Genomic DNA, 72,089 nt, shown 5'->3' on the forward strand with positions numbered 1-72,089 from the left:
GTATGCACGAGGAAAGGGTTCAATTCCAGAACACTGGCGGAACGATCAGGTCCAGGCTCTCAGAGCGCCTTTCATAAAACTGATGATACACCAACACCTCCGTCCTGGTTCTGCAGGGTCCTTGTCCTGCAGCACTTCAAACGCTTTATTATGAACAGTTTTTATTTTACTTTGTTTTTATTTATTTGGCTCATGTATGATGTCACCTAGTATACTTCATGTATGATGTCACCTAGTACACTTCATGTATGATGTGACATACTACAGCGTTTTAGTCTAGACTAGTTTTCTATGCCTGTCCCAAGTTGGGCTTTTACACTAGACAGAGATGACACACGGTACATGACATTACACAGTACAAAAACACAAAGTATTTACATATGTGCATTTATACATACATACAAACACACACATATACATAAACCAAAATATAAAACAAAGTGAAACACTACTAATAACAACTAATAATAATAAAACACTACCTAAACTCCCATCAAAAGGTTATCAACAGTAGATCCATCGTCAGTGCAGACAAACAGACCCACACAGAAAATTACAGTTCTAAAAGTGAGTCCAATCGCTGCTCCTTTTTTCTTTTGTTGCTTATATTTATAAGAAAATAAGACTTCTGCAGAGTTCTGCGTGTCATAATCTATCAGTCATGTTAAGAAAATAATATTTAAATCCACAAATAATCATTTTATAGCAGCAAAAGTAGATAAAATTCACCAGCAGATGAAGCAGTTTGTTATTATGAAACTCAAGATTTATGATGGTTCTAGCTGATTATGTCAGATGAACAGTAATAGCAACATAATTTGCCGTTATGGAACGCCTCTGATAAACAGATAAACAGAAAAATCACAGATGTTTGTGAATTTGTCTATTTTAATCCTTTCGAGCTTCCAGCTTTGTTGTGAAGAGTTGGAGAGTCAGAAAAAGCAGCTCATCTCAAAGAAAGACACCAAGGAGGCGGAGATGCGAAGAAAGTCTGAGGATCTCAGGTCCTCTGTGGCTGCGCTAGAGGAGACGATGGACGAGCAACTGGAGCTGCTGGAAGCTCAGCAGACGGATAAACGGGACGTAGAGGCGGACCAGCTGCAGCTTAGTCAGAAGAAGCAGGAGCTGCAGCACCACAACCGTCAACTTCAGGACCACAACTCCATGCAGGGTAAGAACCCAGAAACAGCTTCTGCTTGTCGGATCAAACAGAGAAAGTTATTTTGCTAAACTGGTTGGTTGGATTGTCAGATCAGATCAGCAACAAGCCGTTTCTTCCTGATGCTCAGTGTGAACATCAGCAAGTCTCCATGTTGCCGTCCGATTGGCTGGTTGGATATCTGAACGGGTGGAGCTGTCAGACGTAGCAGGTCATGTTCCTGCCATGACATCACGTTCCTGCCATGACATCACGTTTTTCTGCCATGACATCACGTTCATGCCGTGATGTCACGTTTGTGCCGTGATGTCACGTTTCTCTGCCGTGACATCACGTTTTTCTGCTGTGACATCACGTTTCTGCCGTGACATCACGTTTCTGCCGTGACATAATGTTCCTGCCATGACATCACTTTTTTCTGCTGTGACATCGCGTTTCTGCCGTGACATAATGTTCCTGCCGTGACGTCACGTTTTTCTGCCGTGACGTCACGTTTCTCTGCCGTGACATCACGTTTTTCTGCTGTGACATCACGTGTCTGCCATGACATCACTTTTTTCTGCTGTGACATCGCGTTTCTGCCGTGACATAATGTTTTTCTGCTGTGACATCACGTTTCTGCCGTGTTTCTGCCGTGACATAATGTTCCTGCCATGACATCATGTTTTTCTGCCGTGACGTCACGTTTTTCTGCCGTGACATCACGTTTCTGCCGTGACGTCACGTTTCTCTGCCGTGACATAATGTTCCTGCCATGACATCACTTTTTTACTGCTGTGACATCACGTTTCTGCAGTGACACAATGTTCCTGCCATGACATCACGTTTTTCTGCCGTGACGTCACGTTTCTGTGTGGTGTTTGTTTTCTTGCAGTGATGAAATTTTCTTGGATGGATGGTAGTATCCATAACGTTGTTCCTGTTCTGGAGGCATCCTGACCAGATGCCCGAGCCACCTCAACTGGTTCCTCTCGATGAGGAGGAGCAGCGGCTCTACTCTGATCTCCTCCCGGATGACCGAGCTCCTCACCCTATCTCTAAGGGAGAGCCCGGCCACCCTGCGGAGGAAACCCATTTCAGCCGCCTGTATACGAGATCTCCTTCTTTTGGTCACGACCCACAGCTCATGACCATAGGTGAGGGTAGGAACGTAGATCGACTGGTAAATGGAGAGCTTCGCCTTCTGGCTCAGCTCCTTCTTCACCACGACAGACCGGCGCAGAGCCCGCATTACTGCAGACGCCGCACCGATCCGTCTGTCCATCTCACGCTCCATCCTTCCCTCACTCGTGAACAAGACCCCGAGATATTTAAACTCCTCCACTTGAGGCAGGACCTGACTCCCGACCCGGAGAGGACAATCCACCTTATTCCGGCTGAGGACCATGGTCTCAGATTTGGAGATGCTGATTCTCTTCCCAGCCGCTTCACACTCGGCCGCGAATCGCTCAAGCGAGAGCTGGAGATCACGACCAGATGACGCCAACGTCATTCCACGTGAGAATTTAAAGACCAGTTAACCCAACACGAGAAGACGGACATAACCCATGTGTACACAAGGAGATCATGCAGACTCCTTTCTGTATTTTTGCTTTGTCTCACTAATGACGCTGCGTTGTTTTTCCAGGAGTAGTGGTACTCTGTGAGAATACTGGCATATCTTTTGTTTCTCTGATCCTTCTTTGTTTAGTTGTGACTCTGGAGGAGCAGGAGGAGCAACGGATGGCGGTGATGAGGCAGCTGTTGCTGCTGGAATCCAGCAAGATGGTGTTCTCTCAGAGGGAAGAACTGGAAGCTGAAGTCCACAACCTGGAGGCAAAAATTATCTCAAGAAGGGAAAAGTAAAGTTTGGAAGCAGATTTAAACTCCATCACCAAAAGGTAAATATTAACCCTGACCCTCTTCCAACAGGATCTTTGGGGATATGCAGAGAGACCTGGAAGCCTCAGTCAAGAATAAACCCTTCATAGTTCTCTCAATAGAGAGGACTCAGCAATTTGAATGGCTGATGTGTATCCAGGAGCTGGAGAAGGAATTTGTGATCCTGCAGGAGGAGAAGTTTCTTCTCGAAGCTAAAATGAATGACACGCAGCAGCGTTATGATGAGCTGGTGGAAGATCTGACCAGAAGGATGGAGCAGCGAAGCAGACTGAACAAGGTAAGAAGTCTCATCAGGCCTCAGCTCAGGTCAACCTTCATGTAATCCACTCACTTCTACATTATATAATCTATTATTATATAATCTGTCAGCTGTTGATAGACATAAAACATTAAAGATCAGCTACAGAAGCTCATTTAGCACATAGCCTTTTCAATTAAAAAGAGAAGCAGTAAATTTCACCATCTCCTTGTTTTTAGAAGCTGAGGCAACTGTGGAGGACGTTTCGACAACAAATAGAGGAGAGAAAAGATATCCAAGGTCAGCAGAACTCTCCGATGGAGGATCCCAGGTAAAGGTTTTATCTGGTCATGGTCCAGAATTCCCATGGTCGTTCAGTTTAACTTCCTGCTGCTGGCCGACTCCGCAACAGGTGGAGAGAAGAGACCTCCATGACAACCAGATACCTGCCTCCACCAGGTCCGGGTAGAGAGAGAGCTGCTTCTCGTTCCTGAAACCAGACTTGGAACTCCTGACAGTTGTCTAACCATCATATTTTGGCCCTCGTTAAACTCAAATTGCTGTATTTTCCAGTTGCTACCATTCCCGCTACCAGGCGCCATGATGAATACATATGGGTTGACCGGCTGGTCATCATCATGGTTATTCCAATATTTACCAAATGCTTGTTGAGAGGAGGTGAATTATGGATTTTCATAATGTAAATATGGTTATTGTTGTGTTCTCAGCCAGAGTCGGATCCTGGTATCTGAGGATGTCCGCCATGAAGAAGAGTCCAGCTGGTCTCAACTGGAGGCTGAGCTCCAGAAGGAAGGGAAGAGGAGGAGTGAGCTGGAGCATGAGAAGCAGGAAGCAGCCATCATTCTCAGATGCATCCACTCGGTAAAACCTCAGCCCTGCCCTGAAGAATCAGTGCAGCTGTGGAGTTCCCCAAGGCTCCATGTTTGGCTCCTTATTGTGCAACATCTACATGCTCCCACTGTCTGAGATCATGGAAACACATCAAATACGTGATCGTGAATATAATTTTTTTATGCAGACGTGAGGTTTCCATGCAGATGTGACGTTTCCATGCAGACGTGATGTTTCCATGCAGACGTGATGTTTCCATGCAGACGTGATGTTTCCATGCAGACGTTATGTTTCCATGCAGACGTTATGTTTCCATGCAGACGTGATGTTTCCATGCAGACGTTATGTTTCCATGCAAACGTGACGTTTCCATGCAGACGTGACGTTTCCATGTAGACGTTATGTTTCCATGCAGACGTGATGTTTCCATGTAGACGTGATGTTTCCATGCAAACGTTATGTTTCCATGCAGACGTGATGTTTCCATGCAGATGTGACATTTCCATGCAGACGTGAGGTTTCCATGCAGACGTGATGTTTCCATGCAGACGTTATGTTTCCATGCAAACGTGACGTTTCCATGCAGACGTGATGTTTCCATGCAAACGTTATGTTTCCATGCAGACGTTATGTTTCCATGCAGACGTGAGGTTTCCATGCAGACGTGATGTTTCCATGCAGACGTGATGTTTCCATGCAGACGTTATGTTTCCATGCAAACGTGACGTTTCCATGCAGTCGTGAGGTTTCCATGCAGACGTGATGTTTCCATGCAGACGTTATGTTTCCATGCAAACGTGACGTTTCCATGCAAACGTGACGTTTCCATGCAGACGTGATGTTTCCATGTAGACGTGATGTTTCCATGCAGATGTGATGTTTCCATGCAGATGTGACGTGTCCATGCAGACGTGACGTTTCCATGCAGACGTGACGTTTCCATGCAGACGTGACGTTTCCATGCAGACGTGACGTTTCCATGCAGACGTGATGTTTCCATGCAGACGTGATTTTTCCATGCAGACGTGATATTTCCATGGAAACGTGATGTTTCCATGCAGACGTTATGTTTCCATGCAAACGTGACGTTTCCATGCAGTCGTGAGGTTTCCATGCAGACGTGATGTTTCCATGCAGACGTGATGTTTCCATGCAAACGTGACGTTTCCATGCAAACGTGACGTTTCCATGCAGACGTGATGTTTCCATGTAGACGTGATGTTTCCATGCAGATGTGATGTTTCCATGCAGATGTGACGTGTCCATGCAGACGTGACGTTTCCATGCAGACGTGACGTTTCCATGCAGACGTGATGTTTCCATGCAGATGTGACGTTTCCATGCAGACGTGATGTTTCCATGCAGACGTGATGTTTCCATGCAGACGTGATTTTTCCATGCAGACGTGATATTTCCATGGAAACGTGATTTTTCCATGCAGACGTGATGTTTCCATGTAGACGTGTTTTCCATGGAGACGTGTTTCCATGCAGACGTGACGCTTCCATGCAGACGTGATGTTTCCATGTAGACGTGACGTTTCCATGGAGACATGTTTCCATGGAGGTGTGATGTTTTCATGCAGACGTGACGTTTCCATGCAGACGTGATGTAAGACCTGTTCTTAGAGATACATCATGAAGCTCACTCCAGGAGCTTTATCTTAAAGTTTATCACAAATAGATAAACACTGGTTAAAACATAATGTCCTTGGTGGAGGTGATAATGATGTGTTTTAGATGTTGGAAGAAGTCTAGCTAGTGTAAATCTTTCTGCTTTGTAGTTGCAGAGCAAACAAAGGGAGTCTGAGTCTGAATGGATGACTGAAAGGTTGCTGGAGATACTGGAAAGCTGTGCTCAGGCTGTCAGCAGTCAGGAGCTGGAACTCTACACTACAGACAGGTATTGGAATCCTTCTGCAGCAGTAAAAGCTGCTGCTTCAACCACTGTATAAAGCATAACATTCTGAAGGTGGGTTGGATGGATAAATAGATGGATGGAGGATGGATGGATGGTTGGATGGATAATGGATGGATGGTTGGATGGATAATGGATGGATGATGGATAATGGATGGATGGAAATATAGATGGATGATGGATGGATGGTTGGATGGATAATGGATGGATGGATGGTTGGATGGATAATGGATGGATGGATGGATGGATAATGGATAGATGGATGATGGATGGTTGGATGGATGATGCATAGTTGGATGGATAATGGATGGATGATGGATGGTTGAATGGATGGATGGACAGATAGATGGATAGATGGTTGGATGGATGATGGATGGAGGGATGGATGGTTGGATAGATAATTGATGGATGATGGATGGTTGGATAGATAATGGATGGATGATGGATGGTTGGATGGATGGTTGGATAGATAATTGATGGATGATGGATGGTTGGATGGATGGATGATGGTTGGTTGGATGATGGATGGATGGATGGATAAATGGATGGATGGATGCATAAATAGATGGATGGTTTGATGAAGGATGGATGGATGGTTGGCTGGATAATGGATGGATGATGAATGGATGATGGATAGTGGATGGATGAATGCATGGATGATGGATAATGGATGTATGATGGATGGATGGATGGATGGATGATGATATTGGATGGATGATGGATGGTTGGCTAGATAATTGATGGATGATGGATGGTTGGCTAGATAATTGATGGATGATGGGTGGTTGGATGGATGGTTGGATAGATAATTGATGGATGATGGATGGTTGGATGGATGGATGATGGTTTGATGGATGATGGATGGATGGATGGATGGGTGGATAAATGAATGGATGGATGGATAAATAGATGGATGGTTTGATGGAGGATGGATGGATGGTTGGATGGATAATGGATGGATGATGGATAGTGGATGGATGGATGGATGGATGATGGATAATGGATGGATGATGGATGGATGGATGATGGATATTGGATGGATGGATGGTTGGATGGTTGGATGGACGATGGATGGATGGTTGGATAGATAATGGATGGATGGATGATGGATAATGGATGGATGGAAATATGGATGGATGATGGATAATGGATGGATGGATGGTTGGATGGATAATGGATGGATAATGGATGGATGGAGGATGGATGGAAGGATGGATGGATGGATGGATGATGGATGGATGCATGGATGATGGTTGGATGGATGGATGGATGGATGGATAAATGGATGGATGGATGGATGGATAAATAGGTGGCTGGAGGATGGATGGATGGTTGGATGGATAATGGATGGATGATGGATGGATGGTTGGATGGATAATGGATGGATGATGGATAATGGATGGATGGATGGTTTGGTGGTTGGATGGATGATGGATGGATGGTTGGATAGATAATGGATGGATGGATGATGGATAATGGATGGATGGAAATATGGATGGATGATGGATGGATGGATAATGGATGGATGGATGGTTGGATGATAATGGATGGATGGATGGATGATGGATGGATGGATGGATGGTTGGATGGATGATGGATGGAGGGGTGGATGGTTGGATGGATAATGGATGGATGGATTGATGGTTGGATGGATAATGGATGGATGATGCATAGTTGGATAGATAATGGATGGATGATGGATGGTTGAATGGATGGATGGACAGATAGATGGATAGATGGATGGATGGTTGGATGGATGATGGATGGAGGGATGGATGGTTGGATGGATAATGGATGGATGGATATTGAATGGATGATGGATGGTTGGATAGATAATTGATGGATGATGGATGGTTGGATAGATAATTGATGGATGATGGATGGTTGGATGGATGGTTGGATAGATAATTGATGGATGATGGATGGTTGGATGGATGGGTGATGGTTGGATGGATGATGGATGGATGGATAAATGGATGGATGGATGGATACATAGATGGATGGTTTGATGGAGGATGGATGGATGGTTGGATGGATGATGAATGGATGATGGATAGTGGATGGATGGATGGATGATGGATGGATCGATGGATGCATAATGGATAGATGGATGATGGATGGATGGATGGATGGATGGTTGGATGGATGATGGCTGGAGGGATGGATGGATGGATGGATAAATGGATGGATGGATGGATGGATAAATAGGTGGATGGAGGATGGATGGATGGTTGGATGGATAATGGATGGATGATGGATGGATGGTTGGATGGATAATGGATGGATGATGGATAATGGATGGATGGATGGTTGGATGGTTGGATGGATGATGGATGGATGGTTGGATAGATAATGGATGGATGGATGATGGATAATGGATGGATGGAAATATGGATGGATGATGGATGGATGGATAATGGATGGATGGATGGTTGGATGGATAATGGATGGATGGTTGGATGGATGATGGATGGATGGATGGATAATGGATGGATGGATGGATGATGGATGGATGGATGGATGGTTGGATGGATGATGGATGGAGGGGTGGATGGTTGGATGGATAATGGATGGATGGATTGATGGTTGGATGGATAATGGATGGATGATGCATAGTTGGATAGATAATGGATGGATGATGGATGGTTGAATGGATGGATGGACAGATAGATGGATAGATGGATGGATGGTTGGATGGATGATGGATGGAGGGATGGATGGTTGGATGGATAATGGATGGATGGATATTGAATGGATGATGGATGGTTGGATAGATAATTGATGGATGATGGATGGTTGGATAGATAATTGATGGATGATGGATGGTTGGATGGATGGTTGGATAGATAATTGATGGATGATGGATGGTTGGATGGATGGGTGATGGTTGGATGGATGATGGATGGATGGATAAATGGATGGATGGATGGATACATAGATGGATGGTTTGATGGAGGATGGATGGATGGTTGGATGGATGATGAATGGATGATGGATAGTGGATGGATGGATGGATGATGGATGGATGATGGATGGATCGATGGATGCATAATGGATAGATGGATGATGGATGGATGGATGGATGGATGGTTGGATGGATGGATGATGGCTGGAGGGATGGATGGTTGGATGGATAATGGATGGATGGATGGATGGTTGGATGGATAATGGATGGATGATGCATAGTTGGATGGATAATGGATGGATGATGGATGGTTGAATGGATGGATGGACAGAAAGATGGATAGATGGTTGGATGGACGATGGATGGAGGGATGGATGGTTGGATAGATAATTGATGGATGATGGATGGTTGGATAGATAATGGATGGATGATGAATGGTTGGATGGATGGTTGGATAGATAATTGATGGATGATGGATGGATGGATAAATGGATGGATGGATGGATAAATAGATGGATGGTTTGATGGATGATGGATAATGGATGTATGATGGATGAATGGATGGATGGATGATGATATTGGATGGATGATGGATGGTTGGCTAGATAATTGATGGATGATGGATGGTTGGATATATAATTGATGGATGATGGGTGGTTGGATGGATGGTTGGATAGATAATTGATGGATGATGGATGGTTGGATGGATGGATGATGGATGGATGGATGGATGGATAAATGAATGGATGGATGGATAAATAGATGGATGGTTTGATGGAGGATGGATGGATGGTTGGATGGATAATGGATGGATGATGAATGGATGATGGATAGTGGATGGATGGATGGATGATGGATAATGGATGGATGATGGATGGATGGATATTGGATGGATGGATGGTTGGATGGTTGGATGGATGATGGATGGATGGTTGGATAGATAATGGATGGATGGATGATGGATAATGGATGGATGGAAATATGGATGGATGATGGATGGTTGGATGGATAATGGATGGATAATGGATGGATGGATGGATGGATGATGGATGATGGATGGATGGATGGATGATGGTTGGATGGATAATGGATGGATGATGGATGGATGGTTGGATGGATAATGGATGGATGATGGATAATGGATGGATGGATGGTTGGATGGTTGGATGGATGATGGATGGATGGTTGGATAGATAATGGATGGATGGATGATGGATAATGGATGGATGGAAATATGGATGGATGGATGGATGATGGATGGATGGATGATGGATGGATGGATGGTTGGATGGATGATGGATGGAGGGGTGGATGGTTGGATGGATAATGGATGGATGGATTGATGGTTGGATGGATAATGGATGGATGATGCATAGTTGGATAGATAATGGATGGATGATGGATGGTTGAATGGATGGATGGACAGATAGATGGATAGATGGATGGATGGTTGGATGGATGATGGATGGAGGGATGGATGGTTGGATGGATAATGGATGGATGGATATTGAATGGATGATGGATGGTTGGATAGATAATTGATGGATGATGGATGGTTGGATAGATAATTGATGGATGATGGATGGTTGGATGGATGGTTGGATAGATAATTGATGGATGATGGATGGTTGGATGGATGGGTGATGGTTGGATGGATGATGGATGGATGGATAAATGGATGGATGGATGGATACATAGATGGATGGTTTGATGGAGGATGGATGGATGGTTGGATGGATGATGAATGGATGATGGATAGTGGATGGATGGATGGATGATGGATGGATGATGGATGGATCGATGGATGCATAATGGATAGATGGATGATGGATGGATGGATGGTTGGATGGATGATGGCTGGAGGGATGGATGGTTGGATGGATAATGGATGGATGGATGGATGGTTGGATGGATAATGGATGGATGATGCATAGTTGGATGGATAATGGATGGATGATGGATGGTTGAATGGATGGATGGACAGAAAGATGGATAGATGGTTGGATGGACGATGGATGGAGGGATGGATGGTTGGATAGATAATTGATGGATGATGGATGGTTGGATAGATAATGGATGGATGATGAATGGTTGGATGGATGGTTGGATAGATAATTGATGGATGATGGATGGATGGATAAATGGATGGATGGATGGATAAATAGATGGATGGTTTGATGGATGATGGATAATGGATGTATGATGGATGAATGGATGGATGGATGATGATATTGGATGGATGATGGATGGTTGGCTAGATAATTGATGGATGATGGATGGTTGGATATATAATTGATGGATGATGGGTGGTTGGATGGATGGTTGGATAGATAATTGATGGATGATGGATGGTTGGATGGATGGATGATGGATGGATGGATGGATGGATAAATGAATGGATGGATGGATAAATAGATGGATGGTTTGATGGAGGATGGATGGATGGTTGGATGGATAATGGATGGATGATGAATGGATGATGGATAGTGGATGGATGGATGATGGATAATGGATGGATGATGGATGGATGGATATTGGATGGATGGATGGTTGGATGGTTGGATGGATGATGGATGGATGGTTGGATAGATAATGGATGGATGGATGATGGATAATGGATGGATGGAAATATGGATGGATGATGGATGGTTGGATGGATAATGGATGGATAATGGATGGATGGATGGAAGGATGGATGGATGATGGATGATGGATGGATGGATGGATGATGGTTGGATGGATAATGGATGGATGATGGATGGATGGTTGGATGGATAATGGATGGATGATGGATAATGGATGGATGGATGGTTGGATGGTTGGATGGATGATGGATGGATGGTTGGATAGATAATGGATGGATGGATGATGGATAATGGATGGATGGAAATATGGATGGATGATGGATGGATGGATGGTTGGATGGATAATGGATGGTTGGATGGATAATGGATGGATGGATGGTTGGATGGATAATGGATGGATGGTTGGATGGATGATGGATGGATGGATGGATAATGGATGGATGGATGATGGATGGATGATGGATGGAGGGGTGGATGGTTGGATGGATAATGGATGGATGGATTGATGGTTGGATGGATAATGGATGGATGATGCATAGTTGGATAGATAATGGATGGATGATGGATGGTTGAATGGATGGATGGACAGATAGATGGATAGATGGATGGATGGTTGGATGGATGACGGATGGAGGGATGGATGGTTGGATGGATAATGGATGGATGGATATTGAATGGATGATGGATGGTTGGATGGACGATGGATGGAGGGATGGATGGTTGGATAGATAATTGATGGATGATGGATGGTTGGATGGATGGTTGGATAGATAATTGATGGATGATGGATGGATGGTTGGATGGATAATGGATGGATGATGGATGGATGGTTGGATGGATAATGGATGGATGATGGATAATGGATGGATGGATGGTTGGATGGTTGGATGGATGATGGATGGATGGTTGGATAGATAATGGATGGATGGATGATGGATAATGGATGGATGGAAATATGGATGGATGATGGATGGATGGATAATGGATGGATGGATGGTTGGATGGATAATGGATGGATGGTTGGATGGATGATGGATGGATGGATGTATAATGGATGGATGGATGGATGATGGATGGATGGATGGATGGTTGGATGGATGATGGATGGAGGGGTGGATGGTTGGATGGATAATGGATGGATGGATTGATGGTTGGATGGATAATGGATGGATGATGCATAGTTGGATAGATAATGGATGGATGATGGATGGTTGAATGGATGGATGGACAGATAGATGGATAGATGGATGGATGGTTGGATGGATGATGGATGGAGGGATGGATGGTTGGATGGATAATGGATGGATGGATATTGAATGGATGATGGATGGTTGGATAGATAATTGATGGATGATGGATGGTTGGATAGATAATTGATGGATGATGGATGGTTGGATGGATGGTTGGATAGATAATTGATGGATGATGGATGGTTGGATGGATGGGTGATGGTTGGATGGATGATGGATGGATGGATAAATGGATGGATGGATGGATACATAGATGGATGGTTTGATGGAGGATGGATGGATGGTTGGATGGATGATGAATGGATGATGGATAGTGGATGGATGGATGGATGATGGATGGATGATGGATGGATCGATGGATGCATAATGGATAGATGGATGATGGATGGATGGATGGATGGATGGTTGGATGGATGATGGCTGGAGGGATGGATGGTTGGATGGATAATGGATGGATGGATGGATGGTTGGATGGATAATGGATGGATGATGCATAGTTGGATGGATAATGGATGGATGATGGATGGTTGAATGGATGGATGGACAGAAAGATGGATAGATGGTTGGATGGACGATGGATGGAGGGATGGATGGTTGGATAGATAATTGATGGATGATGGATGGTTGGATAGATAATGGATGGATGATGAATGGTTGGATGGATGGTTGGATAGATAATTGATGGATGATGGATGGATGGATAAATGGATGGATGGATGGATAAATAGATGGATGGTTTGATGGATGATGGATAATGGATGTATGATGGATGAATGGATGGATGGATGATGATATTGGATGGATGATGGATGGTTGGCTAGATAATTGATGGATGATGGATGGTTGGATATATAATTGATGGATGATGGGTGGTTGGATGGATGGTTGGATAGATAATTGATGGATGATGGATGGTTGGATGGATGGATGATGGATGGATGGATGGATGGATAAATGAATGGATGGATGGATAAATAGATGGATGGTTTGATGGAGGATGGATGGATGGTTGGATGGATAATGGATGGATGATGAATGGATGATGGATAGTGGATGGATGGATGGATGATGGATAATGGATGGATGATGGATGGATGGATATTGGATGGATGGATGGTTGGATGGATGATGGATGGATGGTTGGATAGATAATGGATGGATGGATGATGGATAATGGATGGATGGAAATATGGATGGATGATGGATGGTTGGATGGATAATGGATGGATAATGGATGGATGGATGATGGATGATGGATGGATGGATGGATGATGGTTGGATGATAATGGATGGATGATGGATGGATGGTTGGATGGATAATGGATGGATGATGGATAATGGATGGATGGATGGTTGGATGGTTGGATGGATGATGGATGGATGGTTGGATAGATAATGGATGGATGGATGATGGATAATGGATGGATGGAAATATGGATGGATGGATGGATGATGGATGGATGGATGATGGATGGATGGATGGTTGGATGGATGATGGATGGAGGGGTGGATGGTTGGATGGATAATGGATGGATGGATTGATGGTTGGATGGATAATGGATGGATGATGCATAGTTGGATAGATAATGGATGGATGATGGATGGTTGAATGGATGGATGGACAGATAGATGGATAGATGGATGGATGGTTGGATGGATGATGGATGGAGGGATGGATGGTTGGATGGATAATGGATGGATGGATATTGAATGGATGATGGATGGTTGGATAGATAATTGATGGATGATGGATGGTTGGATAGATAATTGATGGATGATGGATGGTTGGATGGATGGTTGGATAGATAATTGATGGATGATGGATGGTTGGATGGATGGGTGATGGTTGGATGGATGATGGATGGATGGATAAATGGATGGATGGATGGATACATAGATGGATGGTTTGATGGAGGATGGATGGATGGTTGGATGGATGATGAATGGATGATGGATAGTGGATGGATGGATGGATGGATGGATGGATACATAGATGGATGGTTTGATGGAGGATGGATGGATGGTTGGATGGATGATGAATGGATGATGGATAGTGGATGGATGGATGGATGATGGATGGATGATGGATGGATCGATGGATGCATAATGGATAGATGGATGATGGATGGATGGTTGGATGGATGATGGCTGGAGGGATGGATGGTTGGATGGATAATGGATGGATGGATGGATGGTTGGATGGATAATGGATGGATGATGCATAGTTGGATGGATAATGGATGGATGATGGATGGTTGAATGGATGGATGGACAGAAAGATGGATAGATGGTTGGATGGACGATGGATGGAGGGATGGATGGTTGGATAGATAATTGATGGATGATGGATGGTTGGATAGATAATGGATGGATGATGAATGGTTGGATGGATGGTTGGATAGATAATTGATGGATGATGGATGGATGGATAAATGGATGGATGGATGGATAAATAGATGGATGGTTTGATGGATGATGGATAATGGATGTATGATGGATGAATGGATGGATGGATGATGATATTGGATGGATGATGGATGGTTGGCTAGATAATTGATGGATGATGGATGGTTGGATATATAATTGATGGATGATGGGTGGTTGGATGGATGGTTGGATAGATAATTGATGGATGATGGATGGTTGGATGGATGGATGATGGATGGATGGATGGATGGATAAATGAATGGATGGATGGATAAATAGATGGATGGTTTGATGGAGGATGGATGGATGGTTGGATGGATAATGGATGGATGATGAATGGATGATGGATAGTGGATGGATGGATGGATGATGGATAATGGATGGATGATGGATGGATGGATATTGGATGGATGGATGGTTGGATGGTTGGATGGATGATGGATGGATGGTTGGATAGATAATGGATGGATGGATGATGGATAATGGATGGATGGAAATATGGATGGATGATGGATGGTTGGATGGATAATGGATGGATAATGGATGGATGGATGGAAGGATGGATGGATGATGGATGATGGATGGATGGATGGATGATGGTTGGATGGATAATGGATGGATGATGGATGGATGGTTGGATGGATAATGGATGGATGATGGATAATGGATGGATGGATGGTTGGATGGTTGGATGGATGATGGATGGATGGTTGGATAGATAATGGATGGATGGATGATGGATAATGGATGGATGGAAATATGGATGGATGATGGATGGATGGATGGTTGGATGGATAATGGATGGTTGGATGGATAATGGATGGATGGATGGTTGGATGGATAATGGATGGATGGTTGGATGGATGATGGATGGATGGATGGATAATGGATGGATGGATGATGGATGGATGATGGATGGAGGGGTGGATGGTTGGATGGATAATGGATGGATGGATTGATGGTTGGATGGATAATGGATGGATGATGCATAGTTGGATAGATAATGGATGGATGATGGATGGTTGAATGGATGGATGGACAGATAGATGGATAGATGGATGGATGGTTGGATGGATGACGGATGGAGGGATGGATGGTTGGATGGATAATGGATGGATGGATATTGAATGGATGATGGATGGTTGGATAGATAATTGATGGATGATGGATGGTTGGATAGATAATTGATGGATGATGGATGGTTGGATGGATGGTTGGATAGATAATTGATGGATGATGGATGGATGGATGGATGATGGTTGGATGGATGATGGATGGATGGATAAATGGATGGATGGATGGATAACTAGATGGATGGTTTGATGGAGGATGGATGGATAATGGATGGATGATGGATGGATGATGGATAGTGGATGGATGGATGGATGGATGATGGATGGATGATGAATATTGGATGGATGATGGATGGTTGGATAGATAATTGATGGATGATGGATGGTTGGATAGATAATTGATGGATGCTGGATGGTTGGATGGCTGGTTGGATAGATAATTGATGAATGATGGATGGATGGATTGATGGTTGGATGTATAATGCATGGTTGGTGGAAGGATGGTTGGATGGATGATGGATGGATGGATGGATGGATGGTTGGATGGATAATGAATGGATGGATATTGGATGGTTGGATTGATAATGGATGGTTGGATGGATGGATGATGGATTGATGGATAATGGATGGATGGATGGATCTATGATGGATGGACAGATGGATGGATGGATGCATGGATAGATGGATGGATAATGGATGGTTGGATGGATAATGGATGGAGGATGGATGGTTGGATGGATAATGGATGGATAGTTGGATGGTTGGATGGATAATGGATGGATGATGGATGGTTGGATGATAATGGATGGATGATGGATGTTGGATGGATAATGGATGGATAGTTGGATGGTTGGATGGATAATGGATGGATGATGGATGGTTGGATGATAATGGATGGATGATGGATAATGGATGGATGATGGATGGATAGTTGGATGGTTGGATGGATAATGGATGGATGATGGATGGTTGGATGATAATGGATGGATGATGGATGGTTGGATTGATAATGGATGGAGGATGGATGGATGTAAACTTTCTTTAGTATGAATAAAGTCTTTGTGATTCAGTTCAGTAATGATTCATACGACACGAATAATCGATACAGATGTTAATATAACAGTTTGTACAACTCCATTCCCAAATGTTGGTGTAGTTCAACATTACATCTCATCACAGGTTGGTAAAGTCCAGATGTTCTCACAGCGTAAATCAATCCAAAATGCATGGTGATGAAACCTCTGAGTCAATTCACTATTCAACACTTTTTCCAGTTTTATTGTCCTGAGTGTTGCAAGTCGTCTTACCTGCAGAGAAGTTGTTGTGTTTTCCCTCTTAGGCCAGCTAGGAGTGATGAAGGCAGTGAGGAGACGTCTGCGGCCTGATGATGGGAGCCTCCAGCTCTGTAGACCGCTCAGGAAACTGCTTTTTCTCCATCAGGTTTCACTTCAATCCGGCTTCTTTTTGCTTTTATCATTTCTGCTTCACACACATCAACACATTTACACAATTTTACCATTTTTAGAAATATTGTGTCAGTTCTAATCAAGTTTGCCAACCTCAATTCGTTTTCTTGTCTATCATCCGGGTTGGGTCGCTATGGCAACAGGGAAGTCCAAACTTCCCTTTGTTACTTCTTCAAGCTCATCTTGGGGATCCAGAGACATTCCCAGGCCAGCTTAGAAACCAGCGTGTCCTGGGTCTCCTCCTGGTGGGACATGTCTTGACCATGTCACCAGAGAGAAGTCCAGGAGGCATCCTGACCAGATGTCTGATCCATTTCATCTGGTTCCTCTGCATGTGGATCAGCAACAGTTCTACTCTGATCTCCTCCTGGATGACGGAGATTCTGTCTGTAAAGGAGAATCCAGAGACCCTGAGGAGGAAACTCATTTCAGATGCTTGTATTCATGACCTGGCTGTAGTTCTTTGGGTCTCTACAGCTGGTGGTCATGCCCATGGGCCTGTGTCCTCCTGCTGTCTCACCACCTTTGGGAGGAGCCGTGTGCCACGTGAACTCGGCCCCTATGGAGGAGGGCACCCTGGTGGTCCGATCCTTGGCTGCAGAAGCTATAGACAATCTGTTTTCTCACCAATGATGCTTTCCTAAAAGATTGACAGTTATTTTCAGACATTTCACACTCTGGACCAGATCTGGTCAGAACAATCACCAGAATGATCCAACCGTTTCCGCTAAAATGTGACTAATTCTGAGCCAAAAAGAAGAATATGGGCTGAAATGAGGAATCTCTTGTTGAATAGGCTCAGAGGAAAGAGGTTCTGTTCGCTGAGCTGAAGCATGTTTTCCCAGCTATCCATCCACCATAAGATCCGGTTAGATTCTCTACAACACAGAAAATAAGCTTCGATACTTCCTGTAGAATCTCTTTACCACAGGACACAACAGATGATCAATGCTACTATTCAAACCAGTTATCAATCTTTTATCCAGTTGTGTTAAACTGCTAAATATCAAAGCATCTGAAGTCTTTTTATGCAGAATAATAATTATTTAGTTTCAGTGCATAAGACTGTGTAAAAATCCACCTTTCCTTAACTGATCTTTTCCAACCAAAAGAGCTTCAAGCAGATCCTGAACCTGTTTCTCTCCTTCTGTTTCAGACAAAAACTCTGCAAAATAAAGAGGTCTGAATAGCTGCTTCTGTAGATCCACTGTGAGCCTTGAAGGTCAACACACATACACATACACCCGCCATCAACTTCCCATTGACACAAGTATCCAGCCACCCAATCACATGGCAACATGCAGACATGGTGAAGACAAACTGCTCATGTTCAAACTGAGCATCAGAATGAAGGAGAATGGAGATTTCATCACCATGAGAACGGGAGATTCTCATCATCATGAGGTGGAACGGGAGATTCTCATGGTGATGAGGTGGAACGGGAGATTCTCATGGTGACGAGGTGGAACAGGAGATCTCATGGTGATGTGGTGGAACGGGAGAATCTCATGGTGATGAGGTGGAATGGGAGATTCTCATGGTGTTGATTTGGAACGGGAGAATCTCATCATGATGAGGTGGAATGGGAAATTCTCATGGTGATGAGGTGGAACGGGAGATTCTCATGGTGATGAGGTGGAACGGGAGATTCTCATGGTGATGTGGTTGAACGGGAGATTCTCATGGTGATGATGTGAAACGTGAGATTCTCATGGTGATGATGTGGAACGGGAGATTCTCATGGTGATGTGGTGGAACGGGAGAATCTCATGGTGATGAGGTGGAATGGGAGATTCTCATGGTGTTGATTTGGAACGGGAGAATCTCATGGTGAAGTGGTGGAACGGGAGATTCTCATGGTGATGAGGTGGAACGGGAGATCTCATCATGATGAGGTGGAACGGGAGATTCTCATGGTGATGAGGTGGAACGGGAGATCCCCATCATGATGAGGTGGAACGGGAGATTCTCATGGTGATGAGGTGGAACGGGAGATTCTTATGGTGATGTGATGGAACAGGAGATTCTCATCATGATGAGGTGGAAGAGGTCATTCTCATCATGATGAGGTGGAACGGGAGATTCTCATCATGATGAGGTGGAACGGGAGATTCTCATCATGATGAGGTGGAACAGGAAATTCTCATGGTGATGAGGTGGAACGGGAGATTCTCATCATGATGAGGTGGAACGGGAGATTCTCATCATGATGAGGTGGAACAGGAAATTCTCATGGTGATGAGGTGGAACAGGAGATTCTCATGGTGATGAGGTGGAACGGGAAATTCTTCTGGTGATGTGATGGAACAGGAGATTCTCATCATGATGAGGTGGAACGGGAGATTCTCATCATGATGAGGTGGAACAGGAGATTCTCATCATGATGAGGTGGAACGGGAGATTCTCATCATGATGAGGTGGAACAGGAGATTCTCATGGTGATGAGGTGGAACGGGTGATTCTCATGGTAATGAGGTGGAATGGGAGATTCTCATGGTGATGAGGTGGAACGGGTGATTCTCATGGTGATGATGTGGAACGGGAGATTCTCATGGTGATGATGTGGAACAGGAGATTCTCATCATGATGAGGTGGAACGTGAGATTCTCATCATGATGTGTTGGAACAGGAGATTCTCATGGTGATGTGTTGGAACGGGACATTTTCATGGTGATGTGGTGGAACGGGAGATTCTCATTTTGATGAGGCGGAACGGGAGATTCTTATGGCGATGAGGTGGAACAGGAGATTCTTATGGCGATGAGGTGGAACAGGATATTCTCATGGTGATGAGGTGGAACGGAAGAGTCTCATGGTGATGAGGTGGAATGGGAGATTCTCATGGTGATGAGGTGGAATGGGAGCTTCTCATGGTGATGAGGTGGAACGGGAGATTCTCATGGTGATGTGGTAGAACGGGTGATTCTCATGGTGATGAGGTGGAATGGGAGATTCTCATGGTGACGAGGTGGAACGGGAGATTCTCATGGTGATGAGGTGGAACGGGAGATTCTCATGGTGATGTGGTGGAACAGGAGATCTCATGGTGATGAGGTGGAACAGGAGATCTCATCATTTAGAGGTGGAACGTGAGATTCTCATCATGGTGTGTTGGAACAGGAGATTCTCATGGTGATGTGTTGGAACGGGAGATTCTCATGGTGATGAGGTGGAACGGGAGATCTCATCATTTAGAGGTGGAACGTGAGATTCTCATCATGATGTGTTGGAACAGGAGATTCTCATGGTGATGTGGTGGAATGGGAGATTCTCATGGTGATGAGGTGGAACGTGAGATTCTTATTATGATGAGGTGGAATTGGAGATTCTTATGGTGATGATGTAGAACGGGAGATTCTCATGGTGATGAGGTGGAACGGGATATTCTCATGGTGATGAGGTGGAATTGGAGATTCTTATGGTGATGATGTAGAACGGGAGATTCTCATGGTGATGAGGTGGAACGGGATATTCTCATGGTGATGAGGTGGAACGGGAGATTCTCATGGTGATGAGGTGGAATAGGAGATTCTCATGGTGATGAGGTGAAACGGGAGATTGTCATGGTGAATCGGTGAAACGGAAGATTCTCATGTGGCTGTGTTGAAACGGAAGATTCTGATTGATATGAGGTGGAACGGGAGATTTTCATGGTGATGAGGTGGAATGGATGATTCTCATGGTGATGAGGTGGAATGGGAGCTTCTCATGGTGATGAGGTGGAACGGGAGATTCTCATGGTGATGTGGTAGAACGGGTGATTCTCATGGTGATGAGGTGGAATGGGAGATTCTCATGGTGATGAGGTGGAACGGGAGATTCTCATGGTGATGAGGTGGAACGGGAGATTCTCATGGTGATGTGGTGGAACAGGAGATCTCATGGTGATGAGGTGGAACAGGAGATCTCATCATTTAGAGGTGGAACGTGAGATTCTCATCATGATGTGTTGGAACAGGAGATTCTCATGGTGATGTGGTGGAATGGGAGATTCTCATGGTGATGAGGTGGAACGTGAGATTCTTATTATGATGAGGTGGAACCGGTGATTCTTATGGTGATTAGGTGGAATTGGAGATTCTTATGGTGATGATGTAGAACGGGAGATTCTCATGGTGATGAGGTGGAACGGGATATTCTCATGGTGATGAGGTGGAACGGGAGATTCTCATGGTGATGAGGTGGAATAGGAGATTCTCATGGTGAATCGTTGAAACGGAAGATTCTGATTGATATGAGGTGGAACGGGAGATTTTCATGGTGATGAGGTGGAATGGATGATTCTCATCATGATGAGGTGGAACGGGTGATTCTCATGGTGATGAGGTGGAACGGGAGATTCTCATGGTGATGAGGTGGAACAGGAGATTGTCAAGGTGATGTGGTGGAACGGGATATTCTCATGGTGATGAGGTGTAACGGGAGATCCTGTACATGATGAGGTGGAACCGGAGATTGTCATGGTGATGAGGTGGAACGGGAGATTCACATCATGATGAGGTGGAACTGGAGAATCTCATGGTGATGAGGTGGAACGGGAGATTCTCATGGTGATGAGGTGGAACGGGAGATTCTCATGGTGATGAGGTGGAACTGGAGAATCTCATGGTGATGAGGTGGAACGGGAGATTCTCATGGTGATGAGGTGGAACAGGAGATTCTCATGGTAATGATATGGAGTGGGAGATTCTCATGGTGATGAGGTGGAATGGGAGATTCTCATGGTGATGAGGTGGACCAGGAGATTCTCATCATTTTGAGGTGGAACGGGAGATTCTTATGGTGATGTGGTGGAACAGGAGATTCTCATGGTGATGAGGTGGAATGGGAGATTCTTATGGTGATGAGGTGGACCAGGAGATTCTCATGGTGATGAGGTGGACCAGGAGAATCTAATGGTGATGAGATGGAACGGGAGATTCTCATGGTGATGAGGTGGAAAGGGAGGTTCTCATCATGATGAGGTGGAACCGGTGATTCTTATGGTGATTAGGTGGAACGGGAGATTCTCATGGTGATGACGTGGAACGTTAGATTCTCATGGTGATGAGGTGGAACAGGAGATTCTCATGGTGATGAGGTGGAAAGGGAGGTTCTCATCATGATGAGGTGGAACCGGTGATTCTTATGGTGATTAGGTGGAACGGGAGATTCTCATGGTGATGAGGTGGAACGGGAGATTCTCATGGTGATGAGGTGGAACGGGAGATTCTCATGGTGATGATGTAGAACGGGAGATTCTCATGGTGATGAGGTGGAATGGGAGATTCTCATGGTGATGAGGTGGAACGGGAGATTCTTATGGTGATGAGGTGGAACGGGAGATTCTCATGGTGCATGGTGATAATGTAGAACGGGAGATTCTCATGGTGATGAGGTGGAACGGGAGATTCTTATGGTGATGAGGTGGAATGGGAGATTCTCATGGTGATGAGGTGGAATGGGAGATTCTCATGGTGATGAGGTGGAACGGGAGATTCTCATGGTGATGAGGTGGAACAGGAGATTCTCATGGTGCATGGTGATGATGTAGAACGGGAGATTCTCATGGTGATGAGGTGGAACGGGAGATTCTCATGGTGATGATGTAGAACGAGAGATTCTTATGGTGATGAGGTGGAACGGGAGATTCTCATGGTGATGAGGTGGAATAGGAGATTCTCATGGTGATGAGGTGGAACGGGAGATTCTCATGGTGATGAGGTGGAATAGGAGATTCTCATGGTGATGAGGTGGAACGGGAGATTCTCATGGTGCATGGTGATGATGTAGAACGGGAGATTCTCATGGTGATGAGGTGGAACGGGAGATTCTTATGGTGATGAGGTGGAACGGGAGATTCTCATGGTGATGAGGTGGAACGGGAGATTCTCATGGTGATGAGGTGGAACGGGAGATTCTCATGGTGATGAGGTGGAACGGGAGATTCTCATGGTGATGAGGTGGAACGGGAGATTCTCATGGTGATGAGGTGGAACGGGAGATTCTCATGGTGATGAGGTGGAACGGGAGATCTCATCATGATGAGGTGGAACGGGAGATTCTCATGGTTATGATGTAGAACGGGAGATTCTCATGGTGATGAGGTGGAACGGGAGATTCTCATGGTGATGAGGTGGAACGGGAGATTCTCATGGTGATGAGGTGGAACGGGAGATTCTCATGGTGATGAGGTGGAACGGGAGATTCTCATGGTGATGAGGTGGAACGGGAGATTCTCATGGTGATGAGGTGGAACGGGAGATCTCATCATGATGAGGTGGAACGGGAGATTCTCATGGTTATGATGTAGAACGAGAGATTCTTATGGTGATGAGGTGGAACGGGAGATTCTTATGGTGATGTGGTGGAACGGGAGATTCTTATGGTGATGAGGTGGAACGGGAGATTCTCATGGTGATGTGGTGGAACGGGAGATTCTCATGGTGATGAGGTGGAACGGGAGATTCTCATGGTGATGAGGTGGAACGGGAGATTCTTATGGTGATGTGGTGGAACGGGAGACTCTTATGGTGATGAGGTGGAACGGGAGATTCTTATGGTGATGAGGTGGAACGGGAGATTCTCATGGTGATGAGGTGGAACGGGAGATTCTTATGGTGATGTGGTGGAACGGGAGATTCTTATGGTGATGAGGTGGAACGGGAGATTCTCATGGTGATGAGGTGGAACAGGAGATTCTCATGGTGATGAGGTGGAACGGGAGATTCTCATGGTGATGAGGTGGAACGGGAGATTCTCATGGTGACGAGGTGGAACGGGAGATTCTTATGGTGATGAGATGGAACGGGAGATTCTTATGGTGATGAAGTGGAACGGGAGATTCTTATGGTGATGAGGTGGAACGGGAGATTCTCATGGTGATGAGGTGGAACGGGAGATTCTCATGGTGATGAGGTGGAACGGGAGATTCTCATGGTGACGAGGTGGAACGGGAGATTCCCATGGTGATGAGGTGGAACGGGAGATTCTCATGGTGATGAGGTGGAACGGGAGATTCTTATGGTGATGTGGTGGAACGGGAGATTCTCATGGTGATGAGGTGGAACGGGAGATTCTCATGGTGATGAGGTGGAACGGGAGATTCTCATGGTGATGTGGTGGAACGGGAGATTCTCATGGTGATGAGGTGGAACGGGAGATTCTCATGGTGATGAGGTGGAACGGGAGATTCTTATGGTGATGAGGTGGAACGGGAGATTCTTATGGTGATGTGGTGGAACGGGAGATTCTTATGGTGATGAGGTGGAACGGGAGATTCTTATGGTGATGAGGTGGAACAGCAGATTCTCATCGTGATGAGGTGGAACGGGAGATTCTTATGGTGATGAGGTGGAACGGGAGATTCTCATGGTGATGAGGTGGAACGGGAGATTCTTATGGTGATGAGGTGGAACAGCAGATTCTCATCGTGATGAGGTGGAACGGGAGATTCTTATGGTGATGAGGTGGAACGGGAGATTCTCATGGTGATGAGGTGGAACGGGAGATTCTTATGGTGATGAGGTGGAACGGGAGATTCTTATGGTGATGAGGTGGAACGGGAGATTCTCATCGTGATGAGGTGGAACGGGAGATTCTTATGGTGATGAGGTGGAACGGGAGATTCTTATGGTGATGAGGTGGAACGGGAGATTCTTATGGTGATGAGGTGGAACGGGAGATTCTTATGGTGATGAGGTGGAACAGCAGATTCTCATCGTGATGAGGTGGAACGGGAGATTCTTATGGTGATGAGGTGGAACGGGAGATTCTCATGGTGATGAGGTGGAACGGGAGATTCTTATGGTGATGAGGTGGAACGGGAGATTCTTATGGTGATGAGGTGGAACGGGAGATTCTTATGGTGATGAGGTGGAACAGCAGATTCTCATCGTGATGAGGTGGAACGGGAGATTCTCATGGTGATGAGGTGGAACGGGAGATTCTTATGGTGATGAGGTGGAACGGGAGATTCTCATCATGATGAGGTGGAACAGCAGATTCTCATCGTGATGAGGTGGAACGGGAGATTCTCATGGTGATGAGGTGGAACAGCAGATTCTCATCGTGATGAGGTGGAACGGGAGATTCTCATGGTGATGAGGTGGAACGGGAGATTCTTATGGTGATGAGGTGGAACGGCAGATTCTCATCGTGATGAGGTGGAACGGGAGATTCTTATGGTGATGAGGTGGAACGGGAGATTCTTATGGTGATGAGGTGGAACGGAAGAGTCTCATCATCATGTGCAGCAACTCCTGATGTTTTCATGATAATATGGAAAAATATCTCTGAGGAATGTTTCCATCTTGTTCTCTCAGACCATGAAGTGATGGAGGTCTGGAGGAAATGAAGGATCCGACTATTTACCAGATGATAGAGAATATATTACGTACGTTGATGAACCTAAACAACATTCTCAGATAATTCTGGGACCAACTTGTCAATAATAAGCAGTCATCGGACGTTTAAAGCAGCAAATAAAAGCACTAAAGAGTAGAACATATCAGTAATTAAAAGGCAGATTTCTGTTTTGCAAGGATGTTTTTACAGTTTCCCTCTTCCATCACAGCTGATCCTGATGGAATAATTATTAACAGGCTTCCCGCCTAATAAAATTGATTCATGTGTGGAAGTCAGACATGGACTCTTCCCAAACATACAGGGTTGTAGAAATTAAAATAATTCGCTTTAGATTATTTACTGTAGTCTTCAGACACCAGGTTGATGATGAGAATGAAAAGCTGAAGGTTTACGTGTGAATCAACAGGACAACGTGTCAAACTCTGTTACTTGATTACATCTGTTGGACAAGAGACGCAGCAAGCTGATAAAAATGTGATTATAACAGCAGTGTTTACAAAACGTTGCACTGAGGCGAGGTCAGAGGTCAGACTGGTCATCCAGGACGGCCTGTTGGCTTTGAATTGTCGCTCCGGTTTAAGACTCGGAGCTGGTGATAGCCAGAGAGGCGGAGTCGTGGGAGGACGGAAGATAAGAGTCCTGCTAGGAGAGCAGAGAAAACACAAGAGGAACGCAGCTGCAGCCTTCAGTCTGACAACATGGAGCTCTATCTGGACCTGTACTCTCCACCGTGCCGGGCCGTCTACCTGTTTGCCAAAGCACTCGGGATCCCCTTTGAGTTTAAGTTGATCTCTCTGACATCAGGTAAGTCCACACTGCCCAGCTCCTATTCTGCCTGAAATCCAGATGTTAACTCAACCTTTTCCATGCAGGAATTTCTCTCCCTTCAGTTTAACTTTGTAAAGTCTGAAAACACCTTTTGTTGAGTTGTGACTTGAATGTCTTGCAGGCGCTGACTGTGTTCTGCATACACAAACTCCCTCTGGACTCATGCATTTTACCCAGAAATCAGCAGGCTGAGGAGTAGAATTACATTAACTCTTACGTAGCTGGCTGCTTTTATCGATCTCAGCACAGTGGAACAGACAGTTAAATCATTTCTGCCATTTTTATTCTAAACTTCTGTCTGTCTGTTTCAGGTCAGCAGTACAGTGAGGAGTTCGGAAAGCTCAGCATCGTGAAGAAGGTGCCTGTCATGAAGGATGGAAGCTTTGTTCTCACAGAGAGGTAGAAAAGTTTCTGTCAGTGATTCAGTTTTTCTGAAGCCTGTCTATCCTGGGAATGAGTAAAGTAGTCCTATTTCCTTTTTGTTAACCCCCCTCTCCCCCACACCAATAGGGATTGGGAGGAAACTGGGGGGTGTAAAAGGAATGTGTTGCATTTAATGGAAACAGAGAGAAATGGACACTGAGGCCCAGCTGACGCTTGCATAGTAACAAGGCCACCCAGCAGCGTTGCCTCACGTCGGACTGCGCCAGAGGACGGTTTTTCCCACTGCAGCTGGTTCTTCTGCAGAACTTGCAGCACATGAGTCAAAATGCTGTCTGAAGGAATCTTTCACACATTTTAAAAGAAAAATCTGTGAGTTACTGAACTTAAACACCTCATAGTTACGGCCAATTTAGCACCATCTTCATCCTGCCTCTTCTCTGAGATCTCTCTGGCTAGTAAAAGTCAATCTGAAGTTGACTCTTCGGGTTCAAATTGAAAAGGCTGAACGGTGGACATTGAGCCATGAGGTGGAGTCAAGAGACTGCTTACACCCCAAATATATCAGCACCCAGAATGCATTGCAACATGTACAACACTGGCAGCACATGAGTAAAATTAGCATTTCAATATATCTAAAAACGGATAAGTGTTGATTTTAGCAAAGATCACGTTTTTATAGGTAAAGCAAATGTCTTTTTCTTGTGTCTCATCTGTGTTTCACGTGTCTGTGTTGCAGCACTGCCATCATGAAGTACATGGTGCAGAAACATTCGGCAGCAGACCACTGGTTTCCAGCTGACCTGCAGCAGCGAGCTCGTGTTAATGAATACTTGTCTTGGCAGCACCTGAACCTCCGAGCCCACTGTTCAAAGGTCTTCCTGTTCAGGGTTCGTGTCCCACTTCAGTCCTGTATTCTGGCCTCACTTCACCTGACTCGACCTCCCACATCCTTTTATTTACAGAGTTTTATGTATCCATGTTCATTGCTGTCATAAAACACTGAGCATCACAATCAGATGTTTGGGAGTAATCAAAGTACTGTAATAACCTGACATACCATGTCTACATCCACTTCTGAAATACCACATTTATTGCAGTGTGCAAATGTGCATGGTGATGTCACTTCCTGTTATTTTCAAACATTAGGTGTTTGGCAGAGACCATGGTCTTAGCGTTAGCTGCTAATGTATGGACCTGCATTCTTAGCCTTAGCTGCTAATGTGTGAACCTGCATTCTTAGCATTAGCTGGTAATGTGTGAACCTGCATTCTTAGCATTAGCTGCTAATGTGTGAACCTGCATTCTTGGCATTAGCAGCTAATGTGTGAACCTGCATTCTTAGCATCAGCTGCTAATGTGTGAACCTGCATTCTTAGCGTTAGCTGCTAATGGGTGAACCTGCATTCTTAGCAATAGCTGCTAATAGGTGAACCTGCATTCTTAGCATTAGCTGCTAATGTGTGAACCTGCATTCTTAGCGTTAGCTGCTAATGGGTGAACCTGCATTCTTAGCATTAGCTGCTAATGTGTGAACCTACATTCTTAGCATTAGCTGCTAATGTGTGAACCTGCATTCTTGGCATTAGCAGCTAATGTGTCAACCTGCATTCTTAGCATCAGCTGCTAATGTGTGAACCTGCATTCTTAGCGTTAGCTGCTAATGGGTGAACCTGCATTCTTAGCGTTACCTGCTAATGTGTGAACCTGCATTCTTAGCATTAGCTGCTAATGTGTGAACCTACATTCTTAGTAATAGCTGCTAATAGGTGAACCTGCATTCTTAGCAATAGCTGCTAATGGGTGAACCTGCATTCTTAGCAATAGCTGCTAATGGGTGAACCTGCATTCTTAGCATTAGCTGCTAATGGGTGAACCTGCACTCTTAGCATTAGTTGCTAATGGGTGAACCTGCATTCTTAGCATTAGCTGCTAATGGGTGAACCTGCATTCTTAGCATTAGCTGCTAATGTGTGAACCTGCATTCTTAGCGTTAGCTGCTAATGGGTGAACCTGCATTCTTGGCATTAGCTGCTAATGTGTGAACCTACATTCTTAGCAATAGCTGCTAATGTTTGAACTTGCATTCTTGGCATTAGCTGCTAATGCATGAGCCTACATTCTTAGCCTTAGCTGCTAATGTGTGAACCTGCATTCTTAGCATTAGCTGCTAATGCATGAGTCTACATTCTTAGTCTTAGCTGCTGCTACCTTGTTTGCACCAATGTACATTATTTTCATTGAAAGGATCACAGGGCACACCACAAACCGAGAATGTTGAAAAATGAAACTGTAGCAAATTAAGATGAAATTATCATTTTAAATATGAAGTTCTTTTCAACATATCTTAAATAAGAATCAAAGAAAAAGTCTTATTATGAATGTTCATTGTTCTACACGCTCAGTGTGAAACCTCGTTCTGTTTGGATGAACACGGAGCTGGTATTTAGATCAATTACGTGACATTCAATTATTTTCCTTAACACACCTGACAATCCCTCCAGGCACACGAGTGTGCCACGGCACAGTGGCTGAAAAACACTGATTTGTTTTCCCCAATTTGGACTCTGCAGCACAAAGAAAACAATCCGTAAAAATACAGAAGAGAAGAAGAGGCAAACATCTTGAAATGCAAAGTCAGCATGATAAGAAAAATCCGACCAACAGCGGAGAAGAACTGTTGCTTCATACACAGACGATCAACGACCAGAGTTATTTCACTGCACTGCTGGTTTAATCAGTGATGGTGCAAGAAGTAAAGTTCAGGGCTCCGCTTGCTTTGTTCAGGCAGATTTCCAACAGATTGAAGGGAGACAGTCCAATGAAAACTGCAGCAGGAGCCAGAGAAGTTCTTCTAATGCAAAACAACCCAGATGCAAAGATAAGAGATAACTCTCTTCAGTTCTTCCCAAAGTATCCGGCGGCTCCACCAGCTCATGCTGCTTTTAATCACAAGAAGGTTTCAGCGTGTTGCTGGAATCCCATAATGCACCCTGATTCCCCGAAAGCGCAGGGAAACTATTCCTGTTACATATCCAGCTGCAGAAGCGGTGGCCAGCGGAGGCTTTACGCCCGATGTGGCGACTTATTTTACTGCGCTCTGACCAGAAAGAGGTCTCTCCAGCACCATCAGAAAAACTTCTGTCCTTTTTACTGAGGAAAATATTCTTCTGTTAAAAAGCCTTTTTAAACATCCCGGGTTTCATGTTTTATTTATTAGTTTTGTGTGGAGGGCCTGTTTTGGTCCCTGCGCCACATGTTTCTAAGGAAGGAAACCAGCGTCTAACTGCTGCTCTGACCGGGAACAGGTTCTGTATCCTTTCATCATGGGCGCCGAGGCACCGAAGGACAAGCTGGACTCCTCCCTGGAGGACATGAAGCAGTCGCTGCACCTCCTGGAGGAGAAGTTCCTCCAGACCAAGCTCTTCATCGCAGGAGACCACGTCTCCATGGCCGACGTGGCCGCTGTGGTGGAGGTCATGCAGGTAAGAGGACTGATCCCACTGCTCCTCCTCCTCCTCCTCCTCCTGCTCCTCCTCTTCCTGCTCCTGCTCCTCCTCATGCTCCTCCTCCTGCTCCTCATGCTCCTCCTCCTCCTCCTCATGCTTCTGCTCCTGCTTCTGCTCCTTCTCCATTTTACAGGAGGAGTAAACTTTCTGCGCCTGCAGGGAAAACGTTTCTTCCTCTGTCCCTCACAGGCTGCCGTAGTTTACAGCCGGCTTTCAGACATGTCAGTAGATCTCTGCAGACCTGGACCAGATGGAGGTCTGGTTCCCAGGCCTAGACCTGGACCAGATGGAGGTCTGGTTCCCAGGCCTAGACCTGGACCAGATGGAGGTCTGGTTCCCAGGCCTAGACCTGGACCAGATGGAAGTCTGGTTCCCAGGCCTAGACCTGGACCAGATGGAGGTCTGGTTCCCAGGCCTAGACCTGGACCAGATGGAGGTCTGGTTCCCAGGCCTAGACCTGGACCAGATGGAGGTCTGGTTCCCAGGCCTAGACCTGGACCAGATGGAGGTCTGGTTCCCAGGTCTCTGCAGACCTGAACCAGATGGAGGTCTGGTTCCCAGGTCTCTGCAGACCTGAACCAGATGGAGGTCTGGTTCCCAGGTCCCTGCAGACCTGAACCAGATGGAGGTCTGGATCCCAGGCCTAGACCTGGACCAGATGGAAGTCTGGTTCCCAGGCCTAGACCTGGACCAGATGGAGGTCTGATTCCCAGGCCTAGACCTGGACCAGATGGAGGTCTGATTCCCAGGCCTAGACCTGGACCAGATGGAGGTCTGGTTCCCAGGCCTAGACCTGGACCAGATGGAGATCTGATTCCCAGGCCTAGACCTGGACCAGATGGAGGTCTGGTTCCCAGGCCTAGACCTGGACCAGATGGAGGTCTGGTTCCCAGGCCTAGACCTGGACCAGATGGAAGTCTGGTTCCCAGGCCTAGACCTGGACCAGATGGAGGTCTGGTTCCCAGGCCTAGACCTGGACCAGATGGAGGTCTATGTTCCCAGGCCTAGACCTAGACCAAATGGAGGTCTATGTTCCCAGGCCTAGACCTGGACCAGATGGAAGTCTGGTTCCCAGGCCTAGACCTGGACCAGATGGAGGTCTGGTTCCCAGGCCTAGACCTGGACCAAATGGAGGTCTATGTTCCCAGGCCTAGACCTGGACCAAATGGAGGTCTATGTTCCCAGGCCTAGACCTGGACCAGATGGAAGTCTGGTTCCCAGGCCTAGACCTGGACCAGATGGAAGTCTGGTTCCCAGGCCTAGACCTGGACCAGATGGAGGTCTGGTTCCCAGGCCTAGACCTGGACCAAATGGAGGTCTATGTTCCCAGGCCTAGACCTGGACCAGATGGAAGTCTGGTTCCCAGGCCTAGACCTGGACCAGATGGAGGTCTGGTTCCCAGGCCTAGACCTGGACCAGATGGAGGTCTGGTTCCCAGGCCTAGACCTGGACCAGATGGAAGTCTGGTTCCCAGGCCTAGACCTGGACCAGATGGAGGTCTGGTTCCCAGGCCTAGACCTGGACCAGATGGAGGTCTGGTTCCCAGGCCTAGACCTGGACCAGATGGAGGTCTGGTTCCCAGGCCTAGACCTGGACCAAATGGAGGTCTATGTTCCCAGGCCTAGACCTGGACCAGATGGAAGTCTGGTTCCCAGGCCTAGACCTGGACCAGATGGAGGTCTGGTTCCCAGGCCTAGACCTTGACCAGATGGAGGTCTGGTTCCCAGGTCTCTGCAGACCTGGAACAGATGGAAGTCTGCTTCCCAGGTCTCTGCAGACCTGGAACAGATGGAAGTCTGGTTCCCAGGCCTAGACCTGGAACAGATGGAGGTCTGGTTCCCAGGTCTCTGCAGACCTAGAGCAGATGGAGGTCTGGTTCCCAGGTCTCTGCAGACCTGGACCAGATGGAGGTCTGGTTCCCAGGACTCTGCAGACCTGGACCAGATGGAAGTCTGGTTCCCAGGTCTCTGCAGACCTGGACCAGATGGAGGTCTGGTTCCCAGGTCTCTGCAGACCTGGACCAGATGGAGGTCTGGTTCCCAGGTCTCTGCAGACCTGGAACAGATGGAAGTCTGCTTCCCAGGTCTCTGCAGACCTGGACCAGATGGAGGTCTGGTTCCCAGGCCTAGACTTGGACCAGATGGATGTCTGCTTCCCAGGTCTCTGCAGACCTGGACCAGATGGAGGTCTGGTTCCCAGGTCTCTGCAGACCTGGACCAGATGGAGGTCTGGTTCCCAGGTCTCTGCAGACCTGGACCAGATGGAGGTCTGGTTCCCTGGTCTCTGCAGACCTGGACCAGATGGAGGTCTGGTTCCCAGGTCTCTGCAGACCTGGACCAGATGGAGGTCTGGTTCTCAGGTCTCGGCAGACCTGGACCAAATGGAGGTCTGGTTCCCTGGTCTCTGCAGACCTGGACCAAATGGAGGTCTGGTTCCCAGGTCTCTGCAGACCTGGACCAGATGGAGGTCTGGTTCTCAGGTCTCTGCAGACCTGGACCAAATGGAGGTCTGGTTCCCTGGTCTCTGCAGACCTGGACCAGATGGAGGTCTGATTCCCAGGCCTAGACCTGGACCAGATGGAGGTCTGGTTCCCAGGCCTAGACCTGGACCAGATGGAGGTCTGGTTCCCAGGCCTAGACCTGGACCAGATGGAGGTCTGATTCCCAGGCCTAGACCTGGACCAGATGGAGGTCTGGTTCCCAGGCCTAGACCTGGACCAGATGGAGGTCTGGTTCCCAGGCCTAGACCTGGACCAGATGGAAGTCTGGTTCCCAGGCCTAGACCTGGACCAGATGGAGGTCTGGTTCCCAGGCCTAGACCTGGACCAGATGGAGGTCTGGTTCCCAGGCCTAGACCTGGACCAAATGGAGGTCTATGTTCCCAGGCCTAGACCTGGACCAGATGGAAGTCTGGTTCCCAGGCCTAGACCTGGACCAGATGGAGGTCTGGTTCCCAGGCCTAGACCTTGACCAGATGGAGGTCTGGTTCCCAGGCCTAGACCTGGACCAGATGGAGGTCTGGTTCCCAGGCCTAGACCTGGACCAGATGGAGGTCTGGTTCCCAGGCCTAGACCTGGACCAGATGGAGGTCTGGTTCCCAGGCCTAGACCTGGACCAGATGGAAGTCTGGTTCCCAGGCCTAGACCTGGACCAGATGGAGGTCTGGTTCCCAGGCCTAGACCTGGACCAGATGGAGGTCTGGTTCCCAGGCCTAGACCTGGACCAGATGGAAGTCTGGTTCCCAGGCCTAGACCTGGACCAGATGGAGGTCTGATTCCCAGGCCTAGACCTGGACCAAATGGAGGTCTATGTTCCCAGGCCTAGACCTGGACCAGATGGAAGTCTGGTTCCCAGGCCTAGACCTGGACCAGATGGAGGTCTGGTTCCCAGGCCTAGACCTGGACCAGATGGAAGTCTGGTTCCCAGGTCTCTGCAGACCTGGACCAGATGGAGGTCTGGTTCCCAGGTCTCTGCAGACCTGGACCAGATGGAGGTCTGGTTCCCTGGTCTCTGCAGACCTGGAACAGATGGAAGTCTGGTTCCCAGGTCTCTGCAGACCTGGAACAGATGGAAGTCTGGTTTCCAGGTCTCTGCAGACCTGGACCAGATGGAAGTCTGGTTTCCAGGTCTCTGCAGACCTGGACCAGATGGAAGTCTGGTTACCAGGTCTCTGCAGACCTGGACCAGATGGAAGTCTGGTTCCCAGGCCTAGACTTGGACCAGATGGATGTCTGGTTCCCAGGTCTCTGCAGACCTGGACCAAATGGAGGTCTGGTTCCCTGGTCTCTGCAGACCTGGACCAGATGGAAGTCTGGTTCTCAGGTCTCTGCAGACCTGGACCAGATGGAGGTCTGGTTCCCAGGTCTCTGCAGACCTGGACCAGATGGAAGTCTGGTTCCCAGGTCTCTGCAGACCTGGACCAGATGGAAGTCTGGTTCTCAGGTCTCTGCAGACCTGGACCAGATGGAAGTCTGCTTCCCAGGTCTCTGCAGACCTGGACCAGATGGAGGTCTGGTTCCCAGGTCTCTGCAGACCTGGACCAGATGGAAGTCTGGTTCCCAGGTCTCTGCAGACCTGGACCAAATGGAGGTCTGGTTCCCAGGTCTCTGCAGACCTGGACCAGATGGAAGTCTGGTTACCAGGTCTCTGCAGACCTGGACCAGATGGAAGTCTGGTTCCCAGGCCTAGACTTGGACCAGATGGATGTCTGGTTCCCAGGTCTCTGCAGACCTGGACCAAATGGAGGTCTGGTTCCCTGGTCTCTGCAGACCTTGACCAGATGGAAGTCTGGTTCTCAGGTCTCTGCAGACCTGGACCAGATGGAGGTCTGGTTCCCAGGTCTCTGCAGACCTGGACCAGATGGAAGTCTGGTTCCCTGGTCTCTGCAGACCTGGACCAGATGGAAGTCTGGTTCCCAGGTCTCTGCAGACCTGGACCAGATGGAAGTCTGCTTCCCAGGTCTCTGCAGACCTGGACCAGATGGAAGTCTGGTTCTCAGGTCTCTGCAGACCTGGACCAGATGGAAGTCTGCTTCCCAGGTCTCTGCAGACCTGGACCAGATGGAAGTCTGCTTCCCAGGTCTCTGCAGACCTGGACCAGATGGAGGTCTGGTTCTCAGGTCTCGGCAGACCTGGACCAAATGGAGGTCTGGTTCCCTGGTCTCTGCAGACCTGGACCAAATGGAGGTCTGGTTCCCAGGTCTCTGCAGACCTGGACCAGATGGAGGTCTGGTTCTCAGGTCTCTGCAGACCTGGACCAAATGGAGGTCTGGTTCCCTGGTCTCTGCAGACCTGGACCAAATGGAGGTCTGGTTCCCAGGCTTAGACCTGGACCAGATGGAGGTCTTATTCCCAGGCCTAGACCTGGACCAGATGGAGGTCTGGTTCCCAGGCCTAGACCTGGACCAGATGGAGGTCTGGTTCCCAGGCCTAGACCTGGACCAGATGGAGGTCTGATTCCCAGGCCTAGACCTGGACCAGATGGAGGTCTGGTTCCCAGGCCTAGACCTGGACCAGATGGAGGTCTGGTTCCCAGGCCTAGACCTGGACCAGATGGAAGTCTGGTTCCCAGGCCTAGACCTGGACCAGATGGAGGTCTGGTTCCCAGGCCTAGACCTGGACCAGATGGAAGTCTGGTTCCCAGGCCTAGACCTGGACCAAATGGAGGTCTATGTTCCCAGGCCTAGACCTGGACCAGATGGAAGTCTGGTTCCCAGGCCTAGACCTGGACCAGATGGAGATCTGGTTCCCAGGCCTAGACCTTGACCAGATGGAGGTCTGGTTCCCAGGCCTAGACCTGGACCAGATGGAGGTCTGGTTCCCAGGCCTAGACCTGGACCAGATGGAGGTCTGGTTCCCAGGCCTAGACCTGGACCAGATGGAGGTCTGGTTCCCAGGCCTAGACCTGGACCAGATGGAAGTCTGGTTCCCAGGCCTAGACCTGGACCAGATGGAGGTCTGGTTCCCAGGCCTAGACCTGGACCAGATGGAGGTCTGGTTCCCAGGCCTAGACCTGGACCAGATGGAGGTCTGGTTCCCAGGCCTAGACCTGGACCAGATGGAGGTCTGGTTCCCAGGCCTAGACCTGGACCAAATGGAGGTCTATGTTCCCAGGCCTAGACCTGGACCAGATGGAAGTCTGGTTCCCAGGCCTAGACCTGGACCAGATGGAGGTCTGGTTCCCAGGCCTAGACCTTGACCAGATGGAGGTCTGGTTCCCAGGTCTCTGCAGACCTGGACCAGATGGAGGTCTGGTTCCCAGGCCTAGACCTTGACCAGATGGAGGTCTGGTTCCCAGGCCTAGACCTGGACCAGATGGAGGTCTGGTTCCCAGGCCTAGACCTGGACCAGATGGAGGTCTGGTTCCCAGGCCTAGACCTGGACCAGATGGAGGTCTGGTTCCCAGGCCTAGACCTGGACCAGATGGAAGTCTGGTTCCCAGGCCTAGACCTGGACCAGATGGAGGTCTGGTTCCCAGGCCTAGACCTGGACCAGATGGAGGTCTGGTTCCCAGGCCTAGACCTGGACCAGATGGAAGTCTGGTTCCCAGGCCTAGACCTGGACCAGATGGAGGTCTGATTCCCAGGCCTAGACCTGGACCAAATGGAGGTCTATGTTCCCAGGCCTAGACCTGGACCAGATGGAAGTCTGGTTCCCAGGCCTAGACCTGGACCAGATGGAGGTCTGGTTCCCAGGCCTAGACCTGGACCAGATGGAAGTCTGGTTCCCAGGTCTCTGCAGACCTGGACCAGATGGAGGTCTGGTTCCCAGGTCTCTGCAGACCTGGACCAGATGGAGGTCTGGTTCCCTGGTCTCTGCAGACCTGGAACAGATGGAAGTCTGGTTCCCAGGTCTCTGCAGACCTGGAACAGATGGAAGTCTGGTTTCCAGGTCTCTGCAGACCTGGACCAGATGGAAGTCTGGTTTCCAGGTCTCTGCAGACCTGGACCAGATGGAAGTCTGGTTACCAGGTCTCTGCAGACCTGGACCAGATGGAAGTCTGGTTCCCAGGCCTAGACTTGGACCAGATGGATGTCTGGTTCCCAGGTCTCTGCAGACCTGGACCAAATGGAGGTCTGGTTCCCTGGTCTCTGCAGACCTGGACCAGATGGAAGTCCAGTTCTCAGGTCTCTGCAGACCTGGACCAGATGGAGGTCTGGTTCCCAGGTCTCTGCAGACCTGGACCAGATGGAAGTCTGGTTCCCAGGTCTCTGCAGACCTGGACCAGATGGAAGTCTGGTTCTCAGGTCTCTGCAGACCTGGACCAGATGGAAGTCTGCTTCCCAGGTCTCTGCAGACCTGGACCAGATGGAGGTCTGGTTCCCAGGTCTCTGCAGACCTGGACCAGATGGAAGTCTGGTTCCCAGGTCTCTGCAGACCTGGACCAAATGGAGGTCTGGTTCCCAGGTCTCTGCAGACCTGGACCAGATGGAAGTCTGGTTCCCAGGTCTCTGCAGACCTGGACCAGATGGAAGTCTGGTTACCAGGTCTCTGCAGACCTGGACCAGATGGAAGTCTGGTTCCCAGGCCTAGACTTGGACCAGATGGATGTCTGGTTCCCAGGTCTCTGCAGACCTGGACCAAATGGAGGTCTGGTTCCCTGGTCTCTGCAGACCTTGACCAGATGGAAGTCTGGTTCTCAGGTCTCTGCAGACCTGGACCAGATGGAGGTCTGGTTCCCAGGTCTCTGCAGACCTGGACCAGATGGAAGTCTGGTTCCCTGGTCTCTGCAGACCTGGACCAGATGGAAGTCTGGTTCCCAGGTCTCTGCAGACCTGGACCAGATGGAAGTCTGCTTCCCAGGTCTCTGCAGACCTGGACCAGATGGAAGTCTGGTTCTCAGGTCTCTGCAGACCTGGACCAGATGGAAGTCTGCTTCCCAGGTCTCTGCAGACCTGGACCAGATGGAAGTCTGCTTCCCAGGTCTCTGCAGACCTGGACCAGATGGAGGTCTGGTTCTCAGGTCTCGGCAGACCTGGACCAAATGGAGGTCTGGTTCCCTGGTCTCTGCAGACCTGGACCAAATGGAGGTCTGGTTCCCAGGTCTCTGCAGACCTGGACCAGATGGAGGTCTGGTTCTCAGGTCTCTGCAGACCTGGACCAAATGGAGGTCTGGTTCCCTGGTCTCTGCAGACCTGGACCAAATGGAGGTCTGGTTCCCAGGCTTAGACCTGGACCAGATGGAGGTCTTATTCCCAGGCCTAGACCTGGACCAGATGGAGGTCTGGTTCCCAGGCCTAGACCTGGACCAGATGGAGGTCTGGTTCCCAGGCCTAGACCTGGACCAGATGGAGGTCTGGTTCCCAGGCCTAGACCTGGACCAGATGGAGGTCTGGTTCCCAGGCCTAGACCTGGACCAGATGGAGGTCTGGTTCCCAGGCCTAGACCTGGACCAAATGGAGGTCTATGTTCCCAGGCCTAGACCTGGACCAGATGGAAGTCTGGTTCCCAGGCCTAGACCTGGACCAGATGGAGGTCTGGTTCCCAGGCCTAGACCTTGACCAGATGGAGGTCTGGTTCCCAGGTCTCTGCAGACCTGGACCAGATGGAGGTCTGGTTCCCAGGCCTAGACCTTGACCAGATGGAGGTCTGGTTCCCAGGCCTAGACCTGGACCAGATGGAGGTCTGGTTCCCAGGCCTAGACCTGGACCAGATGGAGGTCTGGTTCCCAGGCCTAGACCTGGACCAGATGGAGGTCTGGTTCCCAGGCCTAGACCTGGACCAGATGGAAGTCTGGTTCCCAGGCCTAGACCTGGACCAGATGGAGGTCTGGTTCCCAGGCCTAGACCTGGACCAGATGGAGGTCTGGTTCCCAGGCCTAGACCTGGACCAGATGGAAGTCTGGTTCCCAGGCCTAGACCTGGACCAGATGGAGGTCTGATTCCCAGGCCTAGACCTGGACCAAATGGAGGTCTATGTTCCCAGGCCTAGACCTGGACCAGATGGAAGTCTGGTTCCCAGGCCTAGACCTGGACCAGATGGAGGTCTGGTTCCCAGGCCTAGACCTGGACCAGATGGAAGTCTGGTTCCCAGGTCTCTGCAGACCTGGACCAGATGGAGGTCTGGTTCCCAGGTCTCTGCAGACCTGGACCAGATGGAGGTCTGGTTCCCTGGTCTCTGCAGACCTGGAACAGATGGAAGTCTGGTTCCCAGGTCTCTGCAGACCTGGAACAGATGGAAGTCTGGTTTCCAGGTCTCTGCAGACCTGGACCAGATGGAAGTCTGGTTTCCAGGTCTCTGCAGACCTGGACCAGATGGAAGTCTGGTTACCAGGTCTCTGCAGACCTGGACCAGATGGAAGTCTGGTTCCCAGGCCTAGACTTGGACCAGATGGATGTCTGGTTCCCAGGTCTCTGCAGACCTGGACCAAATGGAGGTCTGGTTCCCTGGTCTCTGCAGACCTGGACCAGATGGAAGTCTGGTTCTCAGGTCTCTGCAGACCTGGACCAGATGGAGGTCTGGTTCCCAGGTCTCTGCAGACCTGGACCAGATGGAAGTCTGGTTCCCAGGTCTCTGCAGACCTGGACCAGATGGAAGTCTGGTTCTCAGGTCTCTGCAGACCTGGACCAGATGGAAGTCTGCTTCCCAGGTCTCTGCAGACCTGGACCAGATGGAGGTCTGGTTCCCAGGTCTCTGCAGACCTGGACCAGATGGAAGTCTGGTTCCCAGGTCTCTGCAGACCTGGACCAAATGGAGGTCTGGTTCCCAGGTCTCTGCAGACCTGGACCAGATGGAAGTCTGGTTACCAGGTCTCTGCAGACCTGGACCAGATGGAAGTCTGGTTCCCAGGCCTAGACTTGGACCAGATGGATGTCTGGTTCCCAGGTCTCTGCAGACCTGGACCAAATGGAGGTCTGGTTCCCTGGTCTCTGCAGACCTTGACCAGATGGAAGTCTGGTTCTCAGGTCTCTGCAGACCTGGACCAGATGGAGGTCTGGTTCCCAGGTCTCTGCAGACCTGGACCAGATGGAAGTCTGGTTCCCTGGTCTCTGCAGACCTGGACCAGATGGAAGTCTGGTTCCCAGGTCTCTGCAGACCTGGACCAGATGGAAGTCTGCTTCCCAGGTCTCTGCAGACCTGGACCAGATGGAAGTCTGGTTCTCAGGTCTCTGCAGACCTGGACCAGATGGAAGTCTGCTTCCCAGGTCTCTGCAGACCTGGACCAGATGGAAGTCTGCTTCCCAGGTCTCTGCAGACCTGGACCAGATGGAGGTCTGGTTCTCAGGTCTCGGCAGACCTGGACCAAATGGAGGTCTGGTTCCCTGGTCTCTGCAGACCTGGACCAAATGGAGGTCTGGTTCCCAGGTCTCTGCAGACCTGGACCAGATGGAGGTCTGGTTCTCAGGTCTCTGCAGACCTGGACCAAATGGAGGTCTGGTTCCCAGGCTTAGACCTGGACCAGATGGAGGTCTTATTCCCAGGCCTAGACCTGGACCAGATGGAGGTCTGGTTCCCAGGCCTAGACCTGGACCAGATGGAGGTCTGGTTCCCAGGCCTAGACCTGGACCAGATGGAGGTCTGATTCCCAGGCCTAGACCTGGACCAGATGGAGGTCTGGTTCCCAGGCCTAGACCTGGACCAGATGGAGGTCTGGTTCCCAGGCCTAGACCTGGACCAGATGGAAGTCTGGTTCCCAGGCCTAGACCTGGACCAGATGGAGGTCTGGTTCCCAGGCCTAGACCTGGACCAGATGGAAGTCTGGTTCCCAGGCCTAGACCTGGACCAAATGGAGGTCTATGTTCCCAGGCCTAGACCTGGACCAGATGGAAGTCTGGTTCCCAGGCCTAGACCTGGACCAGATGGAGATCTGGTTCCCAGGCCTAGACCTTGACCAGATGGAGGTCTGGTTCCCAGGCCTAGACCTGGACCAGATGGAGGTCTGGTTCCCAGGCCTAGACCTGGACCAGATGGAGGTCTGGTTCCCAGGCCTAGACCTGGACCAGATGGAGGTCTGGTTCCCAGGCCTAGACCTGGACCAGATGGAAGTCTGGTTCCCAGGCCTAGACCTGGACCAGATGGAGGTCTGGTTCCCAGGCCTAGACCTGGACCAGATGGAGGTCTGGTTCCCAGGCCTAGTCCTGGACCAGATGGAGGTCTGGTTCCCAGGCCTAGACCTGGACCAGATGGAGGTCTGGTTCCCAGGCCTAGACCTGGACCAAATGGAGGTCTATGTTCCCAGGCCTAGACCTGGACCAGATGGAAGTCTGGTTCCCAGGCCTAGACCTGGACCAGATGGAGGTCTGGTTCCCAGGCCTAGACCTTGACCAGATGGAGGTCTGGTTCCCAGGTCTCTGCAGACCTGGACCAGATGGAGGTCTGGTTCCCTGGTCTCTGCAGACCTGGAACAGATGGAAGTCTGGTTCCCAGGTCTCTGCAGACCTGGAACAGATGGAAGTCTGGTTTCCAGGTCTCTGCAGACCTGGACCAGATGGAAGTCTGGTTTCCAGGTCTCTGCAGACCTGGACCAGATGGAAGTCTGGTTACCAGGTCTCTGCAGACCTGGACCAGATGGAAGTCTGGTTCCCAGGCCTAGACTTGGACCAGATGGATGTCTGGTTCCCAGGTCTCTGCAGACCTGGACCAAATGGAGGTCTGGTTCCCTGGTCTCTGCAGACCTGGACCAGATGGAAGTCTGGTTCTCAGGTCTCTGCAGACCTGGACCAGATGGAGGTCTGGTTCCCAGGTCTCTGCAGACCTGGACCAGATGGAAGTCTGGTTCCCAGGTCTCTGCAGACCTGGACCAGATGGAAGTCTGCTTCCCAGGTCTCTGCAGACCTGGACCAGATGGAAGTCTGGTTCTCAGGTCTCTGCAGACCTGGACGAGATGGAAGTCTGCTTCCCAGGTCTCTGCAGACCTGGACCAGATGGAGGTCTGGTTCCCAGGTCTCTGCAGACCTGGACCAGATGGAAGTCTGGTTCCCAGGTCTCTGCAGACCTGGACCAAATGGAGGTCTGGTTCCCAGGTCTCTGCAGACCTGGACCAGATGGAAGTCTGCTTCCCAGGTCTCTGCAGACCTGGACCAGATGGAGGTCTGGTTCCCAGGCCTAGACTTGGACCAGATGGATGTCTGGTTCCCAGGTCTCTGCAGACCTGGACCAAATGGAGGTCTGGTTCCCTGGTCTCTGCAGACCTGGACCAGATGGAAGTCTGGTTCTCAGGTCTCTGCAGACCTGGACCAGATGGAGGTCTGGTTCCCAGGTCTCTGCAGACCTGGACCAGATGGAAGTCTGGTTCCCAGGTCTCTGCAGACCTGGACCAAATGGAGGTCTGGTTCCCAGGTCTCTGCAGACCTGGACCAGATGGAAGTCTGGTTACCAGGTCTCTGCAGACCTGGACCAGATGGAAGTCTGGTTCCCAGGCCTAGACTTGGACCAGATGGATGTCTGGTTCCCAGGTCTCTGCAGACCTGGACCAAATGGAGGTCTGGTTCCCTGGTCTCTGCAGACCTGGACCAGATGGAAGTCTGGTTCTCAGGTCTCTGCAGACCTGGACCAGATGGAAGTCTGGTTCTCAGGTCTCTGCAGACCTGGACCAGATGGAAGTCTGGTTCCCAGGTCTCTGCAGACCTGGACCAGATGGAAGTCTGGTTCTCAGGTCTCTGCAGACCTGGACCAGATGGAAGTCTGCTTCCCAGGTCTCTGCAGACCTGGACCAGATGGAGGTCTGGTTCCCAGGTCTCTGCAGACCTGGACCAGATGGAAGTCTGGTTCCCAGGTCTCTGCAGACCTGGACCAGATGGAGGTCTGGTTCCCAGGTCTCTGCAGACCTGGACCAGATGGAAGTCTGCTTCCCAGGTCTCTGCAGACCTGGACCAGATGGAAGTCTGGTTCTCAGGTCTCTGCAGACCTGGACCAGATGGAAGTCTGCTTCCCAGGTCTCTGCAGACCTGGACCAGATGGAGGTCTGGTTCCCAGGTCTCTGCAGACCTGGACCAGATGGAAGTCTGGTTCCCAGGTCTCTGCAGACCTGGACCAAATGGAAGTCTGGTTCCCTGGTCTCTGCAGCCCTGGACCAGATGGAAGTCTGGTTCTCAGGTCTCTGCAGACCTGGACCAGATGGAAGTCTGCTTCCCAGGTCTCTGCAGACCTGGACCAGATGGAAGTCTGGTTCTCAGGTCTCTGCAGACCTGGACCAGATGGAAGTCTGCTTCCCAGGTCTCTGCAGACCTGGACCAGATGGAGGTCTGGTTCCCAGGTCTCTGCAGACCTGGACCAGATGGAAGTCTGCTTCCCAGGTCTCTGCAGACCTGGACCAGATGGAGGTCTGGTTCCCAGGTCTCTGCAGACCTGGACCAGATGGAGGTCTGGTTCCCAGGTCTCTGCAGACCTGGGCCAGATGGAGGTCTGGTTCCCAGGTCTCTGCAGACCTGGACCAGATGGAGGTCTGGTTCCCAGGTCTCTGCAGACCTGGACCAGATGGAGGTCTGGTTCCAAGGTCTCTGCAGACCTGGACCAGATGGAGGTCTGGTTCCCAGGTCTCTGCAGACATGGGCCAGATGGAGGTCTGGTTCCCAGGTCTCTGCAGACCTGGACCAGATGGAGGTCTGGTTCCCTGGTCTCTGCAGACCTGGACCAAATGGAGGTCTGGTTCCCAGGTCTCTGCAGACCTGGACCAGATGGAAGTCTGGTTCCCTGGTCTCTGCAGACCTGGACCAGATGGAGGTCTGGTTCCCAGGTCTCTGCAGACCTGGACCAGATGGAAGTCTGGTTCCCTGGTCTCTGCAGACCTGGACCAAATGGAGGTCTGGTTCCCAGGTCTCTGCAGACCTGGACCAGATGGAAGTCTGGTTTTCAGGTCTCTGCAGACCTGGACCAGATGGAGGTCTGGTTCCCAGGTCTCTGCAGACCTGGACCAGATGGAAGTCTGGTTCCCAGGTCTCTGCAGACCTGGACCAGATGGAGGTCTGGTTCCCAGGTCTCTGCAGACCTGGACCAGATGGAAGTCTGGTTCCCAGGTTGGTAGATCTCGTGGACCAGACTTTGGCACTCTTGTTATACATCCTGATAGAACAGCTGGAGATGCGTTTAAGGACTGTGGGAAAGAGTTGTGTGTCCCAGATTCCAGATGGGATCACAAGGACCAAACAGGAAAACTACCTGGACTTTGTTTCACCTGAGCTGCATGAATCTTTGACTCCATCTCCTCCAAAAGTTTCATTCAGAATGATGAACCGATCCTCATCCTGAATGATCTTCATCCAAACATCAAGCGACGATGAGAGCGTGTACCGTAGTGGGCGTGGCACAGATGGCATGAAAAGTTTCTTTTCCTGGTCTGATGTTTTCCAGCCTCTGTCAGCCGGTGTGGACGGCTTTGAAGGCCGGCCGAAGCTGGTGGCCTGGAGAGACCGAGTGAAGAAGGAGTTGCATGGAAAGCTGTTTGACGAGGCTCACGAGAAAATCCTGGATCGCAGCGGAATGATGCAGAAGATGCAGGATGACTCCGACCTGCTGAAGTTCAAGCAAAATCTACAGAAAATTCTCCGCTGAGGTTTCTGGCAAAATACCACGAGTTACAAAGTGCAGAGAAATCCCAACTCGCAGCTATTAAATGCTTTTACAGGCAATGACTGCGTGGAAATTCTGTTTTTATGAGACATAAACATGGAAAACACACAAAACGGGTTCTCAGTAGTACTTTTCCAACAACATGTTTTAAAAATATTCCTTGCAAGGAGAACAGAGCGAGTTGACGTGGTTGTGCAGAGGCTGGAGATGTTTCATTTGTCCACATTCATTCACTTATACATGCAGCAAGATATAAACACGATGATAACGGAGGAGCATGTAGCATCAAAACTGCTCTCTGGAAGCTTGATGAAAACGTTGATCCAGACTTTGTGTCTCTTGCTTTCAACTAAACATGTTATTAGTCCCGTCTTACCCAATAAACTGGCTACTGAGTGCATTTAGAGATGCCCACCAGAGCATGCTGCCTTCAGGGTTCTACCCCGTCAGTGGCCCCTCACAACAACTCAACATGGTAAGATATCTTGGTCTCAAATAAATAGTTCTAAAAATATCATTGAATGACATAAATAAAATTGATAAAACTTGATTTTGATAATCCAAGATCTTTTTATTGAGATTTTTTGACATGAAGCATACAAAAATTGAAACTTTTACACCGGCCCACGGGAAGTAGGCAGATCCAGGAACTATAGATCCAGTACAGTGGGGGGAGAGGACAAATGAGACGACAAAACAACAATACACAGAAAAAAGGAATAAAATGAACACCCAAAACCCTATTCCTCCCTCGGTCAGAGTCGGTATGAAGGCCTGACCCTACAAAAAAACATAAGACTTGTAAGATATCAGTCTGTGTTGTAAAACTAAAGCTGCACCAGATCTCCTGATACCACGTCTTTTGCAAGGTTTTTAAAAAGGGTCCCAACATCTCCTGGAACTTCCTACTCTCATGCTGTAGTGAGAATCATTTCAAGCTTCAAATAGAACATCAGATCCACTAGATATTGCTTACGTGTTGGTGGGACAGTGTCCCTCCATTAGAGGAGAACGCAGCGTCTGACCACGAGGGAAGTGAAGAACAGGGTGTGAGGTTTTATTGAGGATCAGGGCATCTCCTCTCCAGCGATGACGAACAACCATTTGGGGATTCGGCAGTTGTCTAACTTTTAATAATAGAGATGAAGTAGAGAAAACCTATAACCAGAACATGACAAGTCTGGGGCAAGACCAGAACCTATGGATGAGTCAGACTTCAGAAGTTTTGCACTTATCACAGAATGGACTAATGTTTGGGTAAATGCATGAAAGCTTGGATTTGGGGAGGTGAACCCTGTCGACTACCTTGAACTGAATTAAGCAGTGGCGGGTGCCGAAAGAAGATGAATTGATCCGTTTAAATATTGAATTCCAGGTTGTGTGTGACAGGGTCATGCCTAGGTCCTCCTCCCATGCAGCTCTGATCTGAGTCACTGGAGGCAGTTTTAGGTTTGACAGGAGGTTGTAGAGGACTGATATGGGCCTTTTCTGGAATGGGTTTAAACAGAGAACTGTTTCAATGATTGTTGGGTCTGGAAGAGTGACAAGGCCAGGCTTATAGGAATGCAAATAGTGCCTAGCTTGCAGGTATAGAAAGAAATCAGATCTGAGAAGTCCAAAGGTATTACTTACCTGATCAAATAAGGCCAATGTTTTGTCCCTAAACAGATCTTTAAAACTAGTGATGCCCTTCATGTGCCATTTCAGAAAACCCGAGTCAGTGAGGGAGGGTTTGAACAGGTGGTTAGAAGCTGCTGGGCTAAAAAGGGAGAAATTACGTAGACTGACGTGTGCCCTGAACTGTGCCTACAATTTTTTAAATATTGTTTAACCACTGGGTTGACGATGGACACGGTGGGAAGAGGAAGTGGGGACCAAAGAATTGCAAGAGTGGAGGTTGGTATGTCCAGGTGTAGTTCCATCTCTACCCAGTCCAGGCGGTCCGAACAGTTGGTGGAAAGAGACCTGGATGCCCAGCAGTAGAGACAGAAAAGTGGGAGGGTAAAACTGCCGCTAGCCCTAGTTTTTTGCGGATCGGTTTTTCTAAGACGGGGAGCTTACCCTGCCAAATGAAAAATGAGAGAATTGAGTCGATTGAAAAAAGAAGAGTATAAATGTAGACAAGACCTGGAATGGATATAAAAGTTTGTGCAGGATATTCATCTTAATGGAATTAATGCGCCCTACAAGAGACAACTATCGAGGTGACCACTGTGCCAGTGTTTGTTCACACTGATTTAATAAAGGAGTATAATTTTTTTTTAATACGTCTGTGCTTTTTGTGACTGATATCTCCAGGTATATAAGTTTATTCTCTACAACTCTGAAAGGTAAATTTGTGTAATCATCTGTGCAAGCTTTGTTGTTGATGGGGAAAAGTTTGCTTTTGTCCAGGTTCAGTTGATAACCTGACAGTTTTCCAAACTGACTGAGCAACAATGGTGCCGAGGGCAGTGAGGTGTGAGAGTTCGAAATGTAAAGAAGAAGGTCGTCAGCAAAGAGGGAGACTTTGTATTCTGTGCTGTTTGTACAGATTTGCTGGGATTTTAGCATCTGAGTTTAAGAGAGTAAAAAGGTCTGAAAGTAAGAGTGGTAGCACCGTCCCCTCCAGCTGGCTAATAGACATTTACTATCTGAGCAGCAAAGATGACTTTCTTGCAGGAAAGCTATCTCTGTTTGAAATTGTTTAAGGTGTGAAAGGACCCTTTTCCTCTTAATCGGATGTTAAAGCCTTTAATATTCCAGTATATCCGTCCATGGAGCCCAAGGACTGGAGCAGCTACGTATGTAAAGCTAGATGAGTAACGACAGCAGGAAATGCTCAAGGCAGCTGAGCACCAGACTAAAGTGACCAACAGGAAAATACAAAAAGAAAGCAGAGTAACTGGCCGAGAAAGGGACCCCTCTACCCCAAACCCCAATATAAAAGTAAGCTGCTAAAAAACAAAGCAGAGAAAGCTCTCCAAAACCAACATTTTAAAAACACTACACTCAACTTTTTCATGTTTCCCTGAAAATTTCCCTTTCTTTGAAAAAAATGGATCCTTTTCTACATATTTAGAGTTTAGCACATTTCTTGTTGAGTTCCTGCAGGAAGCTGACGCTGATGTGGCTGCAGGGTGAAAACCTGACTCGTCTGTGACATTCCAGTGTGAGTCTGCACTGATGTGGTCAGTTTTCCCACACAACAATCCACTTGTTCTGTTGGAGACAAAAAGTTCTTTATCTGCATGAAAACCAGAAAAAAATTAAACAACGGAGAAATTCTTGATTTTGTGTCAGAGAGAAGCCACAGAGTTTGTTTCCCACATGATCTTAGACTGGACCGTTGCAAGGCCTGATACAAGAACAACATCTTAGTTCTCATTCCAGTAACAATAAGAACACTCCCAGAAAACAACTTCAGAACATGGAAGAATAAAAAAGGGATTTACATAACCAGGAGTAAATGGGGGTGTACATGAGGAAAATGTGCGTCATTCCTGCGGCGGGGATGATGAGCCACAACTGCCGGACAAGAAGGGGGGGCGTTCCAAGATGGCCGTGTAATTGGACGCTTACTGCTGAGCTGCGGAAATATAAAGTATAAATACGGTAAATACGACTGTGTAATGTAAAATTTTTGAAGTATTCACTGCACTAACCACATCAGAGACTGTCCGAAAAGGAATAAACTGAAATGTCAAACCGCGACTCTAAAAGATAACTGAAAAACCCCAAAAGGAAGCTAATGCTTACAGACGATACCCACGATGCAGCAGGAGGAAACCCTGTTATCATCGATAACTGCCACAACTATTCGACGACCTCGCTGGCTCTCCCAGTAATGGAGGATCTGAAGGAGGATTTTCCATTTTTACCCCTGTCTCCCAGTCAGTCTCCGGCTCCAAAGAAAGCAATGCTCTCTCAAATAGAGGACGAGGATGTGGTTGGAACTCTGTCAAAGCTAATAAATAAATGAATGGATGAGCTAGCATCTGTCTGAAGAAAACAGTAGACTTTGCATGCGAGGAAATCAAAGAAGTCAAGCAAAGAGTTGGCACGCTGGAAACGAGGGTGGCTAAAGAGGAGAACCGCATGAACACAAACCAGCAGAGGATATCGGATTTAGAGAGATACTCTCGCAGATGGAATCTCAGGCTCCTTGCTGTTAAAGAAACAGAAAAGGAGGATTCCCGTAAGGTTGCTATTGAGATCTGCCAAACTGTTCTACCTGAACATAAAAGCCGCATCTGTGACTCTGTTGATACTGTGCATCGCATCGGCCCCAAGCAGCTCAATGGTACTAAAGCCAGACCGATCATCATTCAGTTTGTCTCTCGAGTGACCAGAGCTAGCCTGTGGAAAGCAGCATCTTTATTTCTCAAGGAAAACCACCTGAATTTTGCCGAAGACCTCTCAAGAGAAGACAGAGAACGTCGGAAGAAGCTACTGTGGTGGAAAATACTCTGGTCTTGAGAAGTTGTGATACATCTAAGAGTCAACTGTCTTCTTACAATGAACATTTTATTATAAACTAATACAAGCACACGCTGGAGCTTGGAGAGAGAACTCTCTCTGCAGATGCTGAAGTAACACCCAATTATAAACCATGCTTAACTCCTCCTAGTTGCTGAGCACACCATATGAAACAATCATTATCTCTTATTTAAGACTAAACTGAACTCACTAAGCATCAATCACTCACTATATTACTTTATTACCTTTAACCTCTAACCTTTAGACAACTGGTCAACCAAGCAGTTGACAAAAACAGATGCCCTGCATGAAACTCTTCCTGTCTCAGACTTTGTCTGCACATTCCAGACAAGGATCATATAACTTAAAGAAAGCTTTGTGCATAGACACAAAACACAGCAGGATCACAGCAAATCAATGCATATATGTCTAATACTTAATACAAACCAAACTCATAACAATTTTCCCCAACACTCTCCCTCCTCTTGGTCCTACAGGACCAACAATAAGAAGAGAAATTGTTATCAGAACGCAAAAATACATACAGAAGACAGCATTCTCAAAACATCAGGAGCCTCATGCCTATCAGGTTTTAAAAGAATCTTTCAGAAATTACAATAGTGAGGAGCCATTTACTTCAGCTTCAAAATCTGAGTCTAAGGATAAATGTAAGAAAAGTGGAAACAAATCATTCCTCTTAGGGGGTGACAGAGGTGTAGTGAAGACACTGTCGACGTTCTGGTGGGACTTGGCATGTCACAGTCGCAGTGGAGCGCTTTTTTTTCTTCACCTCACACTGATCTTGCTTGAGAGCGAAGGCTGGTCTTCAGGTGTGAGAGTAGACTATCTCACTTACCCACGCAACCACAGGGATTATTCTGCCCTTTGTTAGGTGGTGCGTTATTCTTCTGTAATTTCAGACTGAAGCGCTTCAGGAGGTTCAAGCAATCTGTAGTGCCAAGCAGCTCACTCTGCGACCTTTACCGCTGTCTGGGTCGTCAGGAAAACCTGAAATGGCCTAAACCATCGATGTTGGTTCCAGCGCTGATGTTTAAAGCTTCTCATCAGGACAAAATGAAGTGAATAGAGCTGCATAGATGCTGATTCATGAAGGGCAGCTTTCACCTGTGTGCAAATGCCTGAAAAGGGTTCTTATGAGGTTAGGACAGTATGTTAAAACATTACTTTCACACAGAGCTGTGTCTGAACAGGCAGTCTTGGAGGGAACTATGCCCACTTGGGTGAGGGTCCTGCAAAAAGAATCACAAAAAAGCCCATGTTTCCATGTTACGCATGCGCATGTACATCAGAACCAGAGAAAGTACTTTTGGTCCAAGGAAGACCTGAAAAGAGAGCCAGAAGGAAATTTCCCCGTCTGCAACCTGTGGGAGGAAAACATTCAGGAAAATGGCATCCAGAAAGTCATTCATAAGAGAGCGCCAAAACATGGACTTGTTTTCAGCTAAAGAGTAAGCTCAAGTAACGAGAACTGAGACGGGAGAGCTGCAGCCTCCACCATGTCACAGTCAGAGCAAACAGCATCAAAAGGAAAATCAAGTCAGGGTCAACTAGAGGTCGGTCAGGGGCCAGGCCTGGGGGGTGCAGAGGATAGTCAGTTTCAGCTAAACAGTCAAAGAGTAAATCATGAACAATACAAAGCAACAGTTAGGGCCACTCAGTTATCTGGTAGGTAAGCATTCAAAGTAACCAAATTCATTTAATTACTTATTGCAAAGTTCCTATCAGGTCGTCTCATCTTAACCAACAACCAGAAAAATCCTCTACTACTGCATAGCAGGACATGTGTCAAACTGGACTCCCAGCAGTCTGACCAACACTTATCCATGCTGGAATTTCCTTTCTGATTTACTGCTCGTGTTGTTTATGTCATGTCTGCTAAATGACAGAAGCAGGACCACACTGAAGAATCTCTGCATATATTAAATAAAGCTCATTCAGAACTGTTGATTTAATCAGTAATGTAGTCTAGTTTAGTCTCATGGTTTACTCTGGTTTGTCTCTCCCAGACTCCAACAGACCCATGCAGGAGCAACACACACAAAACTGAGATCATGATAAGACTGGCTTTCTATTCCAAATATATTGTAAACATAAGCATAAGCATAAAGCAACAAGATGTAAACCCATCTTTAACAGCTGGACTTCAGGTACTGAACAGCCAGAGACCTTCAGGTCATAATAAAGCTGTTTGTTTTCTATCTACATTTGAACTAAAGCAGCATTTAGAAACAAACTTCTAATACTGATGGTAAAGCTGTTTTCATCTACAACAACACGACGCACACATGTACGTGCACACACTCACAGCAGCACTTCTTCCTTAATGATTTTAATGCAAACGTGTGTAACAGAAAAGGCCAAGGCTAACGGTTTAGCATAGTTAGCTTAACTTTGGAAGTATCAATACTGTTCAAATAATCTGCCTCATATTCATGTTAATTTTGAAGACATACAGGGCTTAAATGACTTGTTTGTTTACTTATTAAGCGTGTTAACTAAGAGACTGGTCTGTTTACTGGCAGCCATTGCAAGAGTTGCTTCTACTCTTTAAACAAAAATCATCTGATGTGTATTTTAACCACTGAGCATACCTGCTTTAATTCAAAATAATGAATTCAGATTAGGGATAAAACACCAGCTGTCAGCAAATAAAACACGGAGATTGTTGTACCTGTGTTGCATTCACTGAAGTCAGGAAATTACAAAACTACCTTCTTATTCAATGTCATATAGCGGCTTATTTTTTCTCTTTTGACATCTATTCTGTCTCAAACATTAAAAACTTAGTATTCATCACTTTTTTTTTTTTTTTTTTTTTTTTTTCATAAGGCACAGCGTGCCAGAAGTTGACTTGTCTGTATGAACTGTTCAGCTTCCCTGCAGCAGAGCAGAGATGTCTGTGACATTGTTCACTTGCAGACGTCTGCAGGAGTGCGAAATTTTATGCATGCTCATAAATGTGGTATAAAGCTAAGCAGAAACAGTGAGTAAATGTTTGGTTGTAGGGCCTCATTCCTTGGCCTGGTCTCGTGGATAATCATTCAGCTCGTATCACTCGATCTGCTCAGGAGTCAGACGCACCACAGCCACCATGCTCTCCTCCAATCAGCATACAATCAGAAATTCATGCCAGGAAGTGCCCGACACATGTTCATCAAAGCTTCCTGGTAGATAAATCAGATTCATATGTGTAATTAATTAAGAGTAACATGTAAAGGATCAGAAAGTAGGCAAAAGTTCAAGGAAGGAGATCCAGGTTTTCCACAGAGAACTGAGTGAACCCAACAGTCTTTCTGACAGAATCAGGGTGCAGCTCATTCCAGAAAACATCATCTGATTCTGTAGTCGGGGTGGGATTTGTGCTGCCTGCCGGCCACATCCGTTAGTCTTTTACTTCCAGAAAATCCCACAACTGAAACACAGTCTGAGGATAAGGAGGATCCATCACCTCCAGAGGTCAAAGGTGAAAATCCAGCTCAAATGTCCACCATAGGAGCCATATCCACACTGTTCACAGTCACAACCAACAGGGCTCTGCCAGACCCTCTGGTTCTGGGATCCCCGGGCCCCATCAGCAGCGGCCGGGTCCATGCAGCCACATCTGCATATCAGGTTCTGCTCCAGGACTCAGAGCTGACACAGAAGGGAGGTGGAATGATGCTTTAGGTTGTAGGGACCGTTTCTGCTCCAGTCTCCTGACTGACCACATGTGTGACACCCAGAACTCTGCAGTGACCCGGATCAAGAACTCACTCTCCCCCAGCCCCTCCTCTGAATCCCCTTCAGGCAGGATAGACAATTTTAGGACCCTGTGGACCAAGCTGCATGCTGACAAGGGTTTAGAAGGGAAAGCTGCAATGTGTCCAACACCATACAGCAGACGAGCTTTTGAGACTGAACCATTTGGTCATGTAGTGTATTTTCTTCTCCAGTAAGGGGAAAATAAAGATCATAGCCTCATAATTATAATAGTTTTCTTCTGAATCCTGAGGCAAACATATTATGTGGACCATGTTCTGTGCTGTGAACATCCTGTAACTTGAACATTACATTGTAATTGTGTGTGTGAGACTATATTATCAGTGGATTCATAACTCAGTTCTCTCCTGGGAAAGCTGAACATGATCTTGCTAAGAAGATACACTTGTTCTGAGAACTTCTCTTCTTGCCGTTCGCTCACATTTAGCTAAAGTGAATTTATTGCAAGAGAAATTTACTCTGGCAAAGTTACGTTGGTTCACCATTCCTATTTTAAGGTCAAGAACTTTCTTTTTTTTCCTAACATTATGCTTATTTTCAGCATCCTTCAGCTGCATTATTTATTTCCAGTTTATCTAAATTTATTTAGACATGCTAGGCATAAATTAATAATTGCAGTAGTAAAGGAATAAAAATCACCTTATGAATGTCTGAAAGGGAACAGACAGAAACCTAAGTTTATTGCCTACACAATGTACAGTAATTTAACATAGTAAGTTCCTAATACTATAAATCACATCTCTCACATTTCTGATTTTTCATTCTTAATATGTTGTTGCTCTTTAAAATGTTCTCAGGTGATAATAAAGAATTGCTTTTCCTTAGGAAAAGGTTTCCACATTCATACAGGGAGTGGCTTTTATGCTCTTATAAAAGCTTTAGGAAGAAAAGCACAAGCAGCTATTTTACACAGGATTTATATGTTTGTTTCTGCCTAACATGCTATGACATCATCTCCTTCAGTGAGCAGAAGGCCTTTAATGAACACTTTTTTCTCACTTCCCTCTCTGGACTCCTTCATATCTGAAACTCTCTCATACATTTTTTGTTGTTGTTTTTTTTTTTTCTTACTGCAGTAAATTAGATTTTACACAAACAATTCACTTCAACAGTTGGATGAATGCATGTGAATGGGTCGTGCCCCCACGTTTGTCTACCCCCACACAAGCTTCTAGGCTCTCCTGCGAGAGTCCGGTGTGGCTTCACAAGACGTGGTTTTAATTCTCCACACAATCAGTCCAATCAAGTTTAACACAGGAAATTTTACACAACCACCCCAGTTTCCCCTCACATGAAGACAGAGATTTCAACTTCTTAATGGTGCTGTACATCAACCTCCTACTGCAAAGGAACTAGTTCTGTTTGCAGCGGATGTACACAGAGGGTCAATCCCACACCTTTGTAGAATTATCAGGCAAAATTCTCAATGTCTCCAGAAACCAGCCCACACAGTTTCTTCTCTGTTCCTCCTCACTCAAGATGGCTTTCCTCTCAGTCTTCTAACTCAAGGTTGGCCTGGTCTTGCTTCTCGAGCTCACAGGACTTACTGACTAATTTACTGGTCTCGGTCTTGTAACTCACAAGATTTACTGGTCTGGTCTTGCTACGTCTAGCTCACAGCACTTACGACTTGGTCTTGTTACTCACGATTTTTAACTTAAACTTTAACCTAAACTTAACTTAAACTCACAGGATTTTATTTATGACGTCAACCTGATCTCGTCTTAAGTTATTCTCTTATCCCTTGAGTTATTCTTTCGATGAGGAGGTGAGGAGGAGAATCCCTGTCACAATGAGAATAATGAAGACAATTGACCACAAAACAGAAAAATATTGTGATTATTAATTAAAATATTGATTATTAATTTGTGATAAATTTCTAGTAATGTTTGACTCCAGTTTGAGTCTGAAAATTAATGTAAATTTAGAATAACACTTCTCACCATTGCCTTTTCACACTGGTTCAGAAGGAGTCCTGGCGTAGTCGACCACGGGTGGGAGAAAGACGTCCTGTCCTCTGAAATTCTCTAATTGAGGTTCTTAGGATGAATCTGTGGATTCAGGTGGCCAACCCGTCTATCCCCAACCTGGGCGGACTGACGCAGGATCCCGGACGAGCCCCCAAAAACTGTGGTGGAAAATACTCTGGTCTTGAGAAGTTGTGATACATCTATGAGTCAACTGTCTTCTTACAATGAACATTTTATTATAAACTAATACAAGCACACGCTGGAGCTTGGAGAGAGAACTCTCTCTGCAGATGCTGAAGTAACACCCAATTATAAACCATGCTTAACTCCTCCTAGTTGCTGAGCACACCATATGAAACAATCATTATCTCTTATTTAAGACTAAACTGAACTCACTAAGCATCAATCACTCACTATATTACTTTATTACCTTTAACCTCTAACCTTTAGACAACTGGTCAACCAAGCAGTTGACAAAAACAGATGCCCTGCATGAAACTCTTCCTGTCTCAGACTTTGTCTGCACATTCCAGACAAGGATCATATAACTTAAAAAAAGCTTTGTGCATAGACACAAAACACAGCAGGATCACAGCAAATCAATGCATATATGTCTAATACTTAATACAAACCAAACTCATAACAATTTTCCCCAACACTCTGGCCCCTCATCGACAGGGCTCGCAGGGACAGAAAGAAAGCCGACCATGTTGGATGTCGTGGCTTCATCGACAGAACTGAGATTTCCCCTCCGAAGGATAAAAGAAGATCCCGCCATGTTACATCTCTGTTCACACTGACTAAGAAGTGGCACCAGATGTTCACGCCGGTTACACTGTTAAGTGCAAAAGGAAAAATATTAACCTTTCAGTTATTCTTATGTTCTCCAGAACGATGTTTACACAATTCTTACCTAAATTTTACTTAATGTAACAATGCTCGGCCCCTTCCTGTAGGAGATTACCGTAGTAACCTTCTCATATTAACAAACAAGCAAAAATCTGACTTGTTCTGTTCTTGTTTATGTCATTCTCCATTGTTTCCCTTAATGCCAGGGGATTGAGACAAGCTTGTAAACGCAAAGCCTTATTCTTATATGCTAAAAAATTGAAATGTGATTTCTGTTTTTTGCAGAAAGCCATTCTGTAGCTGCTGATGTAAGCTTCTGGAAGTCCCAGTGGGACAATGATGCCTGGTGTTCACACGGTTCAGAGAGGTCAGCTGGGATTACAACGTTGAAAGCTACCTTTAATGGAACTGTTTTACATTCAGACTGTGGGTCACTACATTTGTCTCTTAGTTGAATATAATCTGTGTATCTTTGTCACTATTAATATCTATGGTTATAATACCAAGCCAGAAAATGGTAGACTAATTGATTTAATAGATGCAAGACTAGCTTTCTGGCTCTCTAAATATCCTGATTCAACTCTCCTGATTGGTGGAGACTTTAATATTACTGTAAACAGCTTGATTGACAGGTGGCGCCAAGTCCCAAACTCAAGATACAACTAAAAAATTAAAGCTTTTATGGAAAAATTTAATTTAGTTGACATTTGGTGAGTAAAATTCCTGAAGATATTTCTTATAGTTGGAGTAACCGCCCAGGTTCACTAAAATCACAGATAGATTTCTGGCTAATTTCTGATAACATTCCAAAGGAAAGCGTTACCGCAAATATTCTCACAACACCACTCACTGATCATCAAGCAATTTACTTAAAATTACAACTATTTGCTCATTAATGTGAATGCCCATGTGGGCATTACAAAATGCAGGAAACATTTATAAGCAGGATTATGTACATTTACCTGTCGGAGGGAATGAGAGGCAAGTTTCTCTTCAATGCCCAAAAATTCAGAAATAAAGCTAATCAAATGGCAAATAACTGTAAAAGGTGATTATATATGTTCTTGCCATTTCATATTACATATAACAAATAGTAACTTTGTTGCAGTCACTTAGGACAAAAGCAGTTGAATTAAAGTAAATACACAACTTTACCATGTACACATTGATGCATCTGACTTCTGAATGTAAAATGTAAAGCTGAAGTAAAAAAATAACACAGCTCTTTAAAACACAATATCTTTATTAGTGTACAGAAATAAAACCAATGCTCATTTTCAATGTAATAAAATAAGACTGATCATGTTCACTCTTAGTTATTGATTCTGTTAACACAGTAGCTGAGTTTTCTGGGTTTGATGTGGACTCTCGTGGTTCTGGAGCCGATTGAGCAAGCCTCCACAGCACTCTTCATCATCATCTTCCTCCAGACTGACTGAGATGTTACCTTCACTGCTGTCGTCTGGGTTCCTTTTCTGCACAGAACCAGATACTGACATCAGAACAAGCAATAAAAGTGCCTCTTAGCTTCCATTAAGAATGTATATGTGTTTGATTTAGTATCATTTTCTGTATGTAAAATTAAACAAACAACAAACCTGTATTTCTGCAGAGAGGGTGGAAAGTCCTTGATGACAGCTGTGTTCCAGTTGTTGCCTGCATTGTAGGGTCAGTCTGCTCCAACATCAACTTTTAGACATCAGTAGACCGCTGGTGCTGCGCATGGCGTGAGATGTGCTGGACTAAAATCTGCAAATACAAATAAAAATATCAGATCATCACATAAATAGATTGTAGGTGTAAATAGCTGCAGTTTGAGAGTAATCAAATATTGTAATAGAAATGGATTAAATCAAACTTTATAAAGCCCTTTCATGCCAAAGGCAACACAAAGTGCTTTGCATACTTTTATTTTTAAAAAGCTGATTAAATAAAACAGGTTTTCACACACTGAAATATTAACATAGAATTTTAAAAACCCACTTATTTTATTTCACACAGTTATGCACAGGCACGATTTTCCCTAACCTCTGTGTCTTCACTGCATGTAGATAAAATAAAACATATCTTTCAGATCCTTCACACCAGGAGTCAGACCTCCACATCCACAGAGGCTGCAGCTGGAGGTATTAATCCAGCTGCACAGCTCCCGTTTTACAAACATGACGTGAAGATGTCAGAAATAAAAAGTTTGCATTCTGGTTAGGTGAATAAATACGATGATGGAAATAAAAGGCAGTAGAACATCAGTTAAATTACAGCTGCGATGTCATGGTGGGGAGAGCAAGCTACATCCATCATGAAAACTTACCATATGGTAGCAGGCGTGAACAATAATAAATAGAGAAGTCATTTACAAACATTTACGTGGCAGAGCATAAGATAGATATAAGAAAATAAAACCTGGGGCTCTTTTTTTTTTTTTTGTCTTGTCCAGCATTTAAGCAGCAGACTGATGTTCTGGATGTTCTGCTGAGCAAATTTATTTTGCCAAGAGGAACTTTTATAGATGTAATGATCCCCTTGTATTTCTGGATTCTTATTTTATTTTTCTATTTGCTTTGGATAATAGCTTGTATTACAGAGTTTATGCTGCTGGACCTGACTGGAAAGGACAGAAAAGGGGCAGAAAGAGAACAGAAAAGAGAACATAGAAAACAAAAGAAAGAGATCAATGCATACACGTATATACACATACATACCCACCTACATATATATGTATATACACTCGCACATACATTATATATATACATATATACATACACACACACACACACACATATATATATATATATATATATATATATATAATAAATATATATATATATATATACATACATATATACATATACATACACACATACCCACCCACCCACATAAATATATATACACCCACACCAGCCAACTCTAGATTCATGGTCCCTGTGGAGAACAAAACCACTGACAATCAGGAGGACCAGAAACTAGCAAGTTAAACCAGAAAGACAGAAAGAGAGCTTCCTGCTGTTAATGAATAAACTTGCTGGATGACTCAGTGACTGTGACACATGCAGAACATTCATGCAGAACATTTAGAGTGGAACGTGTTCAGAGAAGAGTGATCATGCCAATGTGACCCCGCCCGCCTAGGGCTAGAGGCAGGCCAGGAGAACCCAGAGACCCGGGTAACCGACAGTCACCCCCAGGCACAGACCCCAACCCCCCCACTCCGGAGCCAGCCATGCATCTGCCCAGGAGGAGGTCCGCGAAGGAGGTCCCCAACCAGAGTCCCCCGCAGTCAGGGGGAACAGGCCCCAGCAGGCCCAGGCCGGCAAGGGCCGATCCCGCCGGGCACCGGCCCCCCAGGGCAGACAGAGCGCGGGCCCCACGGCCCCAAGAGCCCAAGAGCAGCCCCCCGCCCCCGCAGGCAGAGGGCTCAGCCCACACCGACGGAGGACCAGGATCCCCAGACCGCCACCTAGTGGCAGCCAGGTTGCATCCCAGTGCACCAGCTGCTCTCCCCGGGTACAGGACACCACCCCCCCACCACCAAACCACACACACATATACATGCACACCCTCCCTCCCCCATCAGCCACACACATCTCCCATCACATACACACCCCCACCCCACCTCTACTCACTCACCCATACCAAGTCACACAAACCCCAACCGCCCCCGCCCCCACACACGCTCACACCCCGCAACCTGGGGCTCATTTGTACGTCACAGGAAGTTAAACCTTCAGGCTCGTCCAGTTAGCATAGCCGTTAGCATTAGCATTATCGGCATCAGATTAATCGCATCTCAGTCACGACAAAGCAGAACTTTATAGCAGTAGTGACACTTACCGACTGCATTGATGCTGAGCCGCTTACATCTGCAATTCCCCGTCTTTCCAACCGGGTTGATGCCATCTTCACCTGGTATTTTCCCAAATGTTAGCAAAATGTTTAGCACAAACAGGCTGCAGCCGGCAGAGATGCAGGTGCATTATCAGCAAAAAATAATGTAATCCATCTGTCCCTGGTAGTTTGGTCCGCTGATGAAGGGAGAGAAAAAACTTGCCGATGTTGATTTTGCTAACAGACAATCGAGCAGTGGACATGATCGCTGCTCACACATCTTCACACAGCTTGTTGCTAATAGCAACTGAGGCAGGTCCAGCAGGTGTATTTAGGCTGGAAAAGGGGCAGGTTAATGCAAATAGCTCCCCGGGTTGTCGACATTACGGGGAGAAAATAAAAAAAATGCGTTTGCGAGACTTCGGTGTTGCGGGCAGTTTTGCTGCGAATAAAGCGTCCAGACGTAAAAACCCGACCGTCTTCGACAGAAAAGCTTCCGGGGATGTTTCCACTTCCGCCCAACACTAATACGCACGTTTAACTCGAAAAAAGTGCAATTTCGGGGTGATGATTCCTTTAAACCCTGCAGCTCCTTCGGGACATGTGTGCTGCGGTTTTTTTTTTTTTTTAAATCTTTGTAGTTTTTCAGATATTTAGCATTTTGTAAAAATAAATTCAGCCTTGTGATTGGATGAAAGTCCTTCCAACCAAATTGGACCTTGAAAAAGTTCAGCACAGCGACTGGTCAACGGGTTTCAGAGCTCTGCACCGGTTTGCAGTGTCCGGTTCATCAATATCCCGTCTCCAGTGTGTTTTCTTGCTAAATCTTTGAAACGCTACTCGTCCTCCACCGTTTGTCTCACTTCAACCATTCCAGTATCAAACTTGAATCTAAATGCTTTTTCCAAAGTATAAGAAAGTATACAGGTGGTGTAGGGTGTAGGTCAGTGTGCTTCAAAGCAGGAGCTCAAGAGTTCAAATCCTGATGTGGGGCAACAAGAAAAACTGTCACTTTTGTTTTTTTTAAATTTCTTCTACTTCTGCAATTTTATTTCAATCATTCAGCATAGTTGAATAAATGGGCATTTGCTATTATTTCAATAATAGCTGTTTCTAGTATTAATATCAGATCCTCATACTGGAAACTAAACTGCTCGCCCCTAGAACATCTCACAGTTAAATCTGAAATTAAATGTTTGATAAAGTTATTTTGGGAGAAGGCCAGAAATGATAAATCCTACAGTATTAATTGGGAACTTTTTAAATTTGAGGCAAGTAAATTCCTAAGAGAGTATGGCACTTTTCATGCATTCATTCATTTTCCCAACCGCTTAATCCATTTCAGGGTGGCGGGGAAGCTGGAGCCTATCCCAGCTGTCTTAGGGTGAAAGGCAGGGACACCCAGCCCGTCTGTCCATCGCAGGAGTATGGCACTAAAATGGCCTAATTAAAGGCAGCAGAAGAGGAAAAACTTATGACTCAAATGTCTTTAACATACCAACTACCGTGAGAGGAAGTAGAGGAGGAGGATAAATTACAGCTCTGGAACCTTCAATCTAAACTTCATGAGTTATACCTTCAAAAAGCTGAAGGAGCTTTTATAAGATCAAGGAAAAGGTGGAAAAGCACAGATCAAATACAATTCATCAGTTAAACATGAATGGAAAGATCACTGATGATGCAGGTAACACTGCTCCATTCATTCACTATAAAAATGATGAAACATTCTGACAGACTTCACTGTGACCGAAGAAGAGCTTATTAAATCCATTCCATAGGAATAAGAAGTCCCGGGCACTGATGGTTTGGGAACTGAATTCTACAAATCATTCTGGGATCTGCTCCTTTCTTGTTCCAGATGAAGGTAGAAAGTCCCGGAAAGGGTCCCAGCGAGTCTCACTCAGGCCTTATTACTCCTATTCCAAAGCCGAATAAAGACGTACTCTTTGTGGACAACTGGAGGCCAATATGTCTGTTAAATAAACTATCAAATGATGGCTTTGATTCTGGCCAGAAGACTGAGAGATGTTTTAGATGATATTATAGATGAGAGTCAGTCTGGCTTTCTGAAGAACAGACACATCGCTGATAACTTCAGACTTGATACTAGACTTTTACAAAGCCTTCGACTCTATCGAACATGAAATCATATTTCTCTTATTTAAAATATGTGGCTTTGGTGATAAATTCTGCAACGCTGCTAAGGCCTTGTACTCAGATGCTAATAGCTCTATTAGAATGAGAAACGGTCCAACATGTAGATTTAGTCTCCAACGCGGGATCCAACAGGGATGCCCTATCAGCCCCTACTTATTCTTACTCTGCACACAGATTCTGGCCTCCCACATCAGTAACGGTGCCCTGAGAGGTAGAAACGTAGCAGGAAGGGAAGTCCTGATCAGTCAACAGGCTGATGAGGCTGCAGTCCTTCTTAAGAATGCCAATCAGGGTCGTACTGCCTCGCAAGTTATTGATGAATTCTCTAAAATTTCTGGCCTGACTCTGAATTTAAACAAATACCAATTCTTACCTGTTAAAGATTGTAATATTCAACATATTTGTAATATTTCTGTCCAGACTGAAGCGACTTATCTAGGTATAGTCCTCTGTAAAGACCAAAAGAGAAGAGTTTTAGCAAACTTTCCACCTCTTATTAAAACAACTCAATCCAAAGTAAATGGATGTTTGCAGACAGACCTGACTGTAGAGGAAGAGTCCTGTTCTCCAAAGCTGAAGGTTTATCCCGGCTAACGAATGCTGCCCTCTCTCTTCACGTGGATAACTAAACCTGGAAGGATATGGATCGTATGCTCGACAATTTTATCTGGAAGAACAGAACACATTATGTCAGAAAAAGAGTCGGAATGAATGACGATGAAATTGGTGGACGAAACGCCTTAGATTTCGCTTCTCTAAACAAAACCTTTCAAATCAGTTGGGCAAAATATTTTCTTAAAATCCTGTTTCCATTTGGAATTTTATTCCCAGTTACATTTTCTCCAGGTTTGGTGGTCTGAATTTTATATTAGGCTGCAATTATAATGTAGACAAAGTTCCAGAAAAACCTTCATTATTCCACAAACAAGTCCTTTTAACACGGTCCCTAAGATAGAAACATCATTTTTCTCCCAGAAATATTTGATGTGGAACAATGGAGACATATTATCTAAGAATAAGTCTTTCTACTAATTGGATTGAGAAAATCTTAGTGAATCAGCAGTAATGGACAACTCATGTCTGACTTCATTTCCAGCCACTCCCAAAGAATTTGCAAAAGTATTTGATGCTTTATCTCCTGGTATCCCAACGCTGTTCAGAAGTACTGATTCTAACCTCCAAGCTGCTTCTCTCCCCAATCCCATAGATACAATAGTAGGACCAATCTGCTGAACCTTGTCTAAAAGTCCAACAGGAAGACACGTTCCTTATTTCAGACAGAATGTGGATCTGTCCCACACCTTGGATCATACTGGAATCCTCCTGGAAATGAGATCAACTGGAAGGAAATATGGACAATTCCCAACAAGTTTTTGTGACAAATAAGGTGAAAGAAATCTGGTTTAAAATCCTCCATAAGTTTCATCCTGCAGACTCCATGGAAACATGCCATCATGGATGTGAGCTGCTCTTTCTGTGGAGACGGTTCTGCACCTCCTGGCTTTGTACACATCTCCACAGTTCTGGAAGGACTTCTGCTCCTTCACCACCTGGAAACTCTACAGGACTTCTGCTCCTTCATCACCTGGAAACTCTACAGGACTTCTGCTCCTTCACCACCTGGAAACTCTACAGGACTTCTGCTCCTTCACCTGGAAACTCTACAGGACTTCTGCTCCTTCACCACCTGGAAACTCTACAGGACTTCTGCTCCTTCACCACCTGGAAACTCTACAGGACTTCTGCTCCTTCACCTGGAAACTCTACAGGACTTCTGCTCCTTCATCACCTGGAAACTCTACAGGACTTCTGCTCCTTCACCTGGAAACTCTACAGGACTTCTGCTCCTTCATCACCTGGAAACTCTACAGGACTTCTGCTCCTTCATCACCTGGAAACTCTACAGGACTTCTGCTCCTTCATCACCTGGAAACTCTACAGGACTTCTGCTCCTTCACCACCTGGAAACTCTACAGGACTTCTGCTCCTTCATCACCTGGAAACTCTACAGGACTTCTGCTCCTTCATCACCTGGAAACTCTACAGGACTTCTGCTCCTTCATCACCTGGAAACTCTACAGGACTTCTGCTCCTTCACCACCTGGAAACTCTACAGGACTTCTGCTCCTTCACCTGGAAACTCTACAGGACTTCTGCTCCTTCATCACCTGGAAACTCTACAGGACTTCTGCTCCTTCACCACCTGGAAACTCTACAGGACTTCTGCTCCTTCACCACCTGGAAACTCTACAGGACTTCTGCTCCTTCACCACCTGGAAACTCTACAGGACTTCTGCTCCTTCATCACCTGGAAACTCTACAGGACTTCTGCTCCTTCACCACCTGGAAACTCTACAGGACTTCTGCTCCTTCACCACCTGGAAACTCTACAGGACTTCTGCTCCTTCATCACCTGGAAACTCTACAGGACTTCTGCTCCTTCACCACCTGGAAACTCTACAGGACTTCTGCTCCTTCATCACCTGGAAACTCTACAGGACTTCTGCTCCTTCACCTGGAAACTCTACAGGACTTCTGCTCCTTCACCTGGAAACTCTACAGGACTTCTGCTCCTTCACCTGGAAACTCTACAGGACTTCTGCTCCTTCACCACCTGGAAACTCTACAGGACTTCTGCTCCTTCACCTGGAAACTCTACAGGACTTCTGCTCCTTCACCACCTGGAAACTCTACAGGACTTCTGCTCCTTCACCACCTGGAAACTCTACAGGACTTCTGCTCCTTCACCACCTGGAAACTCTACAGGACTTCTGCTCCTTCACCACCTGGAAACTCTACAGGACTTCTGCTCCTTCACCACCTGGAAACTCTACAGGACTTCTGCTCCTTCACCTGGAAACTCTACAGGACTTCTGCTCCTTCACCACCTGGAAACTCTACAGGACTTCTGCTCCTTCACCTGGAAACTCTACAGGACTTCTGCTCCTTCATCACCTGGAAACTCTACAGGACTTCTGCTCCTTCATCACCTGGAAACTCTACAGGACTTCTGCTCCTTCATCACCTGGAAACTCTACAGGACTTCTGCTCCTTCATCACCTGGAAACTCTACAGGACTTCTGCTCCTTCACCACCTGGAAACTCTACAGGACTTCTGCTCCTTCATCACCTGGAAACTCTACAGGACTTCTGCTCCTTCATCACCTGGAAACTCTACAGGACTTCTGCTCCTTCATCACCTGGAAACTCTACAGGACTTCTGCTCCTTCATCACCTGGAAACTCTACAGGACTTCTGCTCCTTCACCACCTGGAAACTCTACAGGACTTCTGCTCCTTCATCACCTGGAAACTCTACAGGACTTCTGCTCCTTCATCACCTGGAAACTCTACAGGACTTCTGCTCCTTCACCTGGAAACTCTACAGGACTTCTGCTCCTTCACCACCTGGAAACTCTACAGGACTTCTGCTCCTTCACCTGGAAACTCTACAGGACTTCTGCTCCTTCACCACCTGGAAACTCTACAGGACTTCTGCTCCTTCATCACCTGGAAACTCTACAGGACTTCTGCTCCTTCACCACCTGGAAACTCTACAGGACTTCTGCTCCTTCACCTGGAAACTCTACAGGACTTCTGCTCCTTCACCTGGAAACTCTACAGGACTTCTGCTCCTTCACCACCTGGAAACTCTACAGGACTTCTGCTCCTTCACCACCTGGAAACTCTACAGGACTTCTGCTCCTTCATCACCTGGAAACTCTACAGGACTTCTGCTCCTTCACCTGGAAACTCTACAGGACTTCTGCTCCTTCACCTGGAAACTCTACAGGACTTCTGCTCCTTCATCACCTGGAAACTCTACAGGACTTCTGCTCCTTCATCACCTGGAAACTCTACAGGACTTCTGCTCCTTCATCACCTGGAAACTCTACAGGACTTCTGCTCCTTCACCACCTGGAAACTCTACAGGACTTCTGCTCCTTCATCACCTGGAAACTCTACAGGACTTCTGCTCCTTCATCACCTGGAAACTCTACAGGACTTCTGCTCCTTCATCACCTGGAAACTCTACAGGACTTCTGCTCCTTCACCACCTGGAAACTCTACAGGACTTCTGCTCCTTCATCACCTGGAAACTCTACAGGACTTCTGCTCCTTCATCACCTGGAAACTCTACAGGACTTCTGCTCCTTCATCACCTGGAAACTCTACAGGACTTCTGCTCCTTCATCACCTGGAAACTCTACAGGACTTCTGCTCCTTCACCTGGAAACTCTACAGGACTTCTGCTCCTTCATCACCTGGAAACTCTACAGGACTTCTGCTCCTTCATCACCTGGAAACTCTACAGGACTTCTGCTCCTTCATCACCTGGAAACTCTACAGGACTTCTGCTCCTTCATCACCTGGAAACTCTACAGGACTTCTGCTCCTTCACCACCTGGAAACTCTACAGGACTTCTGCTCCTTCATCACCTGGAAACTCTACAGGACTTCTGCTCCTTCATCACCTGGAAACTCTACAGGACTTCTGCTCCTTCACCACCTGGAAACTCTACAGGACTTCTGCTCCTTCACCTGGAAACTCTACAGGACTTCTGCTCCTTCACCTGGAAACTCTACAGGACTTCTGCTCCTTCACCACCTGGAAACTCTACAGGACTTCTGCTCCTTCACCTGGAAACTCTACAGGACTTCTGCTCCTTCACCACCTGGAAACTCTACAGGACTTCTGCTCCTTCACCACCTGGAAACTCTACAGGACTTCTGCTCCTTCACCACCTGGAAACTCTACAGGACTTCTGCTCCTTCATCACCTGGAAACTCTACAGGACTTCTGCTCCTTCATCACCTGGAAACTCTACAGGACTTCTGCTCCTTCATCACCTGGAAACTCTACAGGACTTCTGCTCCTTCACCACCTGGAAACTCTACAGGACTTCTGCTCCTTCATCACCTGGAAACTCTACAGGACTTCTGCTCCTTCATCACCTGGAAACTCTACAGGACTTCTGCTCCTTCATCACCTGGAAACTCTACAGGACTTCTGCTCCTTCATCACCTGGAAACTCTACAGGACTTCTGCTCCTTCATCACCTGGAAACTCTACAGGACTTCTGCTCCTTCATCACCTGGAAACTCTACAGGACTTCTGCTCCTTCATCACCTGGAAACTCTACAGGACTTCTGCTCCTTCATCACCTGGAAACTCTACAGGACTTCTGCTCCTTCACCACCTGGAAACTCTACAGGACTTCTGCTCCTTCACCTGGAAACTCTACAGGACTTCTGCTCCTTCATCACCTGGAAACTCTACAGGACTTCTGCTCCTTCATCACCTGGAAACTCTACAGGACTTCTGCTCCTTCACCTGGAAACTCTACAGGACTTCTGCTCCTTCACCTGGAAACTCTACAGGACTTCTGCTCCTTCATCACCTGGAAACTCTACAGGACTTCTGCTCCTTCATCACCTGGAAACTCTACAGGACTTCTGCTCCTTCATCACCTGGAAACTCTACAGGACTTCTGCTCCTTCATCACCTGGAAACTCTACAGGACTTCTGCTCCTTCATCACCTGGAAACTCTACAGGACTTCTGCTCCTTCACCACCTGGAAACTCTACAGGACTTCTGTCTGAAACAGGAAGATGTTGGATTTTCCTTCTTTAGAACAAAAAGGAAAGATTTATTTTTCATAATAAATCTGTTCATTATATCAGCAACATTTTATATCCAGAAATGTAAACATAATGAACAAGATCTGTGTTTAAACATTTCTATAATGGTTTTTATTATGTTTGTACGCTGAAAGTAAACTGATAAATTCTCTCTTTGTAATAAATAAATAAATAAATAAATAAATGATAAAAAGAAATCAGCTGCGGGACTTGGGGACATGTGACCCTCCACAGGAAGAAACGCAGAACTTCCTCCTTCACAGTCCGACATTTGGATGCAGGAATCCGGGCCGACATGCCGAACTGCGACCGGTTCGGGCTGTGTCAGTACCAGACCAACAAGCTGGTCCGGATCCACTCGGTCCGGCTCGGTTGCCTGAAGTGGAGCCTGAACGGAGTCATCCTGGTTTTCATCTGGTGAGTGAAGCAGCTTGATCTGGGAGGAACTGGGACAAACTGGGAGGAACTGGGAGATCTGCTGAAACATCTTTATTCATAAACATCCTCAGAAAATAAACGTGTTCGTTTAAAATACGAGATTTTTTATTTCATTTTTATCCGATTTCTCACGATTTATTCATAAAAAGTCCAGAAAATAAAGCGTTTGGTGCTTTATTTGAGGTTATTAATCTGGACCGAGAAGGTTTTAAATATAATTGATGAATTTTTCTGGGGATATAAAACTAAAGTTCTTCGTGCAAGTTTTATTTTTGACCCCAAATATGGGTTTATTTCACCACAATGACTGAAATATGATATGAAACCGTCGTGGCTTCTGGGTTTTACATTTTTGTTCATTATTTGTCCATTAATAACCTAAAATGGAACGGCCATTGCATCATAAATTTATTAAACACAACATAAACATTTTCAATGTCTTCAGGGATTTGTTTGTGTGTTTGTCGTCCAGAAGCACATGTTGACACGCTGCTGTAAAATAAACGTCAGGTTTACATGTTTCTATGTGGACAGGAGGAGATTGGCCTGTTAGCCTTGAGAAAATGGACTGGAAGAGATTTGCTCAAAATAAACAACTAAATTATTATTAGTAGTAGTAGTAATATTGATTATTAGATCTTTGCCAACTAGTCCGCATGTCTCAAAACGCCTGACTTCATCTTGGGTCTGTTAGGACTCTGAAACCAGAACTGTGAAGAACCCGGACGTGTCAAATCAGGAAATGAGATTAAAATGTTCTTTTTATTCGTCAGCATGGTGATGCTGTGGAACAGGAGGTACCAGGAGTTTGACCTGGTGGTGAGCTCCGTTACCACCAAGGTGAAGGGTGTCGCCCTGACCCCCCTGCCCGGGGTTGGGGATGTGATCTGGGATGTGGTGGACTATAGCGGACCCTCTCAGGTGGGTTAGCCAGTTTTCTGTGGAGGTTCTGTGTGACTGGACACTATAAATAAGTCTTTCTGTCTTCCAGGGGAAGAACTCCTTCTTCGTGGTGACCAACGTCATCGTGACGAAGAATCAGAAGCAGGGAAAATGCCCCGAGGTGCCTTCATTATTTGTTGTTCATCAATAACGTCACAGTACGGAGACAGAAGTTTTACAGCTTCATTCAGTTTTACAAATATAAAAATACGTCAGAAACAGAGACCGCAGGCACGCTTCAGGAATCCCACAACCCACTGGGGCTCATGGAAGGGACTGGGTGTGCATGAGGAGAGGACTCTGACACTAAGAGACTGGGGGAAAAGATCCAGGTCCAGGTAGTCAAAGTGGCAGAAATACGAGAAGAATCATTTAAATAAACCAACATGTATCGGTTCTGCCGTCTACAGTGGCACAACCAATCAGAGGGGTTCTGATCCTCACAGGTGTAAACAATTGACACCATGTAGCGCCGTGCATGTCCTGGCCTCTGGCGGCTTTCTCTCAACTTTTATCTCCTGGACTGTAAAACTTATTCACATTTTCTGGCTCGTGTTTTTATTAAGGACATGTTTTTTCTGACCCTCAAAAAATATTTTTATTTCAGACACATCTAATTAATTAGCATTTCCTGACTAGCATTTCCTGACTAGCCTTTCCTGATTAGTATTTCTTAACTAGCCTTTCCTGACTAGCCTTTCCTGACTAGCCTTTCTTCACTAGCATTTCTTCACTAGCATTTCTTGACTAGCATTTCCTGACTAGCATTTCCTGACTAGCATTTCCTGACTAGCATTTCCTGATTAGTATTGCCTGACTAGAATTTCCTGACTAGCATTTCCTGATTAGTATTTCCTGACTAGCCTTTCCTGGGTAGTCTTTCCTGGCTAGCATTTCCTGACTAGCATTTCCTGACTAGCATTTCCTGACTAGCATTTCCTGATTAGTATTTCCTGACTAGCATTTCTAGCATTTCCTGACTAGTATTTCTTGACTAGCATTTACTGACTAGCATTTCCTGACTAGTCTTTCCTGACCAGCCTTTCCTGACTAGCATTTCCTGACTAGCATTTCCTGATTATTATTTCCTGACTAGCCTTTCCTGACTAGCCTTTCCTGACTAGCATTTCCTGATTAGTATTTCCTGACTAGCTTTTCTAGCATTTCCTGACTAGCATTTCCTGATTATTATTTCCTGACTTGCCTTTCCTGGCTAGCCTTTCCTGGCTAGCCTTTCCTGACTAGCATTTCCTGACTAGCATTTCCTGATTAGAATTTCCTGACTAGCATTTCCTGACTAGCATTTCCTGATTAGTATTTCCTGATTAGTATTTCCTGACTAGCATTTCTAGCATTTCCTGACTAGTCTTTCCTGACTAGTCTTTCCTGACTAGTCTTTCCTGACTAGTCTTTCCTGACCAGCCTTTCCTGACTAGCCTTTCCTGACTAGCATTTCCTGATTATTATTTCCTGGTTAGTATTTCCTGACTATCATTTCTAGCATTTCCTGACTAGCATTTCCTGATTATTATTTCCTGACTAGCATTTCCTGACTAGTATTTCCTGACTAGCATTTCCTGACTAGTATTTCCTGATTATTATTTCCTGACTAGCCTTTCCCGACTAGCCTTTCCCGACTAGCCTTTCCTGACTAGCATTTCCTGACTAGTCTTTCCCGACTAGCCTTTCCCGACTAGCATTTCCTGACTAGCATTTCCTGACTAGTCTTTCCCGACTAACCTTTCCCGACTAACCTTTCCCGACTAGCCTTTCCCGACTAGCATTTCCTCACTAGCATTTCCTGACTAGTCTTTCCTGACTAGCGTTTCCTGATTATTATTTCCTGACTAGCCTTTCCTGATTAGTATTTCCTGACTAGCTTTTCTAGCATTTCCTGACTAGCATTTCCTGACTAGCCTTTCCTGACTAGTATTTCCCGACTAGCATTTCCTGATTAGTATTTCCTGACTAGCCTTTCCTGACTAGCATTTCCTGACTAGCATTTCCCGACTAGCATTTCCTGACTAGCATTTCCTGACTAGCATTTCCTGACTAGCATTTCCTGACTAGCTTTTCGTGACTAGCATTTCCCGACTAGCATTTCCCAACTAGCCTTTCCCGACTAGCCTTTCCCGACTAGCCTTTCCTGACTAGCCTTTCCTGACTGGTATTTCCTCACTAGCATTTCCTGACTAGCCTTTCCTGACTAGCCTTTCCTGACAAGCATTTCCTGACTTGTGAGATCTAAATAGTTTTGTCAGCCTTGCAGAATTGATCCTTACATGGTCATTTTATTTGGACCTGAACTCATCACAGCATGGTAAAGCAGGTACACGTTAGATGTCCCTGTCCTCCACAGATGAGTATTTATCTTTCAGGACATGTCTGTATTTCAGGTTCCCCGTAAAGACAGACTGTGTGGGACTGATAAGGACTGTGAAAAAGGAGCGTGGGACCAGCAGAGCCATGGTACGCTGACTACACATTTGTGGAAATAGTCCCTGGTTTTACTGTTTTTTAAGATGAATGACTCCCAGTTTCCTTCACTGAAGTACTTCAGTAGTTAAATACAGAAAAGATTAGATTTGCTTAAATTCAGTCATTTTCCTGCTGTCAAGCTTTTTATTTCATTCAGCCACTATCAGAGGCTTTATGTAGCTCCGGTCCGGCTGCAGAGGACCTGAAGGCCTCCAGTCCGGTTGCAGAGGACAGGAGAGTTATTGTTTGTCATCTGCAGGGATTCAGACGGGATCTTGTGTGAAGTTTGACGTGATGAAGAAAACCTGTGAAGTTTCTGCATGGTGTCCCATCGAGATCCGGACGAGTCCTCCAAGGTGATCTGCTTTTCAGACAACACAGCAGTCATGATCCACCATGTGGTTCTGATGATCCACCATGTGGTCCTGATGATCCACCATGTGGTCCTGATGATCCACCATGTGGTTCTGATGATCGGCATCTGGTTCTGCTTCCCTAAACCAGACCAAGATGCGGTTCTGCTTCCTGAAACCGGGTTAGGGTTAGGGACCGGACCGGGACCTGATTCTGTTTCCTGAAACCGGACCGGGACCTGATTCTGTTTCCTGAAACCGGACCGGGACCAGGTTCTGTTTCCTTAACCGGACCGGGACCTGGTTCTGTTTCCTGAAACCGGACCGGGACCAGGTTCTGTTTCCTGAAACCGGACCGGGACCAGGTTCTGTTT

General features: G+C 46.6%; 2 protein-coding genes across 4 annotated transcripts in view; both read left to right on the forward strand.

Annotated features, from left to right (window-relative positions):
• Window positions 1-26,776: 26,776 nt before the first annotated feature.
• Window positions 26,777-44,843, forward strand: gstt1a (glutathione S-transferase theta 1a). The gene is made up of 5 exons (XM_079251438.1): window positions 26,777-26,903; window positions 27,239-27,326; window positions 28,048-28,198; window positions 30,617-30,793; window positions 44,604-44,843. The coding sequence occupies exons 1-5, from the start codon at window positions 26,798-26,800 to the stop codon at window positions 44,802-44,804; spliced, it is 723 nt and encodes a 240-aa protein (XP_079107564.1). The 5' UTR covers window positions 26,777-26,797; the 3' UTR covers window positions 44,805-44,843.
• Window positions 44,844-67,789: 22,946 nt separating this feature from the next.
• The window catches only part of p2rx7 (purinergic receptor P2X, ligand-gated ion channel, 7), a 17,547-nt gene continuing 13,247 nt past the window's right edge, over window positions 67,790-72,089 (forward strand). For all 3 annotated transcript variants that reach the window (XM_079251461.1, XM_079251462.1, XM_079251463.1), the window contains exons 1-5: window positions 67,790-67,921; window positions 68,716-68,863; window positions 68,934-69,005; window positions 71,281-71,353; window positions 71,622-71,718. In XM_079251461.1, the coding sequence (XP_079107587.1) occupies window positions 67,800-67,921; window positions 68,716-68,863; window positions 68,934-69,005; window positions 71,281-71,353; window positions 71,622-71,718 (512 nt within the window). In that variant the 5' untranslated portion in view covers window positions 67,790-67,799. The remainder of the gene's footprint in view (window positions 67,922-68,715; window positions 68,864-68,933; window positions 69,006-71,280; window positions 71,354-71,621; window positions 71,719-72,089) is intronic.

The sequence above is a fragment of the Telmatherina bonti genome (genome assembly GCF_933228915.1).
Source record: "Telmatherina bonti genome assembly, chromosome: 13".
Lineage (NCBI taxonomy): Eukaryota > Metazoa > Chordata > Actinopteri > Atheriniformes > Telmatherinidae > Telmatherina > Telmatherina bonti.

Coding starts and splice junctions, on each gene's coding strand:
- gstt1a (XM_079251438.1), top strand. CDS start 26,798: ATGGAGCTCTATCTGGACCTGTACTCTCCACCGTGCCGGGCCGTCTAC. Junction 28,199..30,616: donor CAAAGGTCTTCCTGTTCAGG/GTTCGTGTCCCA, acceptor GACCGGGAACAG/GTTCTGTATCCTTTCATCAT. Junction 30,794..44,603: donor CTGTGGTGGAGGTCATGCAG/GTAAGAGGACTG, acceptor GATGTTTTCCAG/CCTCTGTCAGCCGGTGTGGA.